Source organism: Vulpes vulpes, chromosome 4, assembly GCF_048418805.1.
Source record: "Vulpes vulpes isolate BD-2025 chromosome 4, VulVul3, whole genome shotgun sequence".
Lineage (NCBI taxonomy): Eukaryota > Metazoa > Chordata > Mammalia > Carnivora > Canidae > Vulpes > Vulpes vulpes.
In genome coordinates, this window is record NC_132783.1 from 75,884,497 (window position 1) to 75,956,585 (window position 72,089).

Below are 72,089 nucleotides of genomic sequence, written 5' to 3' on the forward strand. Positions count from 1 at the left end.
TAGTGTATGAGATTGCCTGCTTTTCCATATTCTCAAAAAATGTAGTATGAACAATCTTTTTAAATCTAGCCAATTTAATAGATAGGTAGTTGTATTTCACTGTTTCTTGGATGTGCATTTCCCTAGAGACTAATAACGTTTAACACCTTTTCATGGGCTTATTGTTTCTCTTACTTTTTTTTCTTTTGATAAAGTATAGTTTATTCAGTTTATTATTTTGTTCATTATCTTATTGGGTTTTACAGATTGTTATGTATTTTTGGAAAAAAGTAATTTGGCAGATACATGAGTTGAAAATATTTTCTTCAAATCTGTGTATTTTCTTTCTCTCTCTTTTAAAAAAGATTTTTTTTAATTTATTTGAGAGAGAGAGAGTGCAAAAGCAAGGGGCAGAGAGAGAGGGAGAAGCAGGTTCCTCATTGAGCAGGGAACCCAAAGGGGGGTTGGACCCAGAACCCTGAGATCATAACCTGAGCCAAAGACAGATGCTTAACTGACAGAGCCATCCAAGTGCCCTTTATCTTTTCTTTATAGAAATGTTATAGTTTTGGGTATTAACTGTAAGTCAATGATTGATTTTAAATTTACTTTTGCATTTGGTATAAGATATGGGTTGAAGTTTATATCTTTGTATGTGGATAGCCAACTCTTCTAGTACCATATATTGAAAAAATAATCTCCTCTCCTGTTAATTACCTTGGTACCTCTAACAAAGATCATTTGACTATATATGTGTGGGTCTATTTCTGGGCATTCTATTCTGATTCAATTGTTTTTTCTCCATCTTTTTATCACTATCATGTTTGCTTGATTATTGTAGATTTATAATAAGTCTTGAAATTGAGTAGCTTAAGCCTTTAAACTTTGTTTTATCATTTATGCTTGTATTCCCATGGTTATGGGTCCTCTACATTCGCATGTGAATTTTAGAATTAGCTACTCATTTTCTAGGGGGAAAAACCCTACTGGAATGGTGGCCTGGATTTAATTGTATCTATAGATCAGTATGTAGAGAACTGATGTCTAAACAATATTAAATATTCTGATCTATTAAGACATTGTAGCATTATGTTTCTCTATGTCTTCTTTAGTTTCCCTTAGAAATGTATTATAATTTTCAGTGTATAGGTCTTGTATGTTTTATAAGATTTATTTTTACTTATATGATAATTTTTTTTCTTATTATAAACGGTAACATTTTCCACACTTTGATTTCTAATTGTTTATTTTCAGTATATAGGAAAAAATAGATTTTCATATATTACTCTTGTGTCCTCTCACATTGCTAAACTCACTTATTTCTTACTGCTTTTTTGTAGATTTTTTTGTATAGTTTTCTAAACATGATATTTTGTAGGCTAATAAATTCTACTTTTAAAAATTGTGGTACAGTTGGTGTAAAACATATTAATTTTAGATGTACAACATAAAAAATTTGACATTTGTACACATTACAATGGTGACTACAAAAATATAGTTACCATCCAACATTATACAATTGACTCCCTTTATCCATTTGTCCATCTCTCAATACCCTCTGATAACCACCAGTCTGTCCTCTATATATATGAGTTTTGTTTTGTTTGTTTTTTAGCTCCACATATACATGAAATCATATAGTATTAGTCTTTCTGTCCAACTATTTCTGTCTTTCTGTCTAGCTATTTCACTACACATTATATTCTCAATGCTCATTCATGTTGTCACAAATGGCAAACTTCCTTCTTTAATGGTTAAATAATATTCCATTGTACATATATACATACATTGTATATATCTATCTATCTATCTACATATACATATACACACATCTTCTCTATCCATTCATCCATTGGTGGACACTTGGGTTGTTTTCCTATCTTGGCGATTGTAAATAATGCTATAATAAACTTGAGGGTGCTTTCATTTTCATTGGACAAATACTGAGAAGTGGAATTGCTAGATCATAAAATAGTTCTATTTTTAGATTTTGAGGAGCCTCCATGCTGTTTTCCATAGTGATTGCAATGATTTATTTACATGACCACCAACAGTGTACAGGTTCTTTTTTTTTTTTCCCACATCCTTTCTAGTATTTGTTACTTCTGATCTTTTTGTTAATAGCCATTCAAATGGATGTGAGATGATATCTCACTGTGGTTTTGATTTGCATTTTTCTAATTATTAGTGATGTTGAATCTTTTCACGTATCTGTTGACCATCTGTATATCCTTTTTGAGAAAAAGTCTATTTAGATCCTTTGCCCAGTTTTTAATCTGATTTTTTTCTATTGAGTTGTTTATGTTCTTTATATATTTTAGATATTAACCCCTTATTGGATATATGATTTACAAATATTTTCTCCCATTCAGTGGATTGCCTTTTCATTTTGTTGACTATTTCCTTTCCCATGCAGAAACTTTTTAATTTGATGTAGTCCTATTGGCTTATTTTTGCATATGATGATTTTGTTTTTGGAGTCAAGTCCAAAAATTTAACTCTAAGGTTGATGTCAAAGAGGTGACTGCCTATGTTTTCTTCCAGGACTTTTATGGTTTTAAGTCTTACATTCAAGTCTCTTATCCATTGTGACTTGATTTTTATGCATGGTGTAAGATAGTGGTCTAGTTACATAGTTTTTCCTGTGGCTGTCAAGTTTTCCCCAAACGATTTATTGAAGAGGCTATCCTTTCTCCATTGTATATTCTTGGCTTCATTGTCATAAATTAATTGACTATATGTGTATGGATTTATTTCTGGGCTCCTTATTCTGTTCCATTGATCTGTGTGTTCAGTTTTATGCCAAAACCATACTCTTTTGATTATAATAGCTTTGTGGAATAGTTTGATATTAGGGAGTGTCTATAACTCCATCTTTGCTCTTTTTTCTTAAGATTGTTTGACTATCCAGGGTCTTTGTGTAAATCAGGAAATACCTTGAGACAAATAAAAATGGCCATACAACTAAAAATCTATGGAATGCAGCAAAAACCTAAGCAAAAACAAACATTCTCAAATAAGCAATCTAATTTTATACCTAAAGGAATTAGAAAAAGATCATAAAGGACTCAAAGTTAGTAGAAGGAAGGAAATAATAGAGTAGAGGGGAAATAAATGAAATAGAGACTAAAAATATAATAGAGGAGAGCTTGTTTTGAAAAAATAAACAAGATTGACAAATCTTAGGCTAGATTCATCAAAAAAAAGTGGAAAGGAGAAGGTTAAAATAAAATCAGAAAATGAAAAAGAAGATGTTATGACTGATAACAGAAATATGAAGGATCATAAGAGACTATTATGAATAAATATGTGCCAACAAATTGGACAAAACAGAAGAAATGAATAAATGCATAGAAGCACAATCTTCCAAGACTGAATTATGAAAAAATAGAACATCCAAATAGATTGATTATCAGCAAGGAGATTGAATCAGTAATGAAAAACTTCCCAACAACAGAAATCCAGGACCACATGACTTCATTGGTTAATTCTATACAAAAATTCAAAGCAAATTTAATATCTAAGTCCATAAATAAAAGAATCTTCAATAGAGTATTAACAAACTAAATTTAATAATACATTAATACATGAAAAGGATCATACATCATAATCAAATGTGATTTATTTCAGGTATGCAAGGATGGTTCAACATCCACAAATCAGTATCATGGATCACATTAACTAAAGAGAATGATGATAAAAATCATCTCATCTTAATAGATGCAGAAAAAGCATTTGACAAAATCAAACATATACCTGTGACAGTAACTCTCAGTAAAGTGGGTAAAGAAGAAATGTACTTTAACATAATAAAGGCCATGTACAACACATCCACTGCTAATGTCATACTCAATGATAAAAAACTGAATGCTGTTTCTCTAAGATCAGGAACACAGCTAAGATGTCCGCTTCCATCACTTTTATTCAAAACAGTGGGAATTCTAGCCACATGAACTGGGAAAAAAGAAAAGGAAGGGAGAGGAGAGGAGAGAAGAGGAGAGGAGAGGAGAGCAGAGGAGAGGAGAAAAAATGAAAGGAAGGGAAAGGAAAGGAAAGAAAGGAAAGGAAAGGAAAGGAAAGGAAAGGAAAGGAAAGGAAAGGAAAGGAAAGGAAAGAAGGAAAGGAAAGAAAGAAAGGAAAAGACAGGAAAGGAAAGGAAAGGAAAGGAAAGGAAAGGAAAGGAAAGGAAAGGAAAGGAAAGGAAAGAAAAGGAAAGGAAAGGAAACAAGGTCCAAATCAGAAAGGAAGAAGTAAAACTGTTACTATTTGCAAATGAAATGACACTATAAATAGAAAGCCCTAAAAACTCCATCAAAAAGCAATTAGAACTAATAAATGAATTCAATAAAATTACAGGACACAAAATAAATATATATAAATCTGATGCATTTCTATACACTAACGACAAGCTAGCAGAAAGAGATTTTAATAAAATAATTGCATTTACAATTTCATCAAACAGAATAAAATGCTTAAATAAAATTTAACTAAGGAAGTGAAAGTCTTGTACACTGAAAACTATGACATTGATGAAAGAAATTGAAGACACAAATAAATAGATATTTTATGATCATGGATTGAAAGAATTGATATTTTTAAAATGCCTGTGAGCAATCTACAGATTTAATGCAATCTGTATCAAAATTTCATGGCATTTTTCACATAACTAGTAAAAATACATTTCATATATACATTTTCTTTTCAAGTTCAATGACTTTTATTGCTTTTTATTGTTTTATTGCTTTGGTTAGAACCTTCTGTGCATGGTACATAGTAATATTGAGAGTGTACAATTTTTGCCTGATGGTTTGATATAGTGGAGAACATTCAGTCATTCCCTCTTAAGTATGATATTAAGATAAAAGTTTTTCATCATTTCCTTATATTGAGCCAAGAAAGTTTTCTTCTATTCACAGGTTGATGAAAGTTTTTTTTTTTTTTTATCATGAATTGGCATTGAATTTGTCACAAGGTTATTATGCACATACTGAGAAAATCATATATTTTTAAAATTTTATTCATATTACATATTATTATCTTGATTGCTTTTCAAATATGGAAACAATCTTTTATTCCTGGGATAAAATTCACTTTGTCATTAGGTATTATATTTTTAGATAATTTTAGATTCCATTTGTTATTATTTTGTTGAGAAATTTTGCATCTAATCATATGATTTGTTGTTTTCTCTCAATGTCTTTTTCTGGTTTTGGTATTAGATTGTGACCATATAAAATGAGTAGGGAAGTGTTTCTTTCACTTCAATATTCTGTTTTTGATTGTTTAGAGTTGGTATTGATTCCTGCTTAAAGAATACTTGGTAGAATTTGTCAGTGAAGTTTTGTTCTTAAATTTACATAGTTGAAAGGTTTTACTTACATTTTTTTTTCTTTCCAGTTTATCTAGTCTGGATACTTTGAAGATTTTCCTTCATTTAAAATATTTTTGTAGCTCATTCTGAGAAATACCTTTATGGTTCACCTTGTGTGATTTTCTTCATATTTGTTATTCTTGGAGTTTATTGAATTCTTTAGATATTTGAGTTTATGGTTTTCGTCAAATTTGGAAATCTTTATCCCATTATTTCAAGATTATTTTTCTTCCTTCTTCTCCTTTTTTTTCCCCATTGAGGATTTCAATTACTCATATATTATGATGCTTATAAAATTTATCCTGCAATACACTAATGGGATGTTTATTTTTGAAAGTCTTTCCTCTATTTCAGTTTTGGATAGTTTATTTTACTATATTCTGATCCTGAGGAACTTTGGGAGATAGTATTATTATCCTTCACTGAGATGAAGAAGATAAAGAACTCAGTGTGTGCCTATATATTTCCTTTTGCTAGGCCCTATGTTATCAGTAATTTAATTTTAATGGAACAAGAAAGAGGTTATCACCGTACGAATCTATTCATTCAACAATAATTTACTGGATGTTTGTTGTACGTGAAACTTTAGAGCAGGTGATTTGTAATATGCAAAACTGAGTAATGCATCCTTGGTCTCTGGGGACTTATATTTAAGAAGGGGAAAACATAAATATATGTCTCAGAGAAATAAGTAGCTGAATGCTAAGATATCCCTTAAGATTTCACAGCTCTTGGAGTATGTACCCTGCATAATCCTCAGAATTATTAATTTAATGGATTTTGCTCTCATGATTAGGTTATATTAGATGACACAGTTGACTTTAAGATAAGGTGATTTTCCATGTAAGCTTGACCTAGTCATGTGAACCCTTTAAAAGCAGATAGTTTTCTTCAAGTGGAAAAGGAAGAGAAAATCAGAGATAATAGATGAGTGAGATGGATTCCACATGAAAGAGTCTATCTACTGCTAAGATGGAGGACCTAAGTGCATCCTGTAGGACCTGAGAGTATTGCTGGCTAATAGCCAGCAAGAAAATGAGGACTTCAATATTAAAACTCAAATAACTGAATTCTATCAATAAAATGAAGGAACTTGAAAGTGGACCCTGACCTCCAGATGACATCTTGATTGCAGTCTGAGCAGAGAATCCAGCCACACTCTGCTAGACCTCTGATCTATAGAACAGTGACTTATAAGTGGGTGTTGTTTTGAGCTGCTAAAGCTGTGGTCAATTGTTATGTAGTAATAGAAAACTATGCATGCAGTATCTAATGAATGTCATGTGAAGCCAAAACTCAACTGTGTAATAGAGAGAGATTTTGGTGAGGGATATCAAGAGAGGGCATTATGGTGTGTATGAAAATAAATGGTAATTGAGATTGGCAGGGGATTAGGAAATGTAGAAAGTAAAATCTAGGCAAATTGACTAGCATAGTAACATTCAGAAAAATGAAAATACGTTTTTATTAGCTAGAGGACATTTTTCACAAAACTAAAAAGTGAGAAGATTTAGAATTAAGTTCCTGAGTGTAGTCTAGGGCCATCTGTGTAGAATTACTTAAAATATTTGCTGAAATGTAGATTTCTATGATCCCACCAGACCAATTTGATGAGAATCTCTGATTCTGGATTTTTCAAACATCTCCAGGTAATTCTTATGCTTATTAATTTAGTTTTAGATTAAGACCTTAAACTCCCTGAGTGAAAATTGTGGAAGACTTTTTTTTTTTTTTACATTTTTCTCTTTGTTATTTGCTTTCTTTTCTTTTTCTTAAATGTCGTGTGGATGTGATCAAAGAACATCATAAAAGTTTATTATGAAGACTATTTTAGACAGTTGGATGAAGAAGACAATAAACAGGTGAAAATTACAGTATTTTGTAATAGTAAAGTTAAATTGATAGTCTAAATAACATAGTGTTTGTAAGGATGAAGAGAATGGGATGCCTCTCACCAAAGGTATAAAAGAAAGGTTAATAAGATTTGATGGCTAATTTGGTGTTTGCCCATGCGCTGAGAAAAGGAAGTAAAGGAGGGGAATGGAAATTCCTCAGGGTCCCACTTTGGTGCATTTCATGTTAGACTGGGTAGGATTGAATGGATGACAATTGGTGTTTGGGAAACGGGGGCTGTGGTAAGACTGGAATGCAAATTAATTTTTATGATTGTAGAAACAGTGAATGAGCTTAATGGATATTATTTTACTTAGGTCTTATTTGGGAAGAATTGATCTTTGCAGTGTTAATTCTGTGTTTCTGTGTGTGTGTGTGTGTGTGTGTGTGTGTGTGTGTGTGTGTATGTATTTTTGCCCATGTAAGTATACAAATTATTCTTCTCCCAGTATATTCTTGGGATTCACATCAGAGTGGAAACTCACACTACAGATGTTGATTAATTGACAAAAACACTTAACATGACTGGAATGGTATCAGTGATTATTTTTACACTAATTATTTGAAAGAAATATCTCTTAAAGTCAATAATTAATCAATACTGTACTACATTAATAAAGTCTTAATGGTAAAGTCTCTCTGTTATTTGCTTTCTTTACTTAGGTAAATGAGAGAATAAATGGGAAAATTGTGAGTAAAATTGAAGACATTCATCTGACATATGAATGGGTTATTTGACATTATATGAATCAACTAGAATTTCATCATAATGCACTTGTGCATATTAATGTAATTTTTGAAATGATACCTCTACATCTTTAAGGAGAAACTTTCTCATCTTGCCTTATTCCTCTCTGATTAATAGAGAAATATATTTTGTAATTCTAGACCTGGCTGGTCAGCTACCACTGTGCTTTGATCTACATCCTGCACTCCAGGAAGCTGATCTAAACAGAGAGCTGCTCTTGCTTCCAAATGAGGTGTGTGTCCCAGATATTTATGCTAGATTTATAGTCTCTATGTAAGAAATTTAAAAAAAGTAAGAAAGACTAAAGAAAAAAAAAAGAGCTTTCACATGGGCAGGGTACTAGAGAAAGTATTTCTGAGCCAATTAAGAGGTCATGATGGCAACTAGCCTGGTGCCGGAAATTCAACTGATGAGTTTATAAGGCAAATGTTTGTGTCATAGCTCAGTGTGGAAAAACCTGCTGCTATAAAAAGTACATGCAGATTGCTTCAGAGAAAATATTTGCAGTGAGATGAAAGTGTCCATTAATTAAATTGCTGTATCATTGAAGTATATATATTTATGTCTTTTTCAATCCTTTTTAATATTAATGGTATCTATGAAGACACTCATGGACATAGAAATTGTCAACAGAGTAAACTGAGAAATCCTAATATTCACACACATAAGCAATAATCAGGACTTACTGTATTTTACAGTCTAGGAAATATTATTTTACAAATCTCTGAAATGACTTGATTATTTTTGTAATAATATATTGTTTACTTTTATTCAACATCGTATCAAAATCTATCTTCTTTTTAAAATTTTTTCCTCAGGGCTTTATCAAAACACACCCTCATGTTTTGTCAGTCTTGTATGTAATTATTTCTCCCTTGTTTTGGGTATCATTATTCTTTACCTAGATGGCTCTAATAACTTCTGACACATCCCTTCTTCACTTCCTTTTATCAGTTCTCTATACTAGAGTACTCTCTTTAAAACAAACATCAGAACTCATCAACACTTCTGTCTCTGAGCATTGCTCTTGAGATGACAAAAATATTGTGTTTTCTTTTAGGGAACTTCATGAATTTCTTTTGAAAAATGTTGTTGCATGTTATACCAAATTAGTCCTCACTGTCCATTCTTGGACCAGATCAGCTTGTTAGAAGCATCATGTTTCCTTCTAACCCACGATCTATGTGAATATCTGTGTATATACTGCATGACCTACTGTTCTGTAGAATTTTCTCTCTGGCTTCAGCCCAGTCCCATCCCCTAAACACATACATACATCTAGCTTAACATCAGTCACACATGTTTCATAGATCAAATAAAAAGGCCTTGCTGCAAATTATTATCACCAATTTTTCCATACTGGCTTATATTCCTGTGTTCCATGTGTTAATAGTATCCTCTCTTCTGAGTCTTATCACAGTTTTTAATTACATACTTACCTGTTTAACTAGTTTAGTTTTGTATGCTCTTCCATTAGACAGTATATTCCATGGAGATGGAGACTTTGCCTACTTTATTCAATATTTTACTAGCAGAATATAACACAGGGTCTGGCATAATTAATAGTTGACAGATGAGTAATTCTGGCAATAGATTATTTATCAATGATGTAAATAAGACCTGTCTTTTTTTTTAAATTTTTATTTATTTATGATAGTTACACAGAGAGAGAGAGAGAGAGAGAGGCAGAGACACAGGCAGAGGGAGAAGCAGGCTCCATGCACCAGGAGCCCGACGTGGGATTCGATCCCAGGTCTCCAGGATCGCGCCCTGGGCCAAAGGCAGGCGCCAAACTGCTGCACCACCCAGGGATCCCCAATAAGACCGGTCTTAATAAAATGAAAAATATACTATTTTAAATCCATGATAAATATGTACATATAAATACTATCATGTTGCCTTGCGGTTTTCTTATTGTATCTTTATCTATGAATTATTTGTGCACTTCTTTATTCCAAAATGAAATAAAATAGCTACTGTTCTGTTTAAAGTTTCTTATTTGTATCATAGCACATCAGATTTATTCAACTTTATATAAGAAATGTGAGGGCATGAATTTTTCATTTTTTGATGCAGCCCTAATACACTTGGGAGTAAATGTTCTGCAAAAGGGTAAGGAAGAAAATGTAATTATATAAATAGAAAAAAAGAAAGAAAGAACAAACTAGATCAGATACAGTGATATCCATTGCATTTTTTAGGAATACAGGTGGTAGTAGCATTTAGGGAAACTGAGGACTTGTCTAGAACACCTGCTTCATTTTTACAGATGAAATTCTGAGGTAGAAATGCTAAGTGACAAATTTCCAGAGTAATCTAGTGTAGAAACAAACTTCCACATTTAATACTATTTCCATTTTACCAATTTAACAATATGAAAAAAGATTGGTAGCAGTACACACACACACACACACACACACACAAAAACAAAGGCTTAATCGATTTATGAATTCCATTATGGTAACAAATAAGAATGAATTTCTAAGGAATTGCCAGCTTTACATCTCATCATTGGAAAGGTCTTGGTTAAGTGGACTAAGTAGCAATATTACTTAATAAAGGATTAATAATAAATGAGTGGTAGTATTAGAAGTAATAGTAATAGTAGTAATAAAAGAGTTAATAAAGAATTAATCATAGCATGTCATTTTATATGTGCTTTTAAATAGGCCATTATATATTCATTGGCCTTCATCTTTCTTTTTAAACATTTGGAATTAATGTACATAAACTAACATTCTGTTCACTACTAATCTGATTTGATTTTATTTTGTATTTTTTTCTTCCAAGTTTTAATTTAAATTACAGTTAGTTAACATAGAATGCAATATTAATTTCAGATGTAGTATTTAGTGATTCATCACTTACATAAAACACCCAGTGTTCATTACAAAAATTGCTCTACTTAATCCCCATCACCCACTTAACCTATCTCCTCCCACCTCCCCTCCAGCAACCCTCAGTTTTTTTTCTTTATAGTTAAAAATCTATTTATGGTTTGACTTTTTATCCTCCATATTCATCTGTTAGTTTTCTTAAATTCCACATATGAATGAAATTATATGGTATTTGTCTTTCTCTGACTGACTTATTTCACTTAGGGTAAGTCTCTAGCTCCATCTACAGTGTTGCAAAAGACATTATTTCATTCTTTTTGAAGACTGAATAATATTCCTTTGTATACATAGACCACATCTTTTTAATCCATTCATCATTCAATAGACACTCGGACTGTTTCTGTACTTTGACTATTGTTGATAACACTCCTAAAACATCAGAGTATCCCTTCAAATAAGTATTTTTGTGTTCTTTAAGTAAATATCTAATGGTGCAAATTGCTGAATCATAGGTTAATTCTATTTTTAACTTTCTCAGGACCTCTGTACTGTTTTTCACAGTGGCTGTATTAGTTTGCTTTCCCACTAACAATATAAGATGTTCCCCTTTATTTGCATCCTCCCGAACATCTGTTGTTTCCTATGTTGTTAATTTTAGCCATTCTGGCTTAAAAACAAACAAACAAAAAATCCAAAAAAGATCTGAGGACCTTCTCACCACACTGTAAAGGAGATTAAATGAAGATGGTTTGGTTAAATGTAAATGAGCCCTTTATGCTTTGCTTTTAAATAAATATTAAGGAATAAAATGTGCACAGAGTTATCTCATCAATACTGTTATAATTAGCACTAGGCAAGAACTTATGATTTGGGAGAAATATCAAGTCTTTTCTCATTTAGGTAGGAGACTTGGCTTCAGCAGTCAGATACAATACTGTTCCTAGGAGGAGACTTTTATGTGACTCAGAGTCATAACTTCAGATGCACATTAGATATAAAGTTTTTCCAGTTGTTTGCATACATTCTTATTATGGCAAAGATACAGCCAAACTCACCGAGTATTCACTGAGGTAAAATGTCCCCTGTAGCCAGGAAATACTAACAAATCTTGTAAAAACAAAAGCTGGTCTGTGATGGGTTTAGTTTTACATGTTTTTGGCCATTAACATCTTTAACAGGTTACACCAGAAATTGGTGAATAAATTTACAGCTATAATAGCACATAGATTGTTCAGAAATTATTACAAACTTATTTTTATGTTTGGAAAAACAATTATCAGAATTATCTTCAGAAGATAATCGCAATTATCTTCATAATTGAGAATCCAAGTGACACACTATCATTTTGTGGGTAAGCATACTTGGTTAAATTAATACTGAAAACATGAATAAGATACAAAAAAAGAAAATGTTTAAAAATAGCCAAGTAATTTATCATTATAGAACTCAGCCAGGTATTAGCTGCCCAATTCAGGTTTAATTATTTTATTCCTCAAGTTAAAATGTAGATTTACATAATTAACTTCATTGAGACAATATTTTGAACTCTTACTAGTCTACTAAATCATGTAATGAGATAATTACTTCTGGGGATCTGACATCTTGAGTTGGCATTTTTCTTTACCAAGACCTTATTTGAATTAAAGGTTTCCAAAGAGATATTTCTACTACAGGTTGTTTCTCTAGAAAAATATATATTTTTTTTCTAGTGGAATATCGGCACACACTTGTACTGTCATTCAAAGTATAAGATACTGTCTTCATGGCTATTATACCAGGAATTGCCCATAAAACAGGTTTTGTTGAATATCCAGAAAGATAGAAATAAACACAAAGTGGCTTTGACCATGTGCTTGTGTATTTAATATAGAAAATAATGAGAACCACAAGAATATCTAATTAAATTTAAGGTAAAAACTTACTTTAGTGCTTTTTAAAAAATAATAATGCTAAGTGAAAACGTACTACTTTGATTTTAAAAAATTCTTTATATTTTCATTTCAGGAAGTAGTGTTAACAGGATGTGCCATCATCACTTCTTTCTAGTTTATTGCCATCTTTGAGTGACTTGTTTGCATTGTGCTGGAGTTATAATTTCCATATCATTTTGGCTATTGGCACAAAATATATTTTGATTAGGGTATGAAGTTAGCTGGGATATAATGAAAAGTTTTCTGATTCTATAAACAAACTTCTGTTCTCTGAAGACCTTTTGAAATTCCATCTTGACTGTCTCAAGAGAAAAAGATTATTTTCATCTTATCTCACCAATAGCTTAGTATCTGTCCTAAATGTATCATGTTTGGACAAATGTGAGCCATGCTTTTTAAGATTTCAAGCTCAAAAAGAACACCAGGAAGCAAAGGTAAACAAACAAATGAAAACAAGTGCCTAAAATCCATAAGCAAAGCATCAACTAGGTTAACAAGGCAGAATGTAAAATGGAATACAGAAAAGGCAACTAAGGAACTTGTCAACATAAATTTAGCACCTTTTTTTTTTAAGATTTTAATTACCTATTCATGACAGACACACAGAGAGAGAGGCAGAGACATAGGCAGAGGGAGAAGCAGGCTCCATGCAGGGAGCCAGATGTGGGACTCGATCCCAGGATCACACCTTGGGCCAAAGGCAGACTCTAAACTGTTGAGCCACCCAGGCTTCCCTGCACCTGTTTTCAACAGTTTAGTTGACTATATTTGTAGACAACAAAACAACAAAACAACAAAACAAAAAAATGAAAAACACTGTTATTTGTATTATTCTGTGAGAGACTTCACTGAATGACTAAAATCACAGGCTAAAGTACATATCAAATCCATATAAAGACTTAATTCATGCTTTTCAGGGTAATAATATTTATATAAAAATTAGTGTTTAAGAAAGCAAGAGGTAGGGATGCCTGGGTGGCACAGTGGTTGAGCATCTGCCTTTGGCTCAGGGTGTGATCCCCAAGTCCCAGGATCCAGTCCCACATTGGGCTTCCTGCATGGAGCCTGCTTCTCCCTCTGCCTGTGTCTCTTCCTCTCTCTCTCTCTCTCTCTCTCTCTCTCTTTCTCTGTGTCTCTCATGAATAAATAAATAAAATCTTAAAAAAAACAGAAAGAGGACATTTTCCAAAAATTTTAAAGATTTTATTTATTTATTTTTTGTGTGTGTGAGAGAGAGTGAGTATGGGTAAGAGGAATAGCTGAGGGAGAAGTGGACTCCCTGCTAAGCAGGGAACTTAATGCCTGACTAGATCCCAGGACCCTGGGATCATGTCCTAAGCCAAAGGCAGATACTTAACTGATTGAGCCACTCAGATGTCCCTAAATTTTCTAAACATTGATTGAATTATTTATCATTCTTGATGTTTACAAACAGTAATAATAACTTTTGTTGCATATTTACTATCAGGCACTATAGAAGGTACAACATTAATCTTTACCATAAGAATATGGGCATATTTTGAAAATATTGCAGGTTTTTTCCAGATAATTGAAATAAAGTGAGCTGAATTAGTTTTAGGGTTTCTCAGTGCATATAAAAGTAGTGTTTATGCTATACTATAGTCTATTAAGTGTAAAATGCCATTACGTCTAAAAAAATCCCAATGTATATACTTTAATTTAAAAATACGTTATTGCCAAAAAGAAATTGCTAACCATCATTTGAGCTTTCAGTGAGTCTAAATATTTTGGGAGTAGAGGGTCTTGCCTCAATGTTGATGGGTACTGACTGAGTAGGGTGGTGGTTTCTGAAGGTCAGATGGCAGTGTCAGTTTCTTAAAATGAGACGTCCAATGGTGGTGAGTGAAGATAAGATGGTAGAGGAATAGGAGGATCTTGGCTCATCTCATCCCATGAACACAAATAGATAACTGTTAAATCATTCTAAATATCCCAAAAATCTACCTGAAGACTGACAGAAAAAAAAATCCAAAACTAAAGAGAAGCCACATTGGAGAAGGTAGGATGTGCAGAGATGTGGCTAAGGGGAGAAATGGATCTCAAATGCTGCTGAGGGGAGGAAGCTGTTGTCCCAAAAAAAGGCAAAGGGAAGGGAGTACAGAATGGGACACAAAAGGAAAATATTTCCCCAAAATCATTGGTTGGGATAACAAGAAGAACTGATTTTCATGAGTTCTTGCAACCAGTAGGACTTAAGGCCTAGGGTTTGAAAATTTGACAGGCTTGGCTGAGAGAGAGCTTGGCTGAGATCACTGCTCTACTCTTGGAGAGAAGGTAGGCAAACAACTGTGGGGCACACAGTGTGTAAACTGAGATCTAAAGAAAGCATGGGGCACACAGGAGGGAGATTATTTGCTCTTCTTGGAGTGTTCCCTGAGAGGTAGTTTTTCTGAAGACACCTTTTTGGGGGATAAAAAGAGCTGGCTGGCACCATTTATCTCCCTTGCTCCTCAGAAGAAACAGAAACACCTGTGGGAAGCAACACAGCACCCACAGCCCCACTCCAGAAGAGCAGTATAAACCTCTGCTCATACCACATCTCCAGACCAGAGGGTGCTGCAGGGCTTCAGTTATAGTGGAAATAATATTAGATCTTATTTATCAAGAAGACTGGAGCATACCTAGTTAAAACCCACCACACACTGGCCAAAGACCAAACATTGCCCACTGCAAGCAAGGAGAGACTCTGCAGATGACTGGTCTGATGGATGGAGCAGCCACAACATAACAGCAGAGTGCCTGCAATACACGTAAGAGACTCCCTGAAGTGCCAGGACTTGGATGTTGTAAGAGCTCTTTTTTTTTTATAAAGCCATTATTCTCAGATGCAGGAAATATAATAGGCTTTCCTAACACTTAAAAGGCAGAGCTGTAGACAAAATGCCAAGAGAGAGGAATTCATCCCAAATGACAGAAGAAGATAAGGTGACAGTCAGAGATCTAAGGAAAACAGATATAAGTAACTTGCTTGATGGAGAATTTAAAGAAACAATCACAAGGGTGCTCGCTGGATTTAAGAAAAGAATGGAAGATTTCAGGGAGATTCTTACTTCAGAGATAAAGTAGTAAAAACAAATCAATCAGAAATGAAAAATGCAATAACTGAGATTGGAAAGAGGTTCGATGCAATGAACACAAGGCTAGAAAAAGCAGAGGAACAAATAAGTGATTTAGGAGACAAAATAAAGGAAAATAATGAAGCTGAACAAAAAAGAAAAAGAATTATGGAACATGAAAATAGACTTAGGCAATTTAATGGCTCCATCAAATGTAATATCATTCACATCATAGGAGTCCCAGAAGAAGAAAAGAGAGAAAAGGGGGCAGAAAATGTATTTGAGGAAATAATAGCTGAAAAGTTCCCTCATCTGGGAAGAAAGCAAATATTCAGATCTAGTAGGCACAGAGAACTCCCATCAAAATTAACAAAAGCAGGCAACCCCAAGACACATTGTAATTAAATTTGCAAAATATAACATCAAAGAACCTTAAAAACAGGGAGGCAAAAGACATTCTTAACTTACAAGGGAAGACCCATAAGCCTAGCTGCACATTTCTCAATAGAAACTTGGCAAGCTAGGAAGGAGTGACAGATATATTCAATGAACTGAATGGAAAAAATCTGCAGCCAAGAATACTCTATCCAGAAAGGCTGCAATTCAGAATAGAGAGATAACCAGTTTCCCAAACAAAAATTAAAGGAGTTCATGACCACTAAACCACCCTTGCAAGAAATATTAAAGGGGACTCTTTGAATGGAAAGACCAAAAGTGATGAAAACAAGAAAGGAGCAGAGAAGATCTCCAGAAATGACAAAACAAGTAATAGAATGGCACTGAATATGTATTTATCAATAATTACTCTGAATTTAACAGACTAAATGCTCTGATCAAAAGGCACAGTGTCTCAGAATAGATTTTTTAAAAGGACTCATGTATATGCTGCCTACAAGAGACTCATTTTAGACCAAAAGACACCTGAAGATTGAAAATGAGGGGATGGAGAACCATTTATCATGTGAATGGACGTCAAAAGAAAGCTGGAGTAGCCATACTTCTATCAGGCAAACTAGACTTTAAAACAAAGACTGTAATAAGAGATGAGTACGAGCACTATATCACAATAAAGGAGATATTCTAACAAGAATATTTAATAATTCTAAATATTTAGCACCCAACATGAGAGCATCCAAATATATAAGACAATTAATAAGAAACACATAGGAACTAATTCAAAATAATTTAATAATAGTAGCTATGGGACTTCAACACCCCACTTACATCAATGGACAGACAATCTAAGTAGAAAATCAACAAGGAAACAATGGCTGTAAATGACACACTGGAAAAAAGGGACTTAACATATATTCAGAACATTTCATCCTAAAGCAGCAGGATACAATTTCTTTTCAAGGGCATATGAAACATTCTTCAGAATAGATCACATATGAGGTGACAGATCAGGCCATAGCAAGTACAAAAAGATAGAGACCGTACTACACATATTTTCTGACAATATCCCTATGAAACTTGGAGTCAATCACAAGAAAAATTTGGAAAGACCATAAATACATAGAGGCTAAAAAATATACTTTAAAAATAAATGGGGTCAACCAGGAAACAAAAAAGGTATTAAAAAAAAAAAAAAAGCACAGGAATCCCTGGGTGGCGCAGCGGTTTGGCGCCTGCCTTTGGCCCAGGGCGTGATCCTGGAGACCCGGGATCGAATCCCACGTCGGGCTCCCGGTGCATGGAGCCTGCTTCTCCCTCTGCCTGTGTCTCTGCCTCTCTCTCTCTCTCTGTGTGACTATCATAAGTAAATAAAAATTAAAAAAAAAAAAGCACAGAAACAAAAGAAAATCAAAAGACAATGGTCCAAAGCCTTTGGGATGCAGCAAAAGCAGTCTGAATATGGAAGTATATAGCAATACAAGCCTTTCTCAAGAAACAAGAAAGGTCTGAAATACACAACCTAAAAGAGATAGAAAGGGGCAACTGGGTGGCTTAGTGGTTGAGTGTCTGCCTTCAGCTCAGGTTGTGATCCTGGGGTTCGGATTAAGTCCCACATTGGGCTCCCTTCAGGGAGCCTACTTCTCCCTCTGCCTGTGTCTCTGCCTCTCTTTGTGTGTCTCTCTCATGAATAAATAAATAAATAAATAAATAAATAAATAAATAAATAAAATCTTAAAAAAAATAAAGGAGCTAGAAAAAGAACAATGAAACCTAAAATCTGCATAAGGAAGGAAATAATAAAGATTAGAGAAGAAATAAATGATATAAAGCCTAAAAAATTTATAGAATGGGTCAGGATGCCTGGGTGGTTCAGTTAGCTAAGCATCTATCTTGGGCTTATTCATGAACCCAGAGTCCCAGAATTTAGCCCCACATCAGGATCCCTGCTAGGCAAGTAGTCTGCTCCTCCCTCTCCCCTTGCTCCTTCTTTCTCTTTCTCTCTCCCTCACTCTGTTTCTCTCAAATAGATAATATCTTTTAAAAATTATTTAAAAAATAGAACAAGTCATTGAAATCAGGTTCTTTGAAAAAATTAGCAAAATTAATAAACTGCTAGACAGACTTACCAAAATAAAAACCAAAGGATTCAAATAGATAAAATGAAAAATGAGAGAGGAGAAATAACCAATGCCACAGAAATACAAACAATTAGAACAGAATATTCTGAAAAGCTATAAGCCAACAAATCGGACAACCTGGAAGAAATGGATAGTTTCCTGGAAACATAAACTATCAAAACTGAAACATGAAGAAATAGAAAACTTGAACAGATCAACAACCAGAAAAAAAAAAATGGAATCAGTAAAAAAAAAAAAAAAAATTCTAATAAACAGAATTCCAGGGTCAGAATGCTTCACAGGCAAATTTTACCAAACATTTAAAGAGGAGTTAATATCTATTCTTCTTGAATGATTCCAGAATGTAGAAAGGAAAGAAAACTTCCAAATTTGTTGTATGAATCCAGAATTACCTTGATACTAAACCATCTAGTGACTCCACTAAAAAAGTACTACAGACCAATATCTCTGATGAACATGGATGCAAAAATTCTCAGTATTATACTAGCAAACCAAATCCAACAATACATGAAAAAAAATCATTCATCACAATAAAGTGGCTTTATTCCTGGCCTGCAGGGGTGGTTCAATGTTCATAAGTCAATCAATGTGATACCCACATTAATAAAAGAAAGGGTAAGAACCATATGATACTGGGGATCCCTGGGTGGCTCAGCAGTTTAGCGCCTGCCTTTGGCCCAGGGCATGATCCTGGAGTCCTGGGATCGAGTCCCACGTCGGGCTACTGGCATGGAGCCTGCTTCTCCCTCCTCCTGTGTCTCTGCCTCTCTCTCTCTCTCTCTCCCTCTGTCTATCATGAATAAATAAATAAATAAATCTTTAAAAAAAGAACCATATGGTCCTTTCAATATGTGCAGAAAAAGCATCTGACAAAGTACAACATTCATTCATGATAAAGAAAAATCCTCAACAAAATAGTTTAGAAGGAACATAACTTAATACAATAAAGGCCATATCTGAAAAATTCACAGCTAATATCTTCAATGGGGAAAAAGCTGAGAGTGTTTCCTTTATGGTCAGGAATAAGGCAGGGATGTCCACTCTCACTGCTGTTATTTAGCATAGCACTGGATGTCCTAGCCACAACAATCAGCCAACAAAAAGAAATAAAAGGCATCCAAGTGAGCAAGGAAGAAGTGAAACTTTTACTATTTGCAGATGATATGATACTCTATATAGAAAACCCAAAAGACTGCACCCAAAAATTGCTAGAAGTGATACATGAATTAGGTAAAGTCACAGGATATAAAATCACTGTACAGAAGTATGTTGTATTTCTAGACATTTATAGTGAAGTAGCAGAAAGAGAAATCAGAGAAGTAATCTAATTACAATTACACTAAAACATATAAAATATCTAAGAATAAACCTAACCAAAGAAGTAAAAGACCTATACTCTGAAAATTATAAAACATTGATGAAAGAAATTGAAGATGACACAAAGAAATGAAAAGACATTCCATCTTCATGGATTAGAAGAGCAAATATTGTTAAGATGTCTATGTTACCCAGAGCAATTTACACATTTAATGCAATCCCTATCAAAATACCAATAACTTTTTCACAGAACTACAAAAAACAATTCTAAAATTGTGTGGAACCACAAAAGACTCTGAATAGCCAAAACAACCTTGAAAAAGTAGCAAAGCTGGAGGCCTCATAATTCTGGACTTCAAGTTATTATACAAAGCTGTAGTGATCAAGTAAGTATGATACTGGCACAAAAATAGACACTTAGATCAATAGAACAGAATAAAAAACCCAGAAATGAATTCACAACTATATGGTCAATTAATCCTCGATAAAGCAGAAAAGACTCTCCAGTGGAAAAAAGACAGTCTCTTCAACAAATGGTGTTGGTAAAATAGGACAGTAACATGCAAAAAATTAAAATGGACCATTTTCTCATACCATACACAAAAATAAATTCAAAATGGATTAAAGACCTAAATGTGATATAGGAAACAATCAAAACCCTAGAGAAGACAGGTAGTAATAATCTCTTTGACATTGGTCACAGCAACTATTTAGTGGATATGTCTCCCGAGGCAAGGGAAACAAAAGCAAAAAGAAACTATTGGGACATCATCAAAAGCAAAAAAAAATATGCACATTAAGTAAACAATCAAGAAAACTAAAAGGCAACCTGTGGAATGGGAAAAGATATTTGCAAATGACAACTGATAAAGGGTTACTATCCAAAATATATAAAGAACTTATCAAACTCAACACCCCAAAACAAATAATCCAGTTAATAAATGGGCAGAAGACATGAATAGACATTTTTCCAAAGAAGCCATCAAAAAGCCCAATAGACACATGGAAAGGTATCAACATCATTCATCATCAGGGAAATGCAAATCAAAACTACAATGAGATATCACCTCACACTTGTCAGAATGGCTAAGATTAACAACACAGGAAACAACCAGTGTTGATGAGGATGTGGAGAGATGGGAACCCTCTTGTACTGTTGGTGGGAATGCAAAATGGTGCAGCCACTGTGGAAAACAGCGTGGACTTTCCTCAAAAAGTTAAAAAAGAACTACCCTATGAGCCAGCAATTGCTCTAGTAGTCATTTACCCAATAAATACAAAAATAGTAAGTTGAAAGGATACATGAACTTTGATATTTATAATAACATTATAAACAATAGCCAAACTATGGGAAGATCCAAAATGCCCATCAACTGATCAATGGATAAAAAAGGTGGTATATACATATTACTCAGCCATAAAAAGATTGAAATATTCCCATTTGCAATGACATGGATGGGGCTAGGGAGTATTATGCTAAGTGAAAAAATTCAGTCAAAGAAAGACAAATGCTATATGACTTCATTCATATGTAGATTTTAAGAAACAAAACAAATGACCATAGTGGGGGGAAAAAAGAGAGGCAAACCAAGAAAGAGAGAAAGAGACTCCTAACTATAAAGAACAAACTGGTGGTCACCAGAGGTGGGTGGGAGGATGGTTTTAATAGATGATAAGGATTAAAGAGTACACTTGCTGTGATGAGCACTGGATGTTATATGTAAGTGTTGAATCACTAAATTGTACAGCTGAAAATAATATTAAAATGTATGTTAACTAACTGGAATTTAAAGAAATACTTAAAAAGAAAAAAAAGTGACATCGTGAACTTTGCCATATTGGTTGACTCTTACTTTTATAAATGATTTCTCTACAACATGTGATGCTATGTTTTTGAAGATTTATTTAAGTTTAGAGAGAGAGAGAGAGAGAGAGACAAAGAGTATGAGAGGGAATGGGGCAAGGGGAAGAATGAGAGAATCTTCAAGCAAATTCCCTGCATAGTGTCTGACCAGGGACTGGATAGCAGGACCCATGAGATTATGACCTTAGTGGAAACCAAAACAAATGCTTAACTGACTGGGTCACCCAGGAACCCTTGTTATGCAGTTATGATAGCATTTTACTTATAGCAGAACTTTTTTGAAAATTGGAGTCAATTCTCTCAAATTCTGCTGCTACTTTATCAACTAAGTTTATGCGATATTCTAAATCCTTAGTTGTCATTTCAAAAATCTTAATAGCATCCTCACCAGGAGTAGTTTCTATCTCAAGAAACCACTTCATTCCTCATTATAAAGAGCACCTCCTTATCTTTTAGTTTTACCATTAAATTATAACAATTCAGTCACATCTTCAAGCTCTACTTTTAATTCTAGTTCTCTTGCTAATTCCATCACACTTACTTCCTCCACTGAAGTCTTGAGCCCCTCAAGGTCATCCATGAGAGTTGGAATCAGCTTCTTTCAATCTCATGTTAATGTTGATATTTTGACCTCTTCCCATGCACCACAAATATTCTTAATTGCATTAGAATGCTGAATTGTTTCCAGAAAGTTTTCCATTTATTTTACCCAGATTCATCAGAAGAATCACTATCTATGGCAGTTATAGCCTTAGGGAATGTATTTCTTAAATAATTAGGCTTGATAATTGAAATGACTCCTTGATGCATAGGCTGCAGAATGGATGTTGTGTTAGTAGGCATGAAAACAATATTAATCTCATTGTACATTTCCATCAGAGCTCTTAGGTAACCAGGTACATTGACAAATGAGCAGTAATATTTTGAAAGATACTTTTTTCTGAGCAGCAGGTCTTAATAGTAGGCTTACAATATTCAGTAAACCATGTTGTAAACAGATATGCTGCCATCCAGGCCTTGTTTTTCCATTTATAGAGGGCAGAGTAAAATTAACATAATTCTTAAGGGCCTCATAGGATTTTTAGAATAGTAGATAAGCATTGGCTTCAACTTAAATCACCAGCTGTATTAGCCCCTAACTAAAGACTCATTTTGTGCTTTGAAGTTTGGAAGCCAGGCATTGATTTCTCTTCTCTATGAATGAATGTCCTGGATGACATCTTCTTCCAAGAGGAGGTTGTTTCATTGAAAATGTATTGTTGAGTGTACCCACCTTCATTAATTATCTGAGTTGGATTTTCTGGATAACTTACTGCAGTTTCTACATAATCTCTTGCTGCTTTACCTTGCAGTGAGTTTTATGTTATGGAGATGGTTTCTTTCTTTAAATCTCAAGATCCACCTCAACTAGCTTTATATTTTTCTTCTACAGCTTCTTCGCCTCTCAGCCTTCATGGAATTGAAGACAGTGCCTTGCTCTGGATTATGTGTTGGTTTAAGGGAATGTTGTGACAGATTTGGTCTAACCAGACCATTCAAACTTTTTCCATATCAAAAAAAAAAAAAAAGACTGCTTTGTTTTATTATCATCTGTGTGTTCACTGGGATAGCATTTTCATTTCCTTCAACAATTTTCCCTTTGCATTCACAACTTGGTCAACCTTTTGACACAAAATACGTAGCTTTTGCCTAATCTTAGCTTTCGAGATTCCTTCCTCACTAAGCATATTCATTTTTAGCTTTTTATTTAATTTTTTTTTAAATTTATGATAGTCACACACACAGAGAGAGAGAGAGAGAGATGCAGAGACACAGGCAGAGGGAGAAGCGGGCTCCATGCACTGGGAGCCTGACGTGGGATTTGATCCTGGGTCGGGCTCCATGCACCGGGAGCCCGACATGGGATTCGATCCTGGGTCTCCAGGATTGCGCCCTGGGCCAAAGGCAGGTGCCAAACTGCTGCGCCACCCAGGGATCCCCTTAGCTTCTTATTTAAAAGTGAGAGATATGCTACTCTTCCTTTCATGTGAACATCTAGAGGCCATTGTAGAGTTGTTAATTGGCCTAATTCAATATTGTTGTGTCACTGGGTATAAGGAGGTGGACAAGAGGGAGAGGGATGGGGGAACCACTAATCAGTGGGTCATTAAGGACACACACATTTATTGATAAAGTTCAGTGCCTTATATGGGGACTGTTGGTGGAACCTCAAAATAATTACAATAGTAACATCAAAGATCACTGATCGCAATAACAAATGTGATAATAAAATAGTTTAAAATATTGCAAATATTGCCAAAATATGACACAGAGACATGAAGTGAGAAAATGTTGGAAAAAATGGTGCCAGTAGACCTGCTTGACATAGGGTTGCCACAAACCTTCAATTCGTACAGAAGGCAAAGTCTGTAGAGCATAGTAAAGCACAATAAAATGCACATGGTAATAAATATTCTTATTTCTTTATTTTATAATTAGTAAACTGTGTATAGGATAGGATTCTCAGGTGGATTTGACTATACCTTCGCCATGGTATAAACACCCTGCATATTGGCTGGGACTGGGGATGATAAATTTTATTAATGTGATTAGGTAACATTATATGCATAAGTGACTTTAAGACAAGGAGATTATCTATACTTCAGCTATTGCTTTCATAAAAGTTTCTACTTTTCCTACCATTAGAAATGGTTTAATAAAAGTTTAGATTCTTTTAACTCTATTTATCAAAAACCTACTATGTGTTAGGCATTGCCATAAATAAACACAACAGGCTGTCAATTGCTGAGTAATACAATAGTAGTATGTTGTGCCACTTAAACAGATAATCAAATGTACTGAGTAACCCCAGGAAGCCTAAATCATTTTACTAATATCTTGATTTTCTTTTCTGAACTTTGTTGTCCTTTCTTTTCCATAGATTTAACAATTATACAGAGATTTAAAAAAAACATTTTATTTATTTATTCATGAAAGACACAGAAAGAGAGAGACAAAGACATAGGCAGAGGAAGAAGCAGACTCCATGTAGGGATCCCGATGTGGGACTCGATCCCAGAACTCCAGGATCACCCCCCAAGCCAAAGGCAGATGTTCAACAGCTGAGCCACCCAGGTGTCCCAGTACAGAGATATTTTTAATGGTTAAGTCTTCTGGTGTGATTGCCACTTTATACATTTTTTATTACAGAGAAATCTCTCTCCAGGGGTAATTAGATTGATGATGTTGGCTCAGATTAGTGGTGGAATTACTTGAGAAAAGTTGATAGTGAATATTGCCACACAGATGTGTGAGATCTATATTTGTGGGAAATAAAATATTTGTATGTTTATAAATGTTCTCTGCCAAAAAATAAGGAGAACAAAATGATGTGAAATAAAATAGATGAGAAATAATTAGCAACTTTGAAATTTGTACTCTGCATAAGGAAGAAATAGCCTGGCTTGTAAGTGAGGAGATTCATGAACATAATGACAATATTAAAATGAAGGATTCTTAACTTTTTATATCTTCCTTGGACAGGAATATGAAGAAGAGGAATTTGTATAATTAAAATATAATAAAAGCCTTGCCAGCTGTCTATTGTAAGAAATAGGTTAAAGAATACTTGGAATATTTAAACATGTGCAAATTTAAAAGGCAGGATAATCATAGGAGAAAAACCACAATGAATTGACTTAATCATTTGTAATTGCTTTAGAAAGATCGTGCAAGACTAAAGAGCTAGTACAAACTTGAAATAAAGGGTATGTCACTGATCCCATAAAAGATACCATCTAAGCAAAATCATTCTACTTTTTTCAGCAGGCAAAGTGATAATTGAAAAAAATTATGAAAAGAAGTATTTAAAAATATAGTGAGAAACTTTAAACATTGTAAGGGTTATTCAAGTATATATTCATTTTATCACTATATTGTACACCTGAAACTAATATTTCATGTACATAAGTAACTAGAATTTAAATAAAAACTTAAAAAAAGTATATATTCATTTTATCCATTAGTCTCATCACATTTGATTTTTAACTTTATTTGCACCCAAGGAGGACATATTTGCTTCATGACGTGATGGTAAATTTATTGAATGAAATTATAATGGAATTACCATAATGTCTATAATTTAATAAACTTGTTAATAACCTCTTATTTATCTCATTATTTAAATCTTAGGTAAATTATATAAAATATTTTAATTTCTTATGTTTAATAATTATTTTCATCATTAAAATAGATTAGTAATGGAAAAAACCTTTGATTTTAGCTATATAGGTATGCAGAACTTAGTGACTCGTGGTATATTTGAGTTTGGCTAGTGTTTGAGCAGAGTAAAATACACTTATTCAGATATTTTAATGAGTACTGACCATGAAAAGTAAATATGTTAATATCTTTATACACTAGTTTCCCATCATCTGGGATCTTCTTTAAGTTTGAGGTGGATACCTCAAGGGAAAGAAAACAAATCTACATGACTTCCTGGTACCAAGTAATATATTTCCTTCTTTCCTTCCTTCCTTCCTTCCTTCCTTCCTTCCTTCCTTCCTTCCTTCCTTCCTTTCTTCCTTCCTTCCTTCCTTCCTTCCTTCCTTCCTTCCTTCCTTCCTTCCTTCCTTCCTTCCTTCCTTCCTCCTTTCCTCCCTCCCTCCCTCCCTCCTCGTCCCCTCCCTTCCTCTCTTTCTCCCTTCCTCCCTCCTTTCCTTCTTTCCTTCCTTCTTTTTTTTTTTATGGTTATGTGTATTTAAAACTTCCAACTAAATTAACAAAGAAAGTCATGGAACTCTTCATAGGTGGGAAAGAACACATTTTGTAAAACTAAAATAGCCTTATCCTTAATTTTTATTTCTAATGCAGATGAATAGGTTCTTTCTCCTACTTTGTGTATTTCTAGAAGACATAGTAGTTTTCTATTAAAGGATTTTCTTTCTTGGTAAAAGAACAAGGACTAAAACTTCTGTTCTGACACTATTTCTAAAAGACATCAAAGAAATGTAAGAAAAACATTTTTGAGAGTAGTTCCTAGATATGGTTCAACAAAAGAGCTGATAGAAACTGTTCTAATTAAAATTTTAGTGACTATACTCTATTAAATTTTGAACCACAATATGAACTCATAAATTCACTTGTTTCAATTGTTTTTATTTCCTTTTTTCTTTCTAAAAAATCTTAATATCATATCAATAATAATATTCAGTTACCTTTGACAAACAAGTGTGAAGACTTCAGCACTATAGTAGTGGGAAAAGAAAACATCTATGGTTCCCGTAAGAGAAGATTGATTTAATAAGCTATGTTGTTGCCAACTAAAAGAACATGCAACCATTAAACATTATTTTATAGAAAATTTGGAAATACATTTATAGTTTATTGCTATGAGAAATATTTATCACAAAATATACTATTATATATGCATATATACTATATATGTGTGTCTTGCTAAAAGACAATTGACATAAAATCTAACAAAGGCACATTTAAATTTTAAAAATCAGGGGATCCCTGGGTGGCGCAGCGGTTTGGCGCCTGCCTTTGGCCCAGGGCGCGATCCTGGAGACCCGGGATCGAATCCCACATCGGGCTCCCGGTGCATGGAGCCCGCTTCTCCCTCTGCCTGTGTCTCTGCCTCTCTCTCTCTCTCTCTTTGTGACTATCATAAATAAATTAAAAAATAATAATAAAAATAAATTTTAAAAATCAATTCATAAGTACAAAAAGGTAATACATGGCAAGGAAAAATTCAGAGGGATTTTAGGTCAAAATTTTACCTTGGTTGTCTGTCTGTAGAATTTTTTTTTATTTTAAATTTCCTACTTTTTCTTTTCCAAAATTTCTCAGGCCTCTTCTCTAATCAAAGAATTATTCACACTGAAAGAAAAATAAATAAATAAAAATTGAAGGAAATATTTATCAATTTTTAAATAAATAAATATCTAATTTCTTAAAAGGAAAGTATAAAATATGTACCATTTACTCCCTCATGTCTCAATGAAAATAAAGACTAGTATCATTCATCTTCCTGACTCTAAATATTCACAAATGTTTTGTAAGTTTGCTTTAACTTTTAGGCAGTAAGTTCAAGCTATCATTACACTTTTTTGAAACAACCAAAGACTTTTTAGTATTTTTTCTCATACTACATTTTTGTAATTAAATTTTTCCTGTTTTAAGCAATAACATTTATTCTTTATATACTATATATATATATATATTCTACACATACTAATATATAGTTTTGTGAATTTGGTAAACGTATACGACCATGTAGAATCAAGATAAAACAGTCATCACTTTTTCAAATTCCTCCACATTCCTGTGTAGTGAGTTCCTTCTCCCACCCCTAGTCCATCATTGATCTGTTTTGTGTTTTTATAGTTTTGCCTTTTCCGGGATGTCATATAAATGGAATAAAGTGTATAGCATTTTGGCTCTCTCTTTCTTCATTAAACATAACTATTTAAGGTCAATCTATGTTATTGCCTGTGTCAGTACTTCTTTCCTTCTTGTGAAGTGTCTTGTTGGATTTCCACTTTTTAAATTCACTCCCAGGTTGAAGAACATCTGGATTGTTTCCAGTCTTTTGCAATTCTGAATAAGGCCCCTGTAAATATTTGTGTGCAGTTTTGGAGTGAACATAGGTTATGTTTTCCCTTGAGTAAATGTCCTGGATTAAGGGTGCTGATCCATTGGGTCAGTTCACACTTAACTTTATAACAAAATTCCAAACCATTTTCTAAGGTTGTTGCTTTATTTATTTATTTATTTATTTATTTATTTATTTATTTATTTATTTATTTTTACCTACAATTTATGACAGTTATAGTTGTTCTGCATCCTTGCCAGTTCTTGATATTATCAGTTTATTCTTTTTCTTAATATAAGCCATTCTAATAGGTATGTAGTGATATCATATTATGGTTATAATTTGTATTTCTCCAATTCTAATGATATTGATCATGCATTTTAATGTTAGATACATATGTGTTTTTTCTTTCTTTTTTGTATTTTCCCTTCTGTGTCTCTCCACTCAAGAAAATAGTTTTGTGTCTTATTACTTCATGGAAGGTGTTTTATTGGACTGAAAGCAGAACATATTTTGAAAACTTAAGGCCTTCTCTCCCAAACTTAAAACTCTTGAAAAGAATAGGTTTTAAAGAGGAAAGATGTCTCTTTCACTGTAGGGGGTTTCTTTGGGATAGAGCAAAGAGAGTTTCGTGTTATCCTGAAAAGTTAGAATTGTACTAGGTTCTCACAAAAAAATCCAAGGAAGATGCTGGGCTCGAAAGAGGATCATCTCTGTGATACACTTAGACAGGTGAGGTTCTATAAGCACCAGGCCTCTCAGTCTTGTAAAAGATCCCAGTTTCCCTAGTGGTGCAAAGCTTCTGAGCTGCTACACCTGCCGACATCAATATTAATTTGGACCAGTATGTTTTGGCTGCACCTTGGTGACATATATGCATGGATGATTAAAGGAAAAAAGAAGTTCCTTCTCAGAGACTTGGTATTCGTAAGATTCCAGAACCTTGGCAAGACCCAGGGGTTTGGAGGCAAGTGTGCTCCGTGAAGGAATCTGGTTGAATTTTTCACCAACCTGAAAAAAGTACAAAATTAAGCTTATTTATAGAAAATAAATGAGTTCTTATACTGCAATTTATAAACTGAAAGTGTATATCAGTAACTAACTTATTCTCACTTTAGCCAATGGTCTCAATTTTTTTCTTCTTTAATGAGAAATTTACTGATCAGTTATATTTTGCCCACTTTGGTGAAGTGACAATTACAGTCAGAACAGTGTAATCCAGTCATGCATGAACTTTTTTGAAGATTATACTTAGTGTTGATTTATTAAGCATTATCTACACTATACCTTCCTTTTCCTGTGTATGATTTGAAGCTGTCAGATATGTTCACAAGAGGAAATGAGGGTCAGAGGATTAAAGTAGTGATTTCTGTCACTTAGAGTGCATCCCAAAACAGTTGTTAATTATCAAAGTGTGACTCCTTTAGATCATGGAGACGGTGTACTGAAGAATACTTATTGAAAGTAATATAAGAAACTTCTCTGCTTTGACAGTATAAACGTTTCTTACATCCTGTTGAAATCAGAAATCACGCTACTTTTCCTAAATAAATAAATAAATAAAAAAGATGTCTGAAATACTCTTTATACCAAGCAGCTATTTTTGGTTAAGTATTTAATTACAGAATTGTGAAGAACACTTTGCATCTTAGTCTTTCATATTTCCTTACCATTTTATAAACTATTAATTTTATTTTTAAAAATATTTTATTTCTTTATTTGAGAGAGAGAGTGACAGAGAGAGAGAAAGAGAGAGCAAAAGTGTGGGAAGGGGCAAAGGGAGAGGGAGAAGCAGACTCCTCGCTGAGCAGGGAGCTAAATGTGGGGCTTCATCCCAGGACCCTGAGATCATGACCTGAGCCGAAAGTAGACACTTAACTGAATGAGTCACCCAGGCACCCGAAAACTACTATTTTTAAATAAAAACAAATTTTGTGAACCTAGAACTGCTCTAAGAATGGTATATATTTAGAGAACAACTTTTAAGAAAAAAAAATCTTTGATAGGTATAGAAAATTTTCCTACGTATAAATTGGATTTTACTTCATTTCATCATCTCAATTTAATTATTACATTAATACCCCTCTGTTATAATGGATGTATAACATTTCCATATGTTCTGTTCTTTTCTTGTAGAATTGCATACATAATTAAAGTTTTTACTCTGGGACACCTGAGCGGCTCAGTGGTTGAGCATCTGCCTTTGGTTTAGGTCATGATCCTGGGGTCCTGGGATCAAGTCCCACAACAGGCTTACTGCAGGGAGCCTGTTTCCCCTCTGTCTATGTCTCTGTCTCTCTCTTTCTCTCTCTGTGCCTCTCATGAATAAATAAATAAAATCTTTTTTTTAAAAAAAAAAGTTTTTACTTTAATGGCAAGCTGAATCTTAAAAGTGAATTTGCATTTAACACAAATGTTATTTGGGCACACTAAACAGTGAAACAAATTCATTCAAATTATAGGAAATTAGATGTTTGCCTATTATAAGAGTGAATTCTTTGTTGGAGTTTTCAAACACTAGTTCACAGGCAGGCATCAGATTGGCCATGTAAAAATAATGTAAAGCAGTTGTAAAATGGGTGTGGGGGTGACTCCATTGATTAAAGCATCTGACTCTTGATTTTGGCTCAGGTCATGATCTCAGGGTCCTAGGATCCAGCTCAGCACCTAGCACCCCACACTCTCCTGCTCACATGCATTCTCTCTCTGTCTCATAAAAAAATAAATAAATAAAAAATAAAAAATAAAAATAAATAAATAAATAATATTTTTTAAAAAAGAAGTTGTTAAAATAAAAGATTTCTGCTCCTTGTACTTAGTGGTTGTGATTCAGCGGGATTGATGTGAATAATAAGAATTCCAATATTAATAACTCTTCAGTCTTTAAACTCTTTGGATGGTATTGATAAATTTTCACTATTTACTTTTTATTCTGCACTTGTAAGGAATGCCTTAAACCAGGCAGGTTCCCAAAGTTGTCTATGATGTAGTACCTATTCTGGGTAGTAATCTGAATAAAACATACTTTCTGAAATAGAAAATAGGAAGGACATCTTCCTTTTTATGTCTTATAATACACCAAACTCCCAACTATCTATTTGTTAGAATTAGTGTCCTGAAAAGGTCTCCCAATTGTTTCTAAGAATTTCACAGGTTTTGTTATCTGTGTGCTACAAACAAGTCTCTCCAGGTTTTCAGTTGAGCTTCCTTCTTCCTTCCTCCCTTCCTTCCTTCCTTCCTTCCTTCCTTCCTTCCTTCCTTCCTTCCTCCTTTCCTTCCTTCCTCCCTCTGTCTCTCTCTCTTTCTTCATCACAGATGCTGCTGCTTTTGTGTCAGTGGCTAACACTGAAGTCACTTTGTTTCCATTGAGGTGACTCTGAATTTTTTGGTTTTATCTAGGTGCTGTTCATTCACTGAGCTCTCTGGAAGACCCAGTGATACCATCCTAGACTATGCCTGCCCCAGAGCCTCACTACCTCTATGCTGATGATGCTGCCTTTTCATCACTGTGAATGAGTGGAAACTTGGAGCCCTTGCTTGTTCCTAGCACCTCTTCAGATAGCCAAGAGCAGAATTCCTACCCTCATCAGAATTACTCCAGGCCTCCTGACTCACAGATCACTTCAAAACATCTGTAGGACATTAATTCTTCCCAAGAACACTAGTTTTTGGGATATTGGTTTCTTTAGATAAAGCCCCACTAATTTGACCTTGAAAATTTTGTCTGAGTCAATCACTCACAACTAGATACACACTGTTATCCTGTAATCCAGTAATATGGAGAAAAACCCATAAACAATGTAACATGTTAGTGAAGGTGGTTTTAATAAGTGAAAGTTAATAAAAGATCTTGCCAGACCTAGCTCTTGGACTTTCCAGCATCCAAAACTGTGAGTAAATAAATTTCTGTTGTTTACACCACCTGATCTATGATATTTTGTTATGGCAGCCTGAACTAATAGAACCTCTATAAATCAAATTTTACTCCTTCCATACTATCTTTATGTATTAACTTTTAGCAGCAATTCTCTCCAAAAGATACTGTAAAATGACTCTAGCCAGTCGGGAAATAATTACAGTTTCAGAGAAGCATAACATTCATGTTTGGTACCTTTGTCTCCCTAATTATGTTTTTCCATCTGACTTTGTTTCTTTCTTTTGCTCTGTTAGAAGATCAAAAGGTGATGAGGCTCCTGAGAATCGGTCCCCACCAATCCTTTTCAGAGAAAGTCCTTCAGAAAAATATTAAAATATTAGAAAAAATTTTATTAGGAAGGAAATTGACAGATTCTGAAGTGATGATAAATGGCAGACCATGCCATCTAAAGCCCAAATAATTCACTCTTTGAGTCAGAAATCTGATTTCAAAAAGTCTTTTAGGAAGATGATAGTGTAATATGGGGTAAAATTCTATAGTGTGAGGAATTGGAAATAAATAATAGTTATCAACATTAAATATAATTAAATTACAAATCTTTCTATGAGAGTAGAACTGAGCCTTTAAAATGCCGCTCTTATTTTTATCGTAATAAGTAATCCCCAATTTACTATCCATTTTTGCATCTAATGGTATTTAATAGCACAATAATTATTCTTCTTAAGATTTAGAACACAATTGAGTAAATATTTAATTTACTGCATTATTTGTAAACTTATTTTTAAAAAGATAATAACAAATTACAGAATGATTAAAAAACTCACTAACATACCTCAGGAGAACTATAAACGTGGTATCTCAGAGGGAAAAATTCAAAGAGAAAAAAATCTTGCTGTTTAATCCTATTTCAGATAAGCACATTGCTGAAGTCAAGATTATTTTAATAATTATTTTAAATGATCTGATTCTAGATATTTTCAATTGCTTATCTGTTTTTTTCTCAAAGAATGCTACAGTGAAAAATGTTTTAATTTTTAAAGAAAATTTGGAAGTGTTGACTGATAAAGTTAATTCCTGCTTGAGGAGGATCTATGAGACTAAATACCACTTTGATTGTAAAAGAAAAATGAGAATTGAATATTGTCACTTTTTCTGGATCAAACATCAAAACTATCAAAGACAAAACATTATTTATTCAAAGAAGACATTGACAAACTTTCAGAAGGTAGCTTTGATGGTGTTTATTTCTTTTAGCTATCTTTCTATGTTGGGACAACTATATGCCCATGAATCTTAGTGTTGCAAATTCATTTCTGGAAGAGAAGGGCTTATGATTGAAAGGTAGTAGCTATCAAAAACCTGGGTTTTGGGTTAGAACTCAGATCTACTTTTGTCACATCTCTAACTAGCTCAGGTCTCAGGGTAACTCATATAACCTCTCCAAGTCTCATTGTCTTTAAATAGTACAGTGTTGTGAGAATTCCATGATGTGATGTATTAAAGCACTCAGCACAGTATTTTACAAATGGTACATATTAGTTTAGTTACCTGTAAGAAGTGTTAGCATAAGCCATTTTCATTAGACAATTATGTTTTTCATGGCAAAAGAAAATTATCTTCCTGGACAAGATAAACACTTTAATAGGCAGAAGAGATGTTGAGATAGTACTTTAAAAGTTTCCTTTAGAGTAGGGAACTGTAGAGTCACATAGAAAGTGGAGGTGTTAAAATCTGGGGAGATGAAGGGAGCTTCAGAGCAGATCTTCTTTCTTCAACTTCCCTCATTCACCCATCCCGTCTTCTTTCTGTGTGCCATTATCACTGATGTCTTCTCAGATAATTGTGTCAACAGAAAGATGTATGGGGATTTGAACACATATTGGTTTACTTTTCAACTTGTCAATTTAATGTAGACATGACTACTTTTGTCCTCCTGTAAAGATAAATCCAAAAACTTGTCCTAAGTCAGTCCTATTGAGTTAACTTATTTTCCGAGGGCTATGGTAGATATTTCATTTTAAAAACTTCACAAAGGAAAGTGATAATGAAATAGTCATATTTTCATCATATGTATTTATAACCTCTTTCCTAAAGATAATTGAAACAGTCAAGTACCTGTAGGCATAATATATTCATTATTATCATTTGTTCTCTGACTTTTTCACCTTAGAATCAACATTTTTGACTAGTAAGGCATTCAATGTAGATATAAATAAAATAAAAAATTTATTTCCAATGTTAGTTATAGTCCTGTTGCATTTTATTTCCCTTGCAACCACATTTTCTATTCCTCTAAGTAGGCATAACAGTTTTGTCTGTGGTTTCTTCCTACAGCAATTCTAGGACCTGTGCTGCAAGTAATCTGCTTCAGTAAGTTGGTGGTTCTTCTACTTCAGAAACCTATTTTCACACAGAGACAAACTGGAGCTATGGTAATAAATTTGAAATTTAGACAACATTTCTGATGATGGATTTATCAGAGCATCATATGCCTATCTGAAACATTCCTTGTCAAACATGTAATTTTACCTCAAGAAATATGTTAGGTGCCTAATTTCTTCATATAAAAAAGAATTAGGTGATTTTTCTTAACCTCTCTAAATTTCAGATTTTCTACTTGTCATAAAAGGCAAATAATAGAGTCTAACATGTAGGGTTTTTATAAGGATTCAATGAGATAATTTATAGTATTCATAACCCTTTGCAGAACACTTGACATATAGCAAACTCAGTAAGTATGCTAATTATCGCTACCATTATCTTAGTGTTAAGCACCCATACTAAATGACAGTGATGCAATGTCCAAATAGGCTGCCCTTAGGTGTTGACCACATTTTCCTTGAACATGAGTCACACTTTCTTATTCCTTTTTGTGTTTAGCAATTTTTTATTGTACTGTGGACATTGTGTGATTTATTGTAGGGAGTCTGGTTTAGATTGTACTTCTGTAAAGAGTATTGAGTTATTTTCTGATACCCAGTCAACTTATCAATAGATTCTTTTGGTCTTGTCCGGCTTAGCTTTATTCTTTGTTAAAGTAGGTCTGTTTTGGTTTTGAATTTGGTCCTAGAGTGCATCCCCTTACACTAAAGTATGATTTTGCACTTAAAGGTTGGCTTTGGGCAACCAGGGTGGCTCAGTGGTTTAGCCCTGCCTTCAGCCCAGGGCCTGCTACTGGAGACCAGGGATCAAGTCCCACGTCAGGCTCCCTGCATGGAGCCTGCTTCTTCCTCTACCTGTATCTCTGTCTCTGTCTCTGTCTCTCTCTCTCTCTGTCTCTCATGAATAAATAAATAAAAGAAAATTAAATTAAAAGGATTGGCTTTTCTGGAGTCTCAACTGTATGGTTATGGTACTCAGTGCAGTCTGTTGACCTGGGCTCAAAATCCAGTTGTCTCTCAGCAGTGAATTCTGGCACTAGATCTCAGTCCTGCAATAGGAGTTTCTTTTAAGCTTCATGAAGTCTAACCCTGGGCTTGTGCAGTCAGCTCTTAGGCCAAGGACTCATTGTTGTTTTTTTTTCTTATAAAGAGTTTTATTTATTCACTCATAAGAGATAGAGAGAGAAAGAGAGAGAGAGAGAGAGAGAGAGAGAGAGAGAGAGAGAGATAGGCAGAGGGAGATGCAGGCTTCATGCAGGGAGCCTGATGTGGGACTCGATCCCAGGACCCCCGGATGAGGCCCTGAGCCAAAGACAGATGCTCAACTGCTGAGCCACCCAGATGTCCCCCAAGGACTCATTGTTAATCTTCATTCACAAAATACTCCTCACTGAGAAGCTTCCACTCTCAGGTTTATCCCCCCATAAATTGCAGTTACTTAAGCAACTTGGAACTCTGATCTCTGCCTCCTCAGCTCAGTGAAACCATTACGTCACTTGGGATCCTATTTACTACTCTGTAGAAAGAAATGCTGTTAAAAAAGAAACTGAAGTGATCTTGAATGATCATGGAGCTCATCTTGTATATTTTCTTTTTCTCAAAAATCACTGTCATACAGTGCCTGCTTTTTAATATCAAAAGAATTAAACATTTTGTCTAGTTTTATAGTTGTTTTAAAGGCAGAGAAGATCCAGTGCCAATTATTTAGTCATGGTTAGAAGCAGAAGTCACATATATGCATAGCTTTAAATAAATTATGCTATTGAAATTGACGTTATGGCTTTTTTGAAAATGTATCCCATTTACAAATATCAATCATCTTTCAAAACATCTTAGAATAGCATGTTAAAGCGCTGTGACCACATTTTAAGATCTTGCTGTTACTCTTTTCTTTGTTAACCTTTTACTTAGAGATATATTAGAGACACTATAAAATTAATCACTTAATCTGGAAGTATTTTGAATGTGAAAGAATGAAGTATTCAAATTTATACTAAAGTAGAAAAGCCCAGTGTAAACTGTATGGTCACATCAGTTAGCATCCAATGTTTAATCTAAACTATTAACTAATGGTTGAACACAAAATTTATATTTTCATCTTGAATATCTCTCCAATACCAAATATATTTATTCTAGAGTTTATATGAAATTATTCCTAATAGTCCACTGAGCAAATATTTATACAACAAAACTAAACTCCATTTCTCTTACTTCTATTCTTGTACTAGAATAAACTCCTTTCTCTTGCTATTTTCTAATTCACTTAATGATCCCACTGTTCATCCACTAATCAAACTAAATTTTCTGGAAATAATATTACATTTTTTGTTCCTGTACTCTTATACCACCACTTGATATTTATGTTCTGTTAAGTCTAAATTCTTGAAGATTTGAACTTTTTCTTCTCAAAGATTCTGTGATGGCTTTCCTACAAATCCTTCTATCTGGACTACTGATGTGGTCTCTGAATTGATATCACACCCCAACTTGTAAACATTTTGCTTATTTTCTATTTTTTTGTTGTTATAATAGTCTTTCTCAATATAAATCTGATCACATTAGTTGTAGGCTTACATGTTTTAATGGCTTGCCATCTTCTACTAAATAATGTTCATAGTTCTGCCTTGACAAACATGATTCAACTTGACTTTTCTGTCTTCTTCACTTTTTTCCTATGATTCCTTGAATCTAACATATCAATTATGATAAAACATTCATCATTTGCTACCTTTCCAAGGAGTGTTTTTCCTTGTTCTCGTGTCCCTTTCTACCTTCTTTATTTGTAGACCTAGTTCAAGCCATATATTCTCTGTGATGTTTTTCTAGACTCAACCTAACACAACCACCTTTCAAAGTGTTAATAGCAATCCTTCCTTTTACAAAATTCCACAGTGTACAGACTTCTATCATATTATTTACATATCATTTTAATGTTCTTTTTCTTTTCTTACTAACTTATAAGACCTCTGAGGATAGGGTCTATATCCTCTTCTATATTGTTTGATATTTGTAATATCAAAAATTATTAATTTTATCTAACATATATATTGAATTTAGCATATTTATTTAATGACTTCACATGTATGTTTAAAATGCAGGGTAGCTGGGACACCTGGGTGGCTCAGCGGTTGAGCATCTGCCTTTGGCTCAGGGCGTGATCCCAGGATCTGGGATCAAGTCCCACATTGGGCTCCCTGTAATAAGTCTGCTTCTCCCTCTGCCTATGTCTCTGCCTCTCTCTGTGTGTGTCTCTTATGAATAAATAAATAAATCTTAAAAAATGCAGGGTAGCTTTTCCCAGATTTATTTCAAATATTCAATTTGAGGATCCTCCCCCGAATTGATTAGTATTTGCAGGAAGAAGGACCTGAAAAGTAAAAGTAGTATACGGAAACTAAATGTCTGCCACATAAAACAAAAACAAAAGCAGAGTCCAATCCTTCATACATATCAAAATATTATCTTTAGGCTTTTTCTAAGCAAAAAAAGGCAGGAGAAGCAAAAATGTCTCTCTACCTTACTTAGCAATGTACTTCCCACATGTTGAGAGTGATCTGAGATATCTGAAGTTTTTATGTTGGGTGTAGGATACTTTTACAAACTTTCATAAAAATTGGTTTTAAATCTAGTCCATATAGTATTCAAAGAATGTTAGAACAGGATGAGACCTTACCAGTCATCCAATGTAGTGTTTCTCAATCATGTTTAATCACAAAAATTTTCTAGGCCACTGATTAAAATTATAGCTACAAGACATCTCTTCTGGAGTTCAAGTTGTCATATTTGGTTTGGTGCCCAGAACTTTATACTTTAAATCAACGTAAAGTCGCTTTCCTAAATTTCTGTAATGATAAAATTATTTGGGATTCTCATTAATCATGCAAATCTCCAAGAGAGTAAGACTTATTATATCAGAAGTCCAGGGGAAGAGCCTGTGAATATATATTTTAACAAGCTTCTTAGGTATTTCTCATCATCAGGGAAGTTTGGGAAACATTGATATATTGAATCAGTTAATTTTTTAATTTAATTTTTTAAGTTTATTTTATAATTGAAGTAAATCGACAAGTTTAGTGTAATACAATAAGGGAGTAGGAAAAATCAGCATTTTTGTGAGGTAGATATTTTGTTTTTTATTACTTCTTAAGATTAAGAAAATCAGACTTAGAGAGTTAACTGCTTGCCAAAATAATAACATCTAGAAAATAACAGAGTGACAATTTGTGCCCAGCTTTTCTGATTTTGTGTTACTCTTTCATAATATATCACCCCATGATGGAATTAATAGACACAAGGTACAAAAATTTCTTACTATTAATGTAATACTGAAGTATAATCACAAACATACTATAAATTAATGACATGGCTCTTAAATAGGGGAAGAGCAGGTAAAATCAGAGCCAGCAGGCTGGAAACTGTATAAGAATGCTATTTGCATGTGTAGGGAGGGGAAGAGAGTTTGTTTTCTTCTGTTTCTACTTCTTCCATAAGGAAAGGAAACTTCTTCCTTTGCACAATTCTCCATTCCTTATTTTGCACTTACTAATTCTTTTTCTAGGTGAGAGATCTGACCAATATAATTGGTCAGGATCTGAGACATTCTATAAGTCACTTTTCACAATTTAATTGTATTCTTGCAAGGACAGTTACTGCAACTATAGGACCAGATCTCTTTTCTAGCGTTCTTGGCCTACTGCTAATTCATTAAGTAGACTGGATAATCTGCCTCAGAGATCCAATCTCTATAGTTTAAATGGAAAGAGTAAGACAGTCATCGTAGTCTATTTATGCTACTATAACGAAAACAGGACAGAGTGGCTTAAACACAAAACATTTATTTTTCACAATTCTGGAGGCTGGGAAATCCAAAATCAAAGCACTAGCAAATTAGGTGTCTGGTGAGGACCAGCTTCCCTGGTTCAGAGATGGCTATTTTCTGTGTCCTCATATGGCAGAAGCGGTGAAATCTACTATAATATTTAATTCAACAATTTAGTTAACACACACAATATTAAATAATATGCTCTATAATACTGTCATGTTGTGGTACTATATTTCTTCAACCTCTTCACAAAACCCATGCTTTCAGGGAGCTCTCCTCTGCTTGCAAAATGGGATGATGACCGATTCCTAAATTGTTTGACAGAACCAGTTAGATCTTCATATCAAAAAACAAACAACAGGGGGATCCCTGGGTTGCCTCAGCAGTTTGGCGCCTGTCTTCGGCCTGGGGCAGGATCCTGGAGTCCCGGGATCCAGTCCTGTGTCGTGCTCCTGGCATGGAACCTGCTTCTGCCTCTGCCTGTGTCTCTGCCTCTCTCTCTCTCTCTCTCTCTCTCTCTCTCTCTCTCTCATCATGAATAAATAAATAAATAAGTCTTAAAAAAAATCCCAACAAACAAAGAAACAAAACCTGTGCTTTCAGAGTCCATGTATATTAGGGTCTTAATAAATTCTGTCTCAAGGCACATGGGAACTTACTTACATTACAATATCACAATTATGTGATTTCTTACATAGGCTTATATTTATACTCTACATAAAATAATCACTTACTTTATTGTTTTTCCCCAATTTTTTTATTGTAGTAAAATACACAAGCACAAAATTTACCATTTTAACAATTTTAATTTTTTAATTTTGTTAAAAATTTATTTTTTTCATTTGAGAAGGAAAGAGTACACTCACATGGAGGGAGGGGCAGAGGGAAAGAATCCCAAAAAGACTCCTTGCTGAGCTCAGAGCCCAATGTAGGGCTCAGTCTCACCACTCTGAGATCATGATCTGAATTGAAACCAAGAGTCAGACACTTAACCAACTGAGCCACCCAGGCACCCCACCATTTAAGCCATTTTTAAATGTATAGTTGGGTGGCTACCATCACCATCATTCATCTCCAGAACTCTTTCCATCATATGAAACTGCAAATCTATACTCATTAAAAAATAATTTCCCATTGTCCTCTTCCTCAGCCCTTGGCAAACACCATTCTCCCTTTTGTCTCTGTGATTTTGATGACTGTAAGTCCAGCATATAAATGGAATCATACAATATTTGTCTCTTTCTGACTAGTGTATTTCACATAAAATAATATTCTCAAGATTTTGGGGATAAATCTCAGGATTTATCTATTTTGTGCCCCATATGTCAAAATATTCTTCTTTTTTAAAGCTGAAAAACATTCCTTTACATGCATACACTACATTTTGCTTATTCACTCATACACTGATGGACATTTGGATTGCTTCCACATATTAGCTATTGTGAATAGTGCTGTGATGGACAGGGGTGTACAAATTTCTCTTCAAGTTTCTACTTTCAGTTTTTTGGAATTATATATCCAGAAATAGAGTTGCTAGTTCATACACTCATTGCATTAAATTTTTGAGGAACTTCCCATATTGTTTCCCACACTGACTATATCATTTTACATTCCTACTAACCGTGCATAAGATTCCATTTGTCCTCTATCTTTGCCAATTCTTGTTATTTCTTGTTTTCTTCCTTTTTTTCACAGTAGTCATTCTAATAGCTGTGAGGTGGTGTCTCATCATAGTTTCAATTTGCATTTCTCTAATAATTTGTGATGTTGTGCATCTTTTCATGTATTTATTGGCCATTTGTACATCTTCTTTGGAGAAATGTCTGGTTTTGCCCATATTTTAATCAAGTTGTGTTATTTTTTTGTTATTCAGTTTTAGGAGTTCTCTATATATTCTAAATATTATTCCTTATTGGATATTTTCTTTCATTCTGTGGGTCACATTTTTATTCTGTTGCTAAAATCTTCTGTTGCACAATTTTAAAAAAATCATGAAACCCAATTTGTCTGCTTTTTATTACCTTTAGTATCATTTCCAAGAAATCATTGCTAAAGCCAAAGTTGTTTAGATTTTTTCTAAGAGTTTTGTTTTAGGTCTTACATGTAGGCTGTTGCTAATTTTGAGTTAATTTTTATATATGGTGTTTGGTACCATTCAACTTCATTCTTTTGCATGTGAATATCCAGTTTACCAGCACCATTTGTTAAAAAGACTGTCCTTTTTCCATTGAATGTTCTGGTCATCATTGTAAAAAAATATTTGACCATACATACAAGGGTTCATTTTTGGGCTTTTCAGTCTAGTCTATTGTTCTATATGTCTGCCTATATGCCAATACCACACTGTTTTGATTACTATAGATTCATAGTCAGTTTTAACATCAGGAAGTGTGAGTCTTATAGCTTTGTTCTTCTTCATAAATTTTAGATAGGTCTTTCTATTTCTGTGAAAAATGTCATTGGAATTTTCATAGATATTGCATTGAATCTATAGATTTACTTTGGGTAGTCTTATTGTAATACTTCTAACCCATGAACAATAATAGTAAGTCTTCAATCCATGCACATGGGCTGTGTTTCCAATTACTTAAGTCTTTAATTTCTTTCAGCATTGTTTTATAATTTTCTTTCCCCTTATAGGTTAATTCATAAGTACTTTATTTCTTTCAATGTTATTAAAAATGGAATTGTTACTTCAATTTCATTTTTAGATTTTTCATTGCTTATGTATGGAAATGCATTTGATTTTTGTGTGTTTGTATCTTGCGGTCTTTATTTCTTTTCTTTCTTCTTTCTTTCTTTCTTTCTTTCTTTCTTTCTTTCTTTCTTCTTTCTACTTTCTTTCTTTTTCTTTCTTGCTGAGTCCTTAGGATTTCCTACATGTAAAACCATATCATCTATGGTTTATTTACTCCTTTTTTTTCTATAAATTTATTTTTTATTGGTGTTCAATTTGCCAACATATAGAATAACACCCAGTGCTCATCCCATCAAGTGCCCCCTCAGTGCCCGTCACCCAGTCACCCCCACCCCCCGCCCTCCTCCCCTTCCACCACCCCTAGTTTGTTTCCCAGAGTTAGGAGTCTCTCATGTTCTGTCTCCCTTTCTGATATTTCCCACTCATTTTTTCTCCTTTTCCCTTTATTCCCTCTCACTATGTTTTATATTCCCCAAATGAATGAGACCATATAATGTTTGTCCTTCTCTGATTGACTTACTTCACTCAGCATAATACCCTCCAGTTCCAACCACATCGAAGCAAATGGTGGGTATTTGTCGTTTCTAATGGCTGAGTAATATTCCATTGGGTTTATTTATTCCTTTACAATTTGGATGGCTTTATTTCTCTTTTTTTCATAATTGCTCTGGTTAAACCTTCCAGTACTATATTTAATAGAAGTGACAAAACTAGTTATCCAGGCCGTATTCTCAATCTTAATTAAAAGCTTTCAGTTCTTCACTACTGAGTATGATTTTTATTGTAGGTTTTTCATATATGGTTTTTATTATGTTGAGGTAGTTTTCTTCTAATCTTAGGATGTTTAGTGTTTTATCATAAAGAGATGTAGAATTTTGTCAAATGCTTCTGCATTAATTGAGATGATCATGTTTTTTCCCCTTCATTCATTAATGTAGTATATTACATTGATAATTTTTTGTATATTGACTATACTTGCATTCCAATAATAAATCTCACATGGACATTATGTATAATTCTTTTAATGTACTGTTCAACTTGGTTGTCAATATTTGGTTAAGTATTTTTACATCAATATTCATGAGGATTATTGCTCTATAGTTTTCTTTTTTTTCTTTTTCTTTCCTTCCTAAATGTTAATTTTTTTCTCAGAGAACCAACTTTTGGTTTCACTGATTTTCTTATCTAAGTATTTCCTTCTTTCTCTTGTGATTTCTTCTTTTATCCACTGATTATTTTAGAGTTTATTCTTTCATTTTCAAATACGTGTGAATTTTCCAGTTTTCCTTCTGTTATTGATTATAACTGTCTATATCTCTCTTCAATTCTGCCCATTTTTGCTCCAGGTATTCTGGTTGTCTATTCAAGGGCTTGTAAATGTTTACAATTATTATATCTGCTTGCCACTTTGGATCTTTTACTAATATATAATGTTCTTTGTCTCTTGTAAATTTATTTACTTAAAGTTTTTTTTTTCTAATATTAGTATAGTAACCTCTTCTCTCTTTTCATTATTATTTGTATGGGCTAGCTTTTCCATCCTTTTACTTTTAGCCTATTTGTGTCCTTGGATCTAAGGTGCTCTTATAAGACAGTATATTGTTGGATCATGTTTTTTTTTTTTTATTCATTCTTCCAATTTCTGTCTTTTGTTCAGAGACTTTAATCAATTCCACAGAGCTATATCTATTAGGGAAGAACTTCTGTTATTTTGCTTTATGCTTTCCATATATCTTATAGCTTTTTGGCCCTCTTTTCTTGCATTGTGGTTTTTTTTTTTAAGATTTTTTTTCTTTATTCATGAGCGACACAGAGAGAGAGAAAGAGAGAGAGAGAGAGAGAGAGAGAGAGAGGCAGAGACATAGGCAGGGAGCAGCAGACTCCATGCAGGAAGCTCAATGTGGGACTCGATCCCAGGGCCCCGGGATCACATCCTGAGCCAAAGGCAGATGCTCAACCACTGAGCCACCCAGGCATCCCTGAATTGCAGTTTTCTTTTGTGATTAGTTGATTGTAAAAATGTTTAAAATCCTTTCTTATTTAATTTTGTGTTTACTCTATAGATGTTTTCTTTTGGGTGTCATAGGAATAACATCTAACATCCTAAAGTTATAACACTGTAATTGGAATTTATACCAGGTTAATGTCAATAGCACACAAAAGTCTGTTATTTTACAGTTCCACCTCCATCCCTTATTAGGTGTTGGTATCATAAAGTCACATCTTTATACACTATGTGCCCCAAAACATAAACTAATAATTATTTCAAATGTATTGGTCTCTTAACTTATGTAGAAACAAAATGTGGAGTTACAAACCAAAGTTACAATAATACTAGCTTTCTGCTGTATGTATATATGCATACAGAATGTTAATGTATTAGTCTCAAATCATATAGAAAATGAAAAATGGAGTTACATTCTATTATTTCAATAATAGTAACTTTCATATTTTTATCTACCCATATATTTATCTTTACTGAGATCTTTATCTTTATTAAAATTATTGTCTAGTATCCTTTCATTTTATTCTGTGGATCTCCCTTTAGCATATCTTGTAGGGCAGGTCTAATGGTAACAGACTGTCTCAATTTTTGTTTTTGTTTTTATTTTTGTTTTAATCTGTGAATGTCTTAATTCCTTCCTCACCTTTTTTTTTTTAATATTTTATTTATTTATCATAGAGACAGAGAGAGAGAGAGAGGCAGAGACACAGGCAGAGGGGGAAGCAGGCTCCATGCAGAAAGCCTGAGGTGGGACTTGATCCAGGGTCTCCAGGATCACTCCCTGGGCAGCAGGCGGTGCTAAACCGCTGCGCCACCGGGGCTGCCCTCCTTCCTCACTTTTGAAGGAAAGTTTTGCTGAATATCAGATTTTTTGTTTGTTTTTCTGTTTGTTTTTAGCAGTTTGAACGTATCACCCCCTTGCTCTATGGCTTCCAGAGTTTCTGATGAGAAATCCGCTGATAATCTATTAAGGATCCCTTTCATGCATTGTGTCATTTCTTTCTTGTTGTTTTCAATATCATCTCATTATCTTTCAAAAGTTTAATTATAATGCATTTTGGTGTGGGTCTCCTGGAATTTTTTGAGCTTCTTGGATGTTTCTATTCATGTCCTTCAGGAAATTTGGGAAGTTTTCAGCATTTTTTTTTTTTAATATTCTCTTTCTGGGACTCCTATACTGTGTATAATGATTTATTTGATGGTATCCCAAAAGTCCTTTAGGCTTTATTCATATTTCTTCAATTTTTTCTTCTAATTTGACAATTTTTATTGTCCGATCTTTGAGTTTACTGAGTCTTTTTCCTGCCTTCTCAAATCTATGTCTGAATCATATTAGTGAATTTTTCATTTTAGTTGCTATTCTTTTCAGCTTCAGAATTGGTTTTTAGGCTTTTTTTGGAGGGCATGGTTAAGATTTTCTATGTCTTCACTAATATTTTCATTTTGTTCAGACATATATCAATATATAAATTTATATATTTTACTTTCTCTATACCTTCCTTTAGTTTTTTTGAGATCTTTGTTATAGTTGTTTTAAAGTCTTTGTCTAGATCTGTCATCAGGCTTCTTGCAGGAATGGTTTGATAATTTCTTCCTTTGAATGGGCTATGTTTTCCTGTTTCTTTGTGTGTTTCAACTTTTTTATTTTGAAAACTGGATAGTTTCATTAATAATGTGGTCACTCTGGAAATCAGATGCTCCTTTTTGTTGTTGTTGTTGTTGTAGGCCATTTTAATGCCAAGGATTAGCCAAAGGGGTAAAATTTTCAAGTCTTTTCTGATTCTGTACCTTTTTCTAGGCAAGCAAGATGACTTTATAATGTCATTCATAAATGTTGTTGCTTTTGAATGCCACCATCTTTAATGACTATATCCAGAAAAAAGGGGAAAAAATGAGAAATATGGAGGAGGGGAATGGGCACTAACCTGGAAGTTACTTCAGTCAGTGGGGGAGTGGCTTGCAACAATTACAGAAGGTACAATAGATGACTATTCATCTCCCTGTCTGTACCTTTAAGATCAGAAGCAGAAATCACAGATCAAATCTTTGATATTTGGAGCACGAGATTCCCTGGCTTTCACAAGTCACAAGCAAACTGCTACTAGAACATTTATACAGCTGCCTATCGTGGGCCTGGGGGTGGAGGATGGGTAGTTACTGTACTAACAGCTGAAATTGACTGAAATTAACTTTAACATTCAAGCGTTCTCCTGGAAAGTAGAAGCCTTCAAAAGACTCCAGAGTTCCAAAATAATTACATCAGATTTTGTCAGTGAATTTTTGTCTAGATGTGAAGAAAGATTTCTAGTACATCTTACTCTGCATCTTCACAGACTCTTCTTTATGTTGTTGTTTCTTTAAATTAAAACGTTTATATACAAAACACCATGCTTGTGATTGTATCACTAAAATAACTAGTAAATCTGTTTGATTTGTTTTCCTTTTAAAAAACATTTCTGTCTGATGATCTCCTGAATTATTCTCAATTCAGATTGTCTTTCCCAAATAGTACTTTGATATTCAAAATAAAGTAATATGGAAGAAGTTTTGTAATTCTGTAGAATTTGAAGAATCAATATGTAGAATATATGTAGAATATATATTCTAATTCCTTCCAATTTGAAGATTAACATATAATATATATAATTAATGTTAATATAAATCTCTCAGATTTTATTCACACAAGATATCTTTTTCTTAAAAGTACACAGGTATTGCTTTATTTCATGTACAAATTAGTCTAGTGATTTTAAAGTTGTAATTTCATTCAGAATAGCTTATACTATATGAAGAATGTTTATTATAACAGGAAAGAGTTGTGCTTATTTTTCAATAAAAGTTGTAGTGCTGCATATTGTTATTTTTCTTTCACTTTTTAAAAATTTCAGATTTATTGTGGTATAAATGATATATAAGATAGTAAACTATTTATACCTACATCATAGTGATTTGTTATACAGAAGGATCCTCTCATCTAATTATGTAACACAGGATTGCTTCACATATTCACTGTTTTTGGTGGGAAGATTTAGATTCTATTTTCTTAGTAAACTTTAGATATATGATACAGTATTATCCACTATAGTTACCATGTTATACATTACATTCCAGCCCGTATTCTTCTTATAGAGAAAAGTTTGCACCCTTTTACCAACCTCTTTCTTTTTTCTTAAAGATTTTATTTTTTTATTAATGAGAGAGAGAGAGAGAGAGGCAGAGACAAAGGCATAGAGAGAAGTAGGCCTCCACAAGGAGCCTTTTGTGGGACTCTATCCTGGACCTCGGGATCACACCCTGTGCCAAAGGCAGATGCTCAACCTCTGAGCCACCCAGGCGTCCTATCTCTTTTTTTCTTATTTTTGATGCCTTCTGACAACCATTGGTATTTTACGGAATTTTGAATGATAAGGGAAATGCTGAATAGTAAAAGAAATAGTAGGAAGCGGCTTTGTTTATTTACATATTGTGCACAAAGATGGCTATTTTATGTGCATAGATATATTTTTTCAAGTAATTGTTCATTCCTAACCTGAGATGTAACCTAAGTTTAAAAATTAAGGGGTGGGATCCCTGGGTGGCGCAGCGGTTTGGCGCCTGCCTTTGGCCCAGGGCGCGATCCTGGAGACTCGGAATCGAATCCCACGTCGGGCTCCCGGTGCATGGAGCCTGCTTCTCCCTCCGCCTGTGTCTCTGCCTCTCTCTCTCTCTCTGTGACTATCATAAATAAATAAAAAATAAAAATAAAAATTAAGGGGTAAATTTTTATAACATTTGATTAACATTTTTATTTTTCCCTAAGTTGGATAATAACCTCCAAAATTTGTGTAGATTTTTTTCCACATTATCAAGTCTTGTTATCTTCTCTAACCTTGAGTATAGCAATCTTTGTTGGAGCAATCAAAATATCCTATTGTCAAAGCTTACAATCAGTCCTAAAGAACTGATAGGCTCTATTTTTTTTTTATTTTATTTTTTTTTCAATTTATTTATTTATGATAGTAACAGAGAGAGAGAGAGAGAGGCAGAGACACAGGCAGAGGGAGAAGCAGGCTCCATGCACCGGGAGCCCGACGTGGGACTCGATCCCAGGTCTCCAGGATCGTGCCCTGGGCCAAAGGCAGGCACCAAACCGCTGCGCCACCCGGGATCGCAGAAGTGATAAGCTCTAATATGCATTTCAAGAAATGTCTCCCAATGATAAAATTCTATTATGAAGTAAATTTTTAAAACACTATTGCTGCTCCTCTGTTGAATTACTACTATTTAGAAAATCAATATTGACTTATGACTTTCTAGCATAGTTGAGACTGAATCCCCTGGTAATTAAGTGTAGAGATATTTCTTACCTAGATCCAGAAACAGAAAGAAATATAAAGCAAAGAAAAAATTAAAGTAACAAAAAAATGCATATGGCATGTTAATTTACTCCAATACATATAATTTCCTATTGGTTGTTAGTGTGTCTTCTGTTTTTTGTTTTTTGTTTTTTTAATTTAGAAATTCTTTCAAATTCTTTTTGTTGTCTATTCTAACTACAAAATTGTGTGTATTTGCCACTATTAAATATTTCAAATTTTTTAAACGATAAGAAAATTGTGGTACTGAAATGATGTTCTTTCTCATTCTCTGTCAATTAAGCAAGTTTGTGTAGTGCCTAATCTCAAAATTACTTTATTTGCTAGAAAAAGCAATACACTTTCACATATTGGGCATGGATATGAGAGATAAATTCATGAGACTGAGGTTGGGTCTTAAGCAGCATAAGCTCATGGAATTTTAGAACTAAGAGATGTCAAATTCAATTCCTTTATTTTAAAGAAACACATTCTGAGGCTTAGAAAGCTGAAACTTGTTCACTTATATTCAAGGTTAGACAGTTATTAAGGCTTAAGCTAGATTTCAGAGAAAGACAGGATTCAATGACATTGGGTTTATTTTATTTTTATTTTTTTATTATTTTTTTATTTTTTTGACATTGGGTTTAAAAAAGCTAAGCAAAATAAAACATTTCAGAGCTCTGGAAGCCTGTGAGCAAAAAACAATGAGTAGTACTTTTACTGATGTCAATGGGGATAGCTTTAGGTAAAGGTATAGGCAAGAGACTTGGAATATAAACTCAAGTATTTATATAGTCACAGAACACACAACAATCATATAAATTGATGTCATGGACCAATATTTTGTTTCTCCTTCCTCTTGAGATCTAGATAAAATCGCCTTCAAATACTCCTCCACCCTTTATTGCCATAAGTAGGCCCAGAGTCCACACCACAATTTCTATACCTTCCTTGAAAGCTAAATTTCATATAATTATTTTTGACTCTACTCTGGATTCCCTTTGAATAAGTTTGGGTTGTGGATTGCCTTGCCATGTGCATGTACCACCTCTTTGTATTGTTTTCTCAATTTCCACATGCTCATAGACATACACATGCATACAGACATCCACATTGGCGACCTCAATTCTCTGTACTGCAAATCTTTTTCCCAAAGGAATCCATTTTGTCATTTTTCACTATTTCTTCTCCCACAAAAATTTTCACTGTAGATCTATTTAGTTAGTATTTTATTATTATTTACTCAAAAGGGTCTCGGCTCTCTACATAGATCTCATCTTGCAATTTTCCCTTAGGAACACACAGGGAAGTATTTTGTTATCAGTTTAATTTTGAAATATTTTGTATGTTACTTTATAAGTTATGTGCATAGCTTGATTTATTTACTGTGATTACACTGTTGGACAAGAGCTTTCTTGTGTGTTTGTACATATGAATCCAAGAATCCAAGTGCACCTTGCATTTTTTCTTAGCAAATTATTGTTATTGTGTCTTTAGGGTGACTTCTTATACTGCAGTACTTGTTCAAAGGGATGCATATACTTTGACAGACATTATCACTAATTTTTGAAAATTTTTACTGATTTTTAACTCTATCACATGTATATGAGGGTAAGCTCACACTAATAAAATGAAGTTCTAACCTCTTAGGTGAAAAATAATATTAAATTGTTTGGTCATTTCCTTTTCTATACAGTATCCCTTTTTCCTGTCCTTTGTCTGTTTCTTAATTTGGTGGTTTTTCTAAATCATTTACATAAGTTTTTCTAAATTAGGAATGTAACCTTATTTCTGCCATGTCTTTGAAAAAATATTTTCCCAGTACATTTTCAGCTAATTTTGTATATAGTGGGATCTTTATTTATTTTTACATCCTGATTTTTCACGAGCTGACTTATAATTTACATTTTCTTATTGTTTATTTTCTTTTATATTCAGTTATTCTTGTATTTCTGTGATTTATGCTTTATGAATTTTATTGATTAACTATTATGGTATTTATGATGCCTATGCAGGTTCTAGACTGAATTGTTGATTACTATAAAGTGAATCTTTTTGTATCTTTTAACATTTTATATGAATTTTGATATTACTATCAATTCTGTCTGAAATCTGTTAGTATTTGTCTGGAAAGTCTCCTTCCAATATTTTTCTGTTTATTTTTTTCTTTGTGTACATCTCTTACAGTAAAAAGGTGCATTCTTGTCTTTTCTTCTTCTTTTGTGTATGTATGTGATTCTCTTTTAACTAGATGAGAACATTTAATAATTATTTATTTTTGCAGTAGTAAATCAAGGTTCTCCAGAGAAACAGAACTGATAGGGTATATATAGATAGATATGACATATAGATTTGTTATAGGAATTGATTTATATGATTATGGAGGCCAAAAAGTCCCACAGATTGCTATCTGCAAGCTGGAAAGGCAGGAAAACTGCTAGTGTAATTCAACCCAAGTCTGAAGGCCTGAAAGCAAGGACCTAGATAATGTAAATCCCAGATTAAGTTAAAAAATCTGAGAAGCTAGAGTATAGATGTCTGAGCATGGAAATGGGTGTCTCAGATTTAGCACAGAACAAATTTGCCCTTCCTCTGACCTTTGTCTTCGTCTGACCCTTACGACCTTCCCTATTCAGTCTACCAATTCAAATGTTAATTTCTTCTGGAAACTCAGACATGTCTAAACATAATTTTTTATCAGCTTTCTGATCATCTCAGCATAGTCAAAGTCAAATTGACACGTAAAATTAACCATCACACTAGGTATTAATTCTGTCACCATATATTTCCTCTTTTTATTTATTTTTTCACTTTTATTATGCTTTTGATTTCTTTATGCATTTATGTATTTACCCTTTGGTAGTAAGAGTTGGTCTATTTTAACTGTAATTTAATATAATTGTTATCTTTTGAGCTTTATAAAAATTAACATTATATTTTACTTAATCCAGTTGATTAAACACTTTTCATTGATATTAATTTACAACTTTGAAAGATGGAAATGCTAAAATACTAATATTTCCTATTACTTTCATTCCTTCCTCAATTTTCCATTCTGTTGGTATTTTCTTTCTTATCAAAAGTTATGATTTGCATAATTTATGACTTAAATCATACACTTAAATGTTTTGGGGGCCCCTGATTGGTTCAGTCTGTTAAGCATCTGCCTTCCACTTAGGTCATGACTTCAGGGTCCTGGGATTGAGGCCCATGTCAGGCTTCCTGCTCAGTGGGGATCTGCTTCTCCCTCTCCCTCTGCCCCTCCCTCCTGCTTATGATTTTTCTCTCTCTTGAATAAATAAATAAAACCTTTTTTAAAAATCTGTTTCTTAGTTTATCCACCTTCATCCTTATCTCTTGAAACTGGTGATTTCCTTCCCGGTATCAATTCTGCCTTTCGCATTCCCTCATATCTTTTGCCTTTCTAACATATCTGTGTTTTGTACAAGTGTATACCCTTGTCCCACATATCAGTATGGCACAAAGTATGCTGTATCTGCACTCAGGTATAGAATTTCCTTTGTCTATACATGTCAATGAGCAAATCTCTTTTCTTTTGATGGTATTAGTCTAATAGCGAGCAGATGAGTTATGTCATCCCAATCTTATTGTGAGAAAAGATTAACATTTTGTGGTTGTGGGAGAGATTTGCTCTGACTTTCCATTGTCAAGTGTGAGGGCCGGAAGGGAGGCACATGACTTGGATAGCTCTTCACAGTTTACTTACAAGTATAAGCATACATAGACTTAGAATTAAGCCAATGCTAATTATTATAAAATAGAGTGACAAATACCATAGGTCTTTGATTATTAAGGTGCTGATTTTACTTGTTTGAAGGCTTCACTTAATGATGAAATTCTAGATATGCAAAATAATAATGTCCTCATTTTGAAAGTCAATTTAGATGAGCTTTGGTGACAGTTATTACAGACATATTAGAATAAGACTCTATTTATTCACATTCTTCTTTACCTTTACCTCTAATTTTTTATGTTTTAATATTTACATTGTCAGGATTTTAAACTTCAAATTGATTATTGAATGTCTTTTTTCTCACAGTTGTTAGCCAAAGAACTGTCTTGAACAAAGATTTGATGATTCCTCCCTGACTTCCAATTGAGATGTCCCTTTACATTTAGCTGATGGGATTCCTTCCTTGAATGGTGTCTTTGCTTTGGTTTTTTTGTTTGTTTGTTTTGTTTTGTTTTTCATTTGTTTATTTTTTTGTGTGTTGTTTTAAAAGATTTTATTTATTTATTCATGAGAGACAGAGAGAGAGGCAGAGACATAGGCAAAGTGAGAAGCAGGCTCACTGTGGGGAGCCCAATGTGGGACTTGATCCCAGGACCCCAGGACCCCAGGATCACAGCCTGAGCCAAAGGCAGATGCTTAACCACTGAGCCACCCAGGCATCCCTGTTTATTTTTTTAATATTAAGAAATGCTCATAGTTGCTATACTCCTAAGAATTTATGACATTTTTATATTTGAATAATGTATTGATTGGAAAATTCATCCTTCTTGGGGGGCATTATATAGTCCTTGCTTCATGTTGTCTGGAATCCCATTGGGCTTCAGATAGTTCCTTAAATACAGTGATGCCCCGCAAGGGGACTCCACTTAATTTAAATTCTCCTTTTCTTTCCTCTGTCCCAGTGGGAACTTCTACTTTCTAAAAGAAGGTCATTTTGCTGCCTGTGTGAAGAGCTGATGGAGAGAAGGGATGCTCATCAGGAGCTCTCAGCATGAGTTTGCTTCTGCCTCCTGCTTGCCTCTCTTATCTTCTCATTTGTTTTCTGTGTCACTATAGTTCTATTTAACAGAGAAGATAATGAGCTCTGGGCATTAAGGGTCCTTCTGTTTTTTATCACTTGCTTCCTTCTAGGCAGGGAATTCCCAACATGTCTAAGACTAGCATTTTGGTGGTTTTTTTTGTTTTTGTTTTTGTTTTACAGTGAGACTATTTCTTCCATTGAAACTTCAATGTGTTCTCTTAGGGGCTGCTCTTTGTATGATTCCTTCAAGAAAGAAATTCCTGGGCAATTTTTCAACAATTAATTAAATTTTTAGTGTTCTTGTGAAGGATACATATAGTATTGTGTGGGGTTGTATAATTTTTTTTTTTTTTTTTTTTTTTTTTTTTTTTTTTTTTATGATAGTCACACAGAGAGAGAGAGAGAGACAGAGACACAGGCAGAGGGAGAAGCAGGCTCCATGCACCGGGAGCCCGATGTGGGATTCGATCCCAGATCTCCAGGATTGCGCCCTGGGCCAAAGACAGGCGCTAAACCGCTGCGCCACCCAGGGATCCCTGTGGGGTTGTATAAAGGTGAAACTTATCAAGCCACACAAAATCTCAGAAAACTATGTTATTCATTTGCTTCTTGACCAGTTACCTTTTATTCTTGATTCTTTACGTTTGTTTCTTAAGCACGTCAATTGTTGGCATAGGCTGAGTGTTATTGGGACCTGGTTCTACTTTGCCATCTCAAATAACAACATCTAGTTTTTGTAATAAGATCAAAATGCTTTGTTGAAATGACTATTTGTAATTGGAAAGAGAAAGGCAAGCATAATAAGTGCAATTGTGCGAAAGTGTGTGCAATGGATTCTAGTAGAAGTATTTTATTCATTTTCTCTCAGAAATTTGTGAGAATACTTGGCTGAAATGCCTGAGGAAATAATAATATTTTTAGTTTGTCTGGATTTTATTTCTTTTTACGTTTTTCTAGAGAGGAAAAATCATAAACACATCATGTATCTTTGTTTTTTTCATGCTTTTTTTAGGATTATCTACTTCTTTCTTTTTGTTTTTTATCATTAATGTCACAATAAGTTTGAAATAGAAACAAAATAACCAAGTACCATGTGTAAAGTATCTACATAATTTAGATAATCATAGCCATAATAACTACACTTTTAGTGCTTAATATTTGTCAGATACTATTTAGCGATTTGCCTATATCAAATGCTTTGATCCTCACAAAAAGTATAATTTATAGATATTGATGTTTCTATTCCTACCACATAGACCATGAATTGACAGTTTGAGACCTTTTCTAAAGTAAGCAAAAATGGTTTAATGGGAGAGTCATGATTTGACTTTGGAACTGTATGATTTGATCCCAAATAAACAAAAATCCAAAGACCTAAGGAGTACTAGAGGGGAGAGTATGAACAAAATAGTGATTGCCAAACAATTAAAATCTTTTTTTTTTCCATTAATATGTCACAGGTCTGAATAATATGTTTGTCTCAGCTAGAAAGTTATAAAATCAGAAATTCTATCTGAGAAGCTTGGGGTGGTCCATAGGCCTTTAGGAAGAGGGATTGCATATGGCTGAGTGAGGCTGAGGGGAATTTTCTCTCTATCTTTAAGAACAAGTGCAAACTTTTCTTGGGACCAGTCTGAGGGAAGGAATAAACTTCTGACACTAATGGAATTTTGTGCAGATAGAGGAGGAGAAAGAAACAAAAAACAGCTTGTGCAATGGAGTTCTAAGCAATGTTGGAGATTGTATGAAAAAAAAAGAGTGCATTCCAAGACTCATAAACATGGTTCCAAAGGAATGATGTATCTACGTTTGGGTGATGCTAATGGATTATGCAGCTCAGGCTTCACCCTCACTGTGCTTTCTATATCCACAACATTTAATATTTGCATTAATAATTCTTTTAGGTTCATTAATTTTATGAATATAATATTATATTTTTTCTGTAAATCAGATAGTTAAAAGAATACTAATTTGTAAGAGATGTGGTGGAAATGAGATACACATTATTAATCCACAAAACCAATTACCTGGACAAATTCATGTAAATGAATACATTCAGCCAAGTGTTATGTAACTATTAGTAAAAAGTAGCTAAATTTTGCCTCTGTAAATGCCTCAAATCTCCTTTCAAAATACAGAAATAATCAATTCATTTTAAAGAAGTTTGCCTCTCTCTAATATTGTGGCACTATGACTGCCTATATTACTTATGCTTCCAGGAAAATTTCTGCCTCTGTACTTAGACATTGCATTAACAATGTTTCAAACTTCTGTAAATTTGATGTTTTAACATCTACCATACATGTGTATGCTGGAACTTTTGTTCTAGACCACTCAATAGTATAACTGAGTCACCTTGTCATAGCCTCTTGCCTCTCTTTTTACCCCCTGCTCCCTGAGAAGGAATCCTCCTCCAAGAGGTGTGGTTTTTCAGATACAAACCAGGCAATCCAGGACCCACATACAACCACATCCTTTACTGGGCTTTCACTGGGCCACTATCCACCTATCCTGATTACCCCAGGTCCAAGTACCAAACAACTAGGAATAGCCACTATGTCCCAGAGCCTGCTGAAATTATTCAAGCTAGCCAAGCCTGAATCTGTTTAATCTGCACTGTCTACTCCTTCCAAGGATTGCAATAAATACTTGTCCAAGATCACTGCCCCTTACTCTCCTCTTGCTCCTGATGGACCTCAGTGCATTCTCATGTCTCCCCCTCCTATCCAACCTATGGCATGGGGTGCTCCTTCTTCTTGGGAATCATGAGTAACAAAATATCTCTTTTCAACGGAAATGTTTCCTCATCTGTTGCCCTTACCACACCTTAAATATTCTATTAATATGCCATATATACATATACATATATACATATATACATATACATACATATATATACATATACATAAAATATTGAAATGTAGTTGACACATAATGTTACAGGAGTTTTAGTGATTCTGTAAGTCTATATACATTATGCTAAGCTCACTGTTAAGTGTAGCTACCTTCTGTCATCAAACAATGCTATTACAGTGGCATTGACTATATTTCCTATGCCTTATATTTTACCACCATGAATTATTCCATAAGTGGAAGCCTATAGCTCCCACTCCACTTCACTCATTTTGTTCATCTTTTCACTTTCTCCCTCTGACAACCATCAACTTGTTCTCAGTATTTATGGGTCTGTTTCTCCTTTTTGTTTGTTCGGGTTTTTTGCTTATTTGTTTTGTTTTTTAGATTTCACATATAAGTGAAATCATATACTATTTGTCATTCTTTATCTGACTTATTTCACTTTGTGTAATACCCCCCCCAAGTCCAACCACGTTGTTGTAAATGGCAAAACCTCATCCTTTTTTATACCTAAGTCATATTTCATTACATACATATATCACAACTTCTTTATCCATTTTTCTATTGATGGACACTGGGATTGCTTCCATATGTTGGCTATTGTAAATAATGTTGCTAGAAACATAAGAGTACATATATCTTTTTGAATCAGTATTTGTATTTTCTTTTGGTAAATATGCAGTAGTGGTATTACTGGATCATATAGTATTCATATTTTTAATTTTTGGGGGGATCTTCCATGCTGTTTTTCACAATGAGTGCATCAATATACATTTCCACCAGAATTACATGAGGGGTCTTTTTTTTTTTTCCAGATTCTCACCAACATTTGTTCTTATCTTTTTGATTCTCATCATTCTGACAGGTATAAGGTGATATCTCATTGTGGTTGTGATTTGCATTTCCCTGTTGATTAGTGATATTGAATACCCTTTCATGTGTCTGAAAAGAAATGACAGGCTGTCTGTCCATCTTCGTTGGGGAAAAAAATGTCTATTCAGGTCTTCTGACCATTTTTTAATCATATTATTTATTTTTTGTTTGTTTCTTTGTTTTTGGTGTTGAGTTGTATAAATTCTTTATATATTTTGATACTAACCTTATCATTTGCAAATATCTTCTACCATACAATAGGTTGACATGTGTTTTGTTAATGGTTTCCTTCACTGTGCAAAAGGTTTTTTTATTTTGGTGTAGTCTCAATAGTTCATTTTGCTTTTGTTTCCCTTGCCTGAGGTAACAAATCTAGGAAAATGTTTCTAAGGCTGATGTCAAAGAAATTACTGCCTATGTTTTCTTTTCTTTTTTTTTTTTAAGATTTATTTATTTATTTATGATAGACAGAGAGGGAGAGAGAGAGGCAGAGACAAAGGAGGAGGGAGAAGCAGGCTCCATGCCAGGAGCCTGATGTGGCACTCCATCCCAGGACTCCAGGATCGCGCCCTGGGCCAAAGGCAGGCGCCAAACTGCTAAGCCACCCAGGGATCCCCACTGCCTATGCTTTCTCGGAGTTTTATCATTTAATACCTCACATATAGGTTCTAATTCAGTTTGAGTTTATTTTTGGGTATGGTGTATGAAAGTGGCCTGGTTCCATTCTTCTACATATATTAGTACACTGCGATTTAAAGAAGCCATGTAGCTGCTTTTTCCTTTGGACTCATAGACATTTTTGACTTTTCTCTGCATTCTTTGCCTCATCAACATTTTCTTTGATACACGGCGGTTAAAGGTAGTGCATGTGAACTCTATTTTCAGGCAAAACTTACATTTGTAATTAAATTTTCATTAAGATAATCAGAGATTTTGATGAAGTTGTGAGTAATAATACAGAGATATCTGTACCCATTTTCCAGTTTTCTCCAATGGTAACATTTTGTAAAACTATAGCACAATATCACAAACAGCACTTGACATTGATACAATCCTTTGATCTTATTTTCTTTTTATAAAAAATATACTATGTAGAGGTGACTGGGTGGCTCAGCCAGTTAAGCATCTGCCTTTAGTCCAGGTCATGATCTCAGGGTCCTGCTTGGCAGAGAGTCTGCTTCTCCTTATCCCTCTGCTCTTGCCCCCACTTTTGCTCTCCCCCCTCTCTCTGTCTCAAATAAATGAACAAAATCTTTAAAAATGTATGTACTATTTCATCATTGTCCTGGGTAAAAGTAGATATCCTAAAAATGAATGGCATGGCACTTCCTGTGAAAGCACTTCCCTTCTTATTTCACTTCACCATCATTTTTGCAGCAGATAAGAAATATTTGTGTTTAACATTTGTATGTTTAAGATCTTGGCCAAAATGCACTTCTGTAATTATTGGCTGTCTCATTGGTTGTTATTATAACAGCATTGATTATCAGGATTGAATGGCCAATATATACGTTGAACTGTCATGTGGAAAGACTAAACTTTTCAAAACTGTATTCAGACATGGTTTGAATTTGTGAATTGACATTGCCTGGGGACCAATTCCAACTTTAGGCATTTATGTCTACAATTAATTCTTGAATCTTCAGGTGTTTAACTTTTTTTTTTTTTTTTTTTTTTTAAGTAGGCTACAGACCCAGTGTGGAGCCCAGTACAGGGCTTGAACTCATGACCCTGAAATCAAGAACTGAGCTGAGATCAAGAGTTGCATGTTCAACCAATGGAGCAACTTTGGTGCTTCAGGTGTTTTGACATCTTGATTTTATAACTCATTGAATCTAAACTTGTTGTTGCCGTGAAACCTTACCATTCCATGTTACTTATAATTCCCAAGAGAGGGAGAAGAAAACTGAATGGTTACTGAAAATAGAGGAAAGCTCTATTTAGTGCTTTTACTCAAACTATACTAGGACTTCAATGCTAAAAATAAATTCCTCCTTTCTTAAACACTTTAGTTTCAGTATTGTGCCCTTATGTTTTGCTTCTTTTTTTCCATTTGGGTTACTCATTCACACTATAGTTGATATATTTGATCTCACAGATTAGAGGAAATGGGAAGAATCTCCACTTTATTTTATTTTATTTTATTTGGAAATAATCTCCATTTTAAATTGTTCTTTTGATAAGATGTAACCGTATAAGTAACAATGCCAATCTAAAAGCTAAAGTTTTCTCATCTAATCATTTTTGAACATTATTTATTGAAATGAGTTTTTCTTTGCTTTATATGAAACTAACACAGGATAATTAACACTAAAATACTTCCAAAAGCTGTTATTACTTTTTTTCTTTTCTTCTTTTTAAAGATTGATTTATTTTAAAAAAAGAGAGAGCAAGCAAGAGAGAATGCACAAGTGAGAGCAATGGGCAGACAGAGAAAGAATCTCAGACTACTTGCCCAGTGTGCACCCTGAGGTAGGGCTCAATCTCAGGACCATGAGATAATGACCTGAAATTAAGACTTGGAGGCTTAACCGACTGCACCACCCAGGCACCCCATTACTGTTTTTCTATACTGAATGACAAATGGAAACTATTAAAATGCTTTGTTCTGCTTTTGTGTTCCCTTGTGGATTTCTCAGCATCTGCTTTCAAATTTGGTGAGAATGTAATTGAATATACATGATTTAAATGACCTTAAAATAAATGTATGCATTTTGGTAGCCTCCTGTGCTTATAATTCTACTCAAAAGCTAGATCAAAGCTTTTTTTTTAAATACTACCTCTGAATAGAATTGGCTATTAGCACCGTTTGATGTAAAGGAAATAATATCTTTGGGAAAAACAAGTCAAGACAAGTAGCTTACTTACATTATTCTGTTTTCAAAGTAAATAACTATTTTAGGAAATATTCTCTTCTTAGAAAGCTTTAAAATCAGAAAGAGCCAGATTTTAGATACTTACTTTCTCTGAGTGCAATCTATGGACCCATTACCGTTCCCCACTGTTATCGTGCTTTAGTCTCTTTTGGGGATTGATAGAAACAACATCTATGGAACCCCACACATTCAAAGCCACATGTACTTGTAATATCCCTTATGGACATTACTCCTTACTCAACAGTATCCCTCTTCAAACCTGGTTAGTGTATGTTTAATATAGTGCCTCAAAGCAATTCAACCAAAGTGTTTGTTTTTTTTCTCTATACATTAAGCTAGTAAAAAGGTTTTATATTACATCTGTGCTGAAACTTTTTAGAGTTCAGTTCTGTTTTATATACTATCCTTATTCCAATAAAGTTGTTTTTCAGTTAGGTGCTTAGAATAATGTGGTCTATTGAATTTTCATTTAAATTAAAAATAAATAAATAAAGGAGTATCTCCTAACTACTCAGAAATTTCCTAGTTGCTACACTAGACTTCTATATGCAGTTCATATCTTTTAAAGTTAATGAGCTCCTACATATTGGTAGTTAGTTGAATATTTTTTCATGGTTAGAATATTTTGTGTAGCACTGAAAATACCATTAAGCCACTTAGTATTTTAAATGGAATCATCTTAATGGATGCCTTTCAAAATATTAAACAGTTTTCCTGCTTTTCTAAAAGCCTGGGTGGGAGAGCAGAATTGAATTGAGATGTTCGAGTCATTTTAAAAGTCATTGAACATGGATCATTTTGGCAGATAGGACAGCTTGAACTGATGCAAAATAAATCCCTGTTACTTGAAGACAAGATACTTGGTAAGTATGAGAGAATTCCTTTGTCCTAGATAAAAAGAAAGATATATACACCACTGAAAGTATGTTCTCTCTTTAGTTCCTTTCAAAAAGGGCTAAATGGATTTAAATAGCCCAAAGTGTTGAATACTTTTAGAGAAGACTGCAGAGATCATGCTGATCTAATTAGAAAAATTGCATGCTTTTTATATGCCATTTTCCTTTTTATTAGCCAATTGGAAATAATATATTATCAAAGGGAAACTCACATTTCTTTTTTATGTAGTACTCTTGCCCTATGTTCACTAGCTCTGATGCTGCAGTATAATAAGCTTTCTGAATATGGACGAGCCCCTTAATTCTTTGCTCCAGTTCACTTTTTGGATAAGGAAGATAGCATCCCACCCTACTATTTAGTAAATTACCACTCAGAGGAACTGAATGCCAGCCTAGAGCATTAAACCTCAAAGACTTAATGCACTTTCATAGAACTAACTGAGAGTTATTTGCACACTGGAACCTTTAGGCAAGCTGGGAAAAAGAGAACTAATGAAGGTGTTCATAATGCACTTACATTGTAAAGTATCAGGATACTTTTATGCAACATTGAATGATAACACATGCAGAGTGTTTTGGGTAATTTTACCTAAATAGAAAATTTCTAAACAATAATCTACACTGTTTCATTTTGACCCTTGTTTTGGGATACTGCTTAGCACTATTGATGAGCCATCTGTGCCATAAGCTCTCTAGATCCATACAAGTCATGCTGATCAGACTCAACTGCTCCCTGGTGCCCACTGGTCTGGCTTCTTTTTTAATCTCCAAACAAATCCATTTTAAAATTTTCATATTGACTGTACTAAAACTCTTTGTACTCTCTTCCCAAATCACATATCAGAAAATGAACTCATTACCTGCACTACTGAGCTTACAGGCATCAGTGATAACCTATTTCAAGTAACCCCTCTTTTTTATGTAAAACTTTGTGTAGATCTTCATACATGCTTTCTCACTTTCTTCATCTCTTTAAAAAAGTTTCCTTTCTTCCTTTGAATAGTAATTCCTCCTCCTCTTAGTGATGTCTCCTTTGGTCTTCACTAGATCCATCAAATATGAGCTTTAAACAAATTTTGACATTCTTTATAATATCTCTTTTATGCATATAATATTCTCACCACACCACTCCTAAAAAATGCTTCTTCATTCTGACTATTCTCTTTACTGTACTGTCAGAGTTACTGCCTCATGGTGTCACTGGTAACAGAAAAAATAACTATAATCAATATGGAAGTCAAGCATCAGGTTTTGGGTGCATGTCTTAACAATAATTTAGCCCGATTCATAAATGTCATTTTCATTTAGATAACATAAAGCTTGGGAAACTTCCCATTGCTGAATCTTATTAACTGAGCAGTGATGAATAGATAGATGAATGAATGAATGAAAAATAAATAGGATTTACTTTCAAAAGATTTGGTCTTGTGTCATGACAGTACCAAGGGAGAAACTTGTAGCAAATGTTCAAAGCCGGAGGAAGCTAGATGTAGGGAGTTATTTGTGTTGATTACCTTTTTGTATGTAACTTACTCATAGTGATGTAGCAGAGAAATTGGGTGGTTTTGTTTCTCTATCGTTGCAGAAATTTCCAGGTATCACTGTAGAGGTCCCTTAACAGATCTTATTTTGGTGCAAGGTGCCACCCACAGAAATACTTAGGATTCTATAACTAGGAGTCTATATATTTCAGATCAGCTTTGACTCAAATATTATTTTTAGACCAACTTTACCTCAAATGCAAAGTCAGCCTCTGAAATTCTGTCTTCTACTTCTGCTTATTTTAGCCTTCTAGAACTACCAGGGCCAGAAAGGGAACTTTAAGACTCCCTAATTTTGGTGGATTGACTTCAATGAGGTTCCCAAATCTTCATTTACTTCTCTATTTAGACCCTTTCCAATGTGACTGTAGATTTCCCCATCAAGAGGTAGAATCTATTACCCCACCCTGTGAATTGGGCTGATTTGTTGACTTCTTTGACCAACAGAATTTGGTAGAAATGACAATGGGCTAGCTCTGGAATAGCAACAAGAGACCTTGCACTTTTTATGCTTTAAAAAAAAAATAATACCATTGTCATGTGAATAATCCCAGCTGGCTGGGACCATCCTCAACAAGCCATAGTAGACTATGGCTTTGGTGGATGATTCTTTCCTTCAATGAATATTTATGAGGTTTAGTTTTATCATCTCTAAGATTATTGTAATAATAATCTTAATAATATATATAAATAATAATGTAAATAATATAAATAATAATAATTTCTTTGAGGATTAAAAAATAAAAATGCAAGCATGAGCTACATAGTAGGCATTCAACAATAATTTATTCTGTGTTACGTTACTTTACTTCTTCTGTAGATGTTTGACTGTTCTAGTTGATTATTCATTTCTGCTAAACTCAGCAAAACATGTACTGAATGTCATTGCCTTACTCTTAGCTAAGTTCTGAGATTCCAAAGATAAATAATACATGAAACTCGTGCTTAAGAATCTTATAAGCGTTCATGCAAACTATTAATTAATTCTCTGTACAGTACAGGCTGCTTTGCCAAGAATCTCTCAGTTTCCTTTTGTTGCTAATTCTCCAGTCTTAATTTTTATATTGCCATGAAACTGTTTTATCAAAAGACAAAACTGACCCAATCACTCCTCTATTTAACAACAGAAAAGTAACAAACAAAATGATACTGATCTCTGATTTGTTTCATGTTTCTAAAGATTACTCTATTAATTTCTTATAGCACATGCAGTTTTCCAGTCTTGTAAACCATCCTCTATCTCCTCCAAACTTTGGGCTCCTCATTAGTAAAACAGACATGAAATCTCCTTCATATATAATAATCAAATGTGATAAAGCATTGAAATCACTTAGAATGTCATGTAAGCACTCAGGAAAAAGTATCTACTTCTACTGTTTTTAGTCTATTATTCCAGTTGCGTTGCTACTTCTCTCACCACCTCTGCTGTTAGCACTACTCCAGCTGACTTTATCTCTATTATTTGTTAACAAAGTCTTCCTTTTGCCAAGGTGAATTTTCCGTAATCTTGACAAATTATGCTCTTTAATTCTATCTCAAGAATTATCACAAGCTATTTCCCTTGAAAATGCTTTCTGATCCTCTTTCCACCTTGTGTTTTCTATTCATCATCAAGAATCAGCTCAAATATTACTCCCTTGGTGAAGTGTTACCTCATTCCCTGAGGCAGAGCTATATATATATTTCTTATGACCCATAGTTGTTTCACCCTTATCTCTAAAATGTCATTTATCAGGTTATCTTGCAATTTGTTTATTTTCATGTATTGGCTTAAGTATATCTTAAGGACATGCACTTTTTCTCAATAATTTTATTTCTTTAGAGTCTAGACCATAATATTTGTTCAACAAATATTGAGATAATTAATATGCACACTTGAGGATTATTCTAAAAACATCTATATTCTTCTACTAGTGCTTTAATTTAGGCTTTTCTTTTATTTATTTTTTTTCTAACTGTACATAGCATTTTTACATTTCTCTTATTCCTAGGTCTCTTTTATTTTAAAAAGGAACATACTCGTAATTCCAGAACTATAAGGTATCTCTCTTTCTAATACTTCAAACAACAAAAAACACATTCCAATATAAATAATTTCTGTATATGTTTTAAGACTTTAAAGTGTCACATATAATTTATTTCTTTAAGATGATGTCTTATTGTTGTTAATGGGCAAGTATTCATGCATTATCCTGATTCTAAAATTTCCAGATTTTCAATATAAAGGATGAATAAATGTGTTAGTGCATATGACAAATTCTACTGACATAAATATCTGGTTTGGCTTTGACTAAGAATTTTTTAGTAAGCATTGACAGAGATGGCTCTCATGTTCCCTTCAACTTGACTAAGCTTTAGATAGACTTCTTCCTGATTATAGGTCACTAACCTCTCTTTTCTGAGAGCTTGTACTTTAGGGAACTTGCAATTATGAAGTTTCTCTACCACTTTGAAATTTAAATCTTCCTCCAGCTGCTTGCCAGGAATTCAAATCAGGAATGTCTTTCTTAAGGACCTGAGGGTCTTCCTTTTGAAATGTAATTATCAAGAAAGATAGGGCTACCCCGTCCCAGCATCTATGGGAGGGTACAATATTAGCTTTATTAATATTAACAAGCCAGCTAGCAAACACAGATAGTTTAAGCACATGGACCAACCAGTTCTTTCTTACTAGCTCACCCCATTGGTAAGAAACTCTCCTGCTTCTTGTTTTAGTGGAGTTGAATTTGCTTCTCTCCTCTATTATAATAGTTTGGACCACTATTACAATAGTCTTCAATTCAGTTGTCCTCACCTGTTTAATTTGTCTGGTGCAGGTTTTCTTTGATAGCAGTTTCCATACATTATATAAAAAAAGAAGTTTTAGATTTCTAGTTCGTGATATGGATATATTAGTTTTCTATTGATGCAACAAATTTCCTCAAACTTATTGGTTTCAAACAACACAACTTCATTCTTTTATACTACTGAAATCAGAAATCTGAAGTCAGTTTTATTGGGCTAACAATATCCTACAAGAGCTTACCATGACCGGTGCACTAGCTCTTCCAAGGCAACATTAGTCTCCTTGCTCTTCCTCTCACATGCTAGGCATTCCTGCCTTGGGATATTTGTTCTTTTTCTCTCTACCAGAACACTTTTTTCATATAGCCTCATGGCTCATTGATTCTCTCCCATTAAGTCTTTGTCAAAAGTCACTTTCTTAATGAGGTCTTCTCAGATCAGATCACATGATTTAAAATTTCACCCTGCTCCCATATTATTTGTTTGTCTTTTTTATTTACATATTCACTTACATACATCTTTATTAGTTTATTTAAATGAAATAAAAGGTTCATGGTGTGAAATATATAAGTCTTAAATACTTCACACAGAAATCTTCTTGCTCCTCTTATCAATCATATGCACCTCCTCCCTGCCCCAACAGACAACCACTGTTCTCGTTTCAATCGCTATAAATTAATTTTTCCTGTTCTTGAAATTCATTAAATAGGATCTACAAAATGTATGGATTCTTTTATCCAATATTTTTGAAAGTAATTCATGTAATCTGATATATTTGTGGTTAGAAATATTGCTGAGAAATATTGCATTGCATAATCATACCACAGTTTAATTATCCATTCTCCTGTTGATGGAATTATAGGTTGTTTCCAGTTTAATGGAATTATGAATTGTTTTTAGTTTGGGACTTTTTAAAATAAAGCTGCTGATAACACTTTTGTATATTCTTTTTGTAAACATAGGTTTTTATTTCTGTTGTATAATCACATGTATTAGTCACAGTTCTCCAGAGAAACAGAACCAAAAAGATGTGTATCTATATTCAGAGAGATTTGTTTTAAGGAATTTGCTTACAAGGTTACAGAGGCTTGGCAAGTTCAAAATCTGGTAGGTAGAGGCTACCAGGCTAGAGACTCAGGGAAGAGTTGCAGCTAGAGTTGTAAATCAGTCTGCTAGTAGAATTCCTTCTTACTTAGGAAAGGCTAGTCTTTGTTCTATTAAGGCCTTCAACTGATTGGATGAGGCCCATCCACATTTTAAAGGGTAATTTGCCTTACTCAAAGTCCACAAATTTAAGTGTTAATCTCATCTAAAAACACCTTAACAGAAATACTCACAATAACATGTAACTAAATAGCTGGGAACCATGGCTCAACAAAATTAAGGACCACAAGTAGTTTTATTTTTTTCCTTCCAATACTTATAATTTCTATTTTATTTTTTGTTACCTAATTGCATTTGGGCTATTAGTCTAATATTGAATAAAAGAAATGAGATCAGGCATACATATTAAGATATTTTCTATCCTAGAGGGAAAAGTTGATATCTTGCCATTGTGTATAAATTGGCAATACATTTTTCATAAATACCCTTTATCAGATTGTAGATAGAGTCCTAATTTGTGAGAATTTTTAAAAAATAATCAATGGACATTAAATTTTACCAAATACTTTTTTCTCCATCTACTGAGATGATTATATACTTTTTTCTTTATTCTATTGATGTAGTGAATTGCACTGATTCTAAAAATTAAAACAACTTTCACTTCCTGAAATAAACCCCAGCTGGACAAGACGTACTGTCTTCTTTTAAATATGTATTGTTCTACTTAATTTGCTGATGCTTTGTTTTGGCATTTAGGTTAATTAAAGACAATGCTCTGCAATTTGTTTTTGTTTTTTTTGTAATGAATTTGAGTTGATAGCATTTTCCTCTTCTTTTTGAGGAATGAATCTTCTATGATCCTGTGTACCCTTCAGAATTCCCCACTCTTGGTTAAGGAATTGAGTCAATGTAGGAAAACTGGATTTTCTCCCTAGGAATATAAAATTAGGATTCAGAGAATAAAGAATACTGTCAAGTTTCGCAGTAAGTGCTGTGAAGATGAAGAATCTGGGTTTGAGTCATTGGGGAACCCACCAATCAGAAAGATAAATAGAATTAGAGAAAATGACCTTGAAGCAGAGAGAGAGAGAGAGAGAGAGAGCGAGCATGGGACAAGAGCGAGAGAGATACTTTCTACTTTTAAGGTCCAGTGTCTCTGAGGAACTTTCATTTCATAAAATTCCCCTCAAGCTTAAAATAAATTCTCTTTTATGGGATGCTAGGGTAGAAGAACACCAACAAAGTAAGCTTTGGTTGCCATTTTTATGTATCTCTTTATAGGCCTTTTAAAAAATTAGGTTTGATTTTGGAAAATACAATTTGAAAAGTGTGGGAACTAGAAATAGGGAGGCTGACAACCATTCTGGCAGCTTGCAATAACTTATTAATATTCCATTTCTTTAATCAAACAGCTGTCTGATTTGAAATTTTTTGGAAAGCCTGGTTAAATTTTATTAACAGCACTATATTATGTGCAGAGTATGCTTTATTATATATATAAATTCAATATGTAACCTTTGTATTTCATAAGTATATTTTTGTCCCTAATGGAATCTTATAACAAAACACTTTAAAAAGCTCTGAGACTACTGGGTACTCAAACAACTTTAAGTTTAAATTAACTTAGGAATTGATTTCCACTTCAAGCAGTGTTTTACTAAATGCAAAAGTATAGATCGGAGCACTTCTTCAAGAAAGAATCTTCAAATTGATAGGTCTAAATTTTACCCTTGAACATTGTTTCAGCTTACCACTGTTTATACATGAAAAGCTCCACGACATCTAATTTAGTGGTAAATGCAATTACATAGATCTCCAAGGAAATTTCTTCTCCAGCTAACAGGCAAATAGTGAAAACTGCCTCTCACTCTGGTAGCTGTTTTCTACCCTCCATTTGGAATGGGCAGGGATTTGGTAAAAGGAAAAAGAGTTGCTCCTTTATATCCCAGGAGAGAACTCTGAAAGAATAATTTGGAAAAAAGAAAAGAAAGAAGAAAGAAAGAAGAAAGAAAGAAAGAAAGAAAGAAAGAAAGAAAGAAAGAAAGAAAGAAAATAAAAAAACACCTGAATTTGGAATATTTATATATTTTAATCATGTTGGGTCTGTTCTTTGTTCACTTGTGATTTCCTAAGTAATGACATCTCTGGTTAGTGTTAATTCAGCAGAAATCTTATTATTATTCTATACATACACTTTTTCTAGATATTTTTGTATTCTTCTATAGCATAAATAGCCTCTGTCGTCATGAGGGCTATTGGACTGATTTATTTTGCATTAAAAAATATATGTGCAGGTGTATATATTCATATATTTCTGTATACATATGTATATGTGTGTATATACATGTGCATGTATATGTATGTATGTATGTATATATTCTTCTGAACTTTCTTTGGAAACTAGTATGTAAAACATACTAGTTTACTAGTTTACTAGTCTACTAGTTAAAACATACTTAATGTTTTAAAAAACTCCACATATTGGTGTAAAAATATGTAGAAAATAATTGCCATCTTTCTTTATAGGATTTACTTTTTGGAAGAAATGAATTGATGAAATGATTGCCAGTGGATGTTCCCTAAATGAATAATTGTTCAATCCACTTTCACTATTGAATTTAGATGTACACTGGATATTATTAAAAAAAAAACTTCGAGATTTAAAAAAAAATTCTTTCTGCTTCATAATTGAGCTTTTTTCCTTTGAAGAGGTACTGGTACCTGAGAATTTGGATGGAAGGGAAGTGGGGTCTTGTGACTTCAGTTCTTTTTCTCACTTCAATCTTAAGCAAAAAGTCCACTCTTATCCTCTTTTTCAGAATAAGAATGAAAGATGAGAAGTTACATGTACTTCTTATTGAACCCTCAGACACCAGAGTGTGTTTCACACCAATTAAAGGAAAAGTTGCCAGTCTTTCACCATTTTAATCAGAAGGCCAGTTAGGCTAAGATTAGGGATGTTTCTGGGTGTGGTGTCTCTGGGAAGCCTAGACACAGATAAGATATGTAGTTTGTACAGGTAACTTTGGTAATAGGGAAGTGCAATAGAACATTACCATTAGGGTTGGAATTGCAGAAAGCAGAATGACTCATTCTTATTTGAACCTTGGTCCATTTCCTACTCAGAAAGAATAACTCTCCTCAAGTTTCTACTTCCTCTCCTAACATGAGATGAAAAAGTGAGGCCTTTAAGGAGTCAGGAAACAAGTGTATCATATACAGCAATTTTTAGTTCTTTCATTGGATAATTTTATCCTTATAACAAGTTCCAGAGAAACTTAACATTTAAAAAGTGTGGATTTTAGTGATTTGCAGACCACACAAATCTTCAATACCACTGTGTTCTTTTTTTGGAAAACTTTTATGCTGAACTAATTTTAAACTTCTAGAAAAGTTCCAAACATTGTATTTCTACTTACCGCTAAACCCAGCACCCACTTATGCTAACATCTTATATAATATTGTAAAACCAGGAAATTAATAATCTCTGTTCAGATTTTACCAGTTATTTTAATAATGTCCATTTTCTGTTCTAGAAGATTATCTAGGATGCTGTGTTACATTTATTTATTTTTTAATTAATAAACTTTATTTTTATTTATTTTTGTTTTTATTTTTTTAAAGATTTCATTTATTTATTCATGAGAGACACACACAGAGAGAGGGAGAGACAGAGACACAGGCAGAGGGAGAAGCAGGCTCCCTGCAGGGAGCCCGATGTGGGACTCGATCCTGGGACTCCAGGATCAGGCCCTGGGCTGAAGGCAGGCATTAAACCACTGAACCAGCTGGGGATCCCCTAAACTTTATTTATAGAACAATTTTAGGTCACAGCAAAATTATGTGGAAAATACAGAGTTCCAATATACCCCCTGTCCTCACACATGCCCAGCTCCCCCATTATCATCATTCCTCATCAGAGTAGTACATTTGTTACAATCCATGAACCTAAACTGACATATCATTATCACCCACAGCCCATAGTTTGCACTAAGCTTCACCATTGGTATTGTGCATTCCATGAGTCTGACAAATATAAATGACATGTATTAACAAATAGTTTTACTGTCCTAAAAAAATTTCTATTCTCTATTTATCCCTTCTACCTTCTTAATCCCTAGTCTTAGTTTTGCTTTTTCCATAATGTCGTATTGTTGGAATCTTACATCACATCCCTTTTCCAGATTGGCTGTTTTCACTTAATAAAATGCATTAAAGTTTATTCTATGTATTTTCATAGTTCCATAGCTTATTTCTTTTTAGTGCTAACATTTCATTGTCTGGATGCATCAGTTTATTAATCCATTAACCTCCTGAAGGATGTCTCGGTTAGTATCATGCTTTGGCAATTATGAATACCATAAACATCCTCATGTGAGTTTTTGTGTAGACATAAGTTGTCAATTCATGTGGGCAAATACCAAGAAGTGTGACAGCTGGATTATATAATAAGCATATGTTCAGTTTTCTAGGAAACTGCCAAACTGTCTTCCAAAGTTTCTGTACCATTTTGCATTTCCACCAACAATGAATGAGAGTTCCTGTTGCTCCATGTCTTTGCCAGAATTTGTTGTTGCCAGTGTTCTGGAGTTTGGTCATTATAATAGGAGTATTGTGTTGCATTTACTTTTTATTTCTCTTTAGTGTCCTCCAATTTAATATTTCCTCAATCTTTCTTTTCCTTTCATGATCTTGAAACTTTTGGAGAATTATTAGTTATTTTGTAGAATGTCCTGCAATGCAGGTTTATCTGATATTTTCTCATGATTGGAATGAGGTGAATTTATGCTGTATAACAATAATACAAAAAAATTCATCTTACCAAAGGTTTTATTAGGTTAATATGATAGTCTTATTATCATATTATGGGATATTAAACTGGCCCAATTGGTTAGGATGATGTCTGCTATTTCTCGACTATACATTACTAATCTTTGTAGCAAAGAAATATATCTTAGGGGAAATACTTTGGAGCCATTCAAACCATGTTTCTCTTTAAGCTTCCACTAAGTATTAACATCTATTTTTGGATCAGTGACTTAAAACCCAATATTATTGGGACGCCTGGGTGGCTCAGCAGTTGAACGTCTGCCTTTGGCTCAGGGTGTGATCCCAGGGTCTGGGGTCAAGTCCCACATAGGGCTCCATGCGGGGAGTCTGCTTCTCCCTCTGCCTATGTCTCTTCCTGTCTCTCTCTGTGTCTCTCATGAATAAATAAATAAATTTAAAAAATATATTATCAACATTTATCCTTCCTTATTAGTCAAGATATGGAAGATAGATTGTACTCAGAAATGACAACTAGATTTTGTCCTGAGCTGTTGTGTGAATCAGAGGGAACTTTTTTTTTTAACCTTACTTTATTTATTTATTTATTTATTTATTTATTTATTTATTTATCTGGGGGACTTGCGTAGTAGAAAATATTGAGAATTGGGAATTCGTTGTTGGACATTGGGCATGCAGAATTTTGACTATTGGACAGTCAAGTAGAGTTGTTAAGAATGGAGTTTATTAATCAAATTCTTAGGGAGATATTAGGGCTGCAGATAAACCTTGGAGTTAGCAAAATGTAAATGGTACTACTTGTAAGGACTAGATGACATCACTTGGGGAGGAAGTATTGAGAGACCAAAAAAACGTGGATTAAGCACATGCCAACCCAATATTCAGGAACAGCAAAGGATGCTGAGAAGGAGCTTCAAAAGGAATGGAATTAAAATAAAGGGTGTTTGAAATGCCAGAGCTAAAGGAAGAAAGGATTTCAACAGGGAATGATTAGTCTACTTTGTCAAATGCGGAAGAAATGGCCAGCAAAATGAAGATCAAAAACAAACCATTGAATTTAGCAAGATGGTGTTCATATACCTAAGGTAATATACTGCAGAGCTGACTCCAACTTACTTTTTCCTCTTTATCCTATCATCCTGATGGCTTGCTTCTTGCAAAGACACCATATCATTATATTTTCACTTTTAACCAATTTTCTCTCCTATTCCAAGGTTTCGGGTGGGTTCAGGACACACTCATAAGAAACTGACACTCATTCCTTCTGGAATGACAGCTTTTGTCCTTGTCGAAAGTACCATCCACTTTTGACCAATGTATTTCCCAACACCTGAAGATCTCCATAAAC

The 72,089-nt window shown here is 33.8% G+C and overlaps 1 long non-coding RNA gene across 2 annotated transcripts; it reads left to right on the forward strand.

Annotated features, from left to right (window-relative positions):
• Positions 1 to 7,087: 7,087 nt before the first annotated feature.
• On the forward strand, positions 7,088 to 32,073 carry LOC140598618 (uncharacterized). 2 transcript variants are annotated; one of them, XR_012001094.1, is made up of 3 exons: positions 7,088 to 8,032; positions 8,132 to 8,223; positions 31,528 to 32,073. It is a non-coding gene; the product is annotated as an uncharacterized lncRNA (long non-coding RNA). The 2 variants fall into 2 exon arrangements; XR_012001095.1 differs by having other exon boundaries at positions 7,088 to 7,212; positions 7,907 to 8,223.
• The last annotated feature ends 40,016 nt before the right edge of the window (positions 32,074 to 72,089 follow it).